Genomic DNA, 70,585 nt, shown 5'->3' on the forward strand with positions numbered 1-70,585 from the left:
TCCAAGAACAGTTTAGTGTCGACCAATGCCTTTTCTAGCATGATGGAGCACCTTGCCATAAGGCAAAAGTGATAACTAAGTGGCTCGGGGAACAAAACATCGACATTTTGGGTCCATGGCCAGGAAACTCCCCAGACCTTAATCCCATTGAGAACTTGTGGTCGATCCTCAAGAGGCGGGTAGACAAACAAAACCCCACAAATTCTGACAAACTCCAAGCATTGATTATGCAAGAATGGTCTGCCATCAGTCAGGATGTGGCCCAGAAGTTAATTGACAGCATGCCAGAGCGGATTGCAGTGGTCTTGAAAAAGAAGGGTCAACACTGCAAATATTGACTCTTTGCATAAACTTCATGTAATTGTCAATAAAAGCCTTTGACACTCATGGAATGCTTGTAATTATACTTCAGTATACCATAGTAACATCTGACAAAAATATCTCATAACACTGAAGGAACGAACTTTGTGAAGACCAATACTTGTGTCATTCTGAAAACTTTTGACCACGACTGTACAGTTCGTTAAGCGCCACTTTATTATTTTTATTGTCTTGAGGTGGAATGTATACAACAGTCACGATAACAGCTGAAAACTCCCTCGGGAGGTAGATGGGTCGGCATTTGACCATAAGGTATTCCAAGACTGTTGAACAGTGGGTCGACACTTCCACTGCGCTGGAATTAGCAAACCAGTTGGAGTTTTTATACAAAATTTATTTCACCTTTATTTAACCAGGTAAGCCAGTTGAGAACAAGTTCTCATTTACAACTGAGACCTGGCCAAGATAAAGCAAAGCAGTGCGATTAAAAACAACAACACACAGTTACATGTGGGGTAAAACAAAACATAAAGTCAAAAAATACAACAGAAAATATATATACAGTGTGTGCAAATGTAGCAAGTTATGGAGGTAAGACAATAAATAGGCTATAGTGCAAAATAATTACAATTAGTATTAACACTGGAATGATAGATGTGCAAGAGATTATGTGCAAATAGAGATACTGGGGTGCAAATGAGCAAAATAAATAACAATATAGGGATGAGGTAGTTGGGTGGGCTAATTTCAGATGGGCTGTGTACAGGTGCAGTGATCGGTAAGGTGCTCTGACAACTGATGCTTAAAGTTAGTGAGGGAGATAAGAGTCTCCAGCTTCAGAGATTTTTGCAATTCAATCCAGTCATTGGCAGCAGAGAACTGGAGGGAATGGCGGCCAAAGGAGGTGTTGGCTTTGGGGATGACCAGTGAGATATACCTGCTGGAGCGCATACTACGGTTGGGTGTTGCTATGGTGACCAATGAGCTAAGAAGGCAGGGATTTGCCTAGCAGTGATTTATAGATGGCCTGGAGCCAGTGGGTTTGGCGACTAACATGTAGTGAGGACCAGCCAACAAGAGCGTACAGGTCATAGTGGTGGGTAGTGTATGGGGCTTTGGAGACAAAATGGATGGCACTGTGATAGACTACATCCAATTTGCTGAGTAGAGTGTTGGAGGCTATTTTGTAAATGACATCGCCGAAGTCAAGGATCGGTAGGATAGTCAGTTTTACGAGGGCATGTTTGGCAGCATGAGTGAAGGAGGCTTTGTTGCGAAATAGGAAGCCGATTCTAGATTTAACTTTGGATTGGAGATTCTTAATGTGAGTCTGGAAGGAGAGTTTACAGTCTAACCAGACACCTAGGTATTTGTAGTTGTCCACATACTCTAGGTCAGACCCGTCGAGAGTAGTGATTCTAGTCGGGTGGGCGGGTGCCAGCAGCGTTCGATTGAAGAGCATGCATTTAGTTTTACTAGTGTTTAAGAGCAGTTGGAGGCTACTGAAGCAGTGTTGTGTGGATATATTATGGCCATATTGATGAAGAGGCAAACCCCTCCCCCCCTTTATTTCCCCTACTCCACTGTCCTGTCTGCCCGGTGAATGGAGAATCCATCGAGTTGGATAGCCGTGGGGGGTATCTTGTCTGAGAGCCATGTTTCTGAAAAGCAAAGAATATTGCAATTCCGAGAGTCCTATTGATAGCAAATCCGCGATCGGAGGTCATCCATCTTATTATCAAGTGACTGTACATTCGGCAGTAGAATGGAGGGAAGAGGTGGCCGGTTTTCCCTTCGCCTTATTCTCACCAAGATCCCCCTCTCTTGCCTCTGTAACGCCAGCATTTCCTCTTCGGTAGCCCAAAACTTGGGTTGGAATTACAGAGAGAGCCCAGGTCAGATGAGTCGAAGTTGAAGCCGGATTTGGGATAAGTAACTTCCGATCTGATGTTCCAGAGTTCTTGTCGGTTGTAAGAAATAATAGCGTATACATTACATGAAAGTAGACAAAAATTAAACTGCAAAATAATCCCATGGATGGATGGAAGATCAATACATTGATTGACAGTTGGGTTGAGTGCTTTGTCTTTGTCTTTGTCTTTGTCTATGTAACAGACATCCTCCCCGACAAGCAGACCTGTTTCTTATATTTTTTTTGTCGTTTTTTGTTGATTTAATTCGTGGATTCTGCTATTTCAGCCACACCCGTTGCTGATAGGTGTATAAAATCGAGCACACAGCCATGCAATCTCCATAGACAAACAGGGGAAGGGCCTTTCCTGTTTCAGCATGACAAGGCACCCGTGCACAAATCGAGGTCCATACAGAAATGGTTTGTTGAGATCGGTGTGGAACAACTTGACTGGCCTGCACAGAGCCCTGACCTCAAACCCATTGAACACCCTTGGCATGAATTGGAACATGACTGCGAGCCAGGCCTAATCGCCCAACATCAGTGGCGGACCTCACTAATGCTCTTGTGGCTGAATGGAAGCAAGTCCCCGCAGCAATGTTCCAACATCTAGTGGAAAGCCTTCAAAGAAGAGTGGAGGATGTTATAGCAGCAAAGGGGGGACCAAATCCATATTAATGACTTTGGAGTGAGATGTTCGACGAGCAGGTGTCCACATACTTTTAGTCATGTAGTGTATGAGAAATCACTATACATTTCCTTTTCAATTATGTTTTTTTTTTTTTTATGTTGCACCTCAACTCACGTTGGTTGAGCACCCTCCACTTCTTTCCAAGTTACTATAGCAAAAATAAACCCTGGGACTGATTGCAGTTAATTACCAGTAGTGTAGTGTATATCACTGTGTAGTGCTAAATAATCTTCATAAATAGTTTTCTGAATACATTTATTCACTGTTGTATCTGTCTTTACACTGATTCAGACAACAGCTGCCACTGCTAAAGCTACACCAGTGAAGCAACCAAAACCAAGATTAACAGCCAAGACGAAAGCCGCTCCTGCTACCCCAGCTAAACCAGTGGTTGCTGCTACTCCAAGCAAGGCACCAGCTAGTAAGGATTCCAGTGATTCCAAGCAAACTGCATGTGGCCCTTATGTGTGTTCTGCATTGATGGTGGTGTGCATTACAGTATGATTGTCTCTTTCCCTTGTATGTAGCTGCCCCAGCCACACCGAAAGGAAAGAAGGTGACCGCAAAAGACAAGAAAACAACAGCAATGAAGAAAGCACAGGTACAGATAACGCTCTTTAAGTTGACTTTTCTCATCTGTACATGCTAATGTTGAACCACATACTGTTAGCTAGATAACTCCCCCTAACTTAATTATTCTTAACATCCCTGGTTTCAGGCCTCATCTCCATCAGCCAAGAGGAAGAGATGTGAAGAGAAACCAGGGGACATGCCCATTAAGGGCAAGAAGAAGAAGCCTTCCCCTCCACAGGCTGAGACTGTCATGGTCGCCCTGCCTCAGACCCCCCTGTTCCTCCTCATACTGGGGGAGACGACTCTGGCTCAGACTCTGACACCGATCTGGATGTGGAGAAGTGGAAGAAACTGGCACTGGAACTGTCAGGTGAAAGAGGGGGAGAGGAGAGGAGGGAAAGAGGGGAAAGAGTGAGAGGGAGAGAGGGGAGGAGGGGAGGGAGAGAGGGGAAAGAGAGTGAGAGAGGGGAGGAGGGGAGGGGAGGGATAGGGGAGGAGGGGAGGGAGAGGGGAGGAGGGGAGGGAGAGGAGAGGAGGGAAAGAGGGGAAAGAGTGAGAGAGGAAAGGGAGAGAGGGTAGGAGGGGAGGGAGAGAGGGGAAAGAGAGTGAGAGAGGGGAGGAGGGGAGGGGAGGGAGAGGGGAGGAGGGGAGGGAGAGGAGAGGAGGGAAAGAGGGGAATGAGTGAGAGAGGAGAGTGAGAGAGGGGAGGGAGAGGAGAGGAGGGAAATAGGGGAATTAGTGAGAGAGGAGAGTGAGAGAGGGGAGGAAGGGTGGGAGAGGAAGGAAAGAGGGGAATGAGTGAGAGAGGAGAGTGAGAGAGGATAGGAGGGGAGGGAGAGAGGGGAAAGAGAGTGAAAGAGGGGAGGGAGAGAGGGAAGGAGGGGAGGGAAAGAGGGGGGTAGGAGGGGAGGGGAGGGAGAGAGAGGGGAAGGAGGGGAGGGAGAGCTGGGAGGAAGGAGGGGAGAGAGAGAGGGGATGGAGAGAGGGAGAGACAAGAAGAGAGCAGGAGGAAGATGAGAGGATGGAGAAGGTTGTGAGTCAGAGAGTGGGTGAAGGATTTAAAATCATAACAGCCAGAAGACAGACAGCATCAGCCTTTAATAACTTCATTATAGAAAACTATGCGTCAATATAAACAGAACAGCATTATGTATTTTACATAAAGTACAGGAGGTGTTGACAGTTCATCAGCATGATGTATTTTATATTAAGTACAGGCGGTGTTGACAGTTCATCTGCGTGATGTATTTTATATAAAGTACAGGAGGTATTGACAGTTCATCTGCATGATGTATTTTACATAAAGTACAGGAGGTTTGACAGTTCATCTGCGTGATGTTTTTTACATAAAGTACCGGAGGTGAATGACAGTTCATCTGCATGATGTATTTTACATAAAGTACAGGAGGTGTTGACAGTTCATCTGCATGATGTATTTAATATTAAGTACAGGCGGTGTTGACAGTTCATCTGCATGATGTATTTTATATAAAGTACAGGCGGTGTTGACAGTTCATCTGCATGATATATTTTACATAAAGTACAGGAGGTTTGACAGTTCATCTGCATTATGTATTTTATATAAAGTACAGGAGGTTTGACAGTTCATCTGCATGATGTATTTTACATAAAGTATAGGAGGTCTTCATAGTAGGTCTCTGTTAGCCATGTTGTTTATTTACTGTCTACCTACCTCTGTCCACAGACACTGATATCGCCAAAATGAATGCCATCACTGCGCTGAATGCTCCATCTGCTCCCACCTCACCTGCCTCTGCAGCAGAGAAAACAAGAGCACCGAGGAAGCCCAGGGCTAAAGCTGCATCGAAGACACCAAAACCCAAGGCTGACCCTGAAGTGAAAAAGGCTGGTCCTGCTAAAAAGTTCAAAGCTACAGCTGAAAAGAAAGACACGGCTGAGGGGAATGGGAAGACCAAGACACCAGCAAAAGCCAGTAAAGCCAAATCTAGTCAAGCGAAGAAGGCAGCACCCCCCACCCCATCCCCTGAAGGCCAAGCAGAGGAGATCAACAATAATACAGCTGACCTAAGAACTGTAGCAGACAAACAGCCAGCCTCCATGCCCTCTACCAAAACACCTAATGGAAAACAGACAGCCAAGAAAGGAAAGAGGAAAAATGGGAACATTAGTGAGGCTAAAGCAGATGAGAATCCACCAGAACCAAGAAGAAGAAAAATAAAAAGGAGATTGTAGAAGAGAAGACGGAACCAGAGAAGAAGAAAAAGGAGAATGGGGCAGATAAAGAGAAGGAAACAAAGAAGAAACAGGAGAAGATGAGCAGGGACGAGACTGAGAAGAAATCGACAAAAGAAAAGAAGAAGACTAAAGGAAATGGCGTTAAAACTGACCCACTACCTCCATCCACCACAGGAACGCCTAATCCTCCAACAGAGAAGAAGAAAAGTGAGTGACTCTTTCTCTAAAAACCTTGTTTCAGACAGTGAAATAACTTTATACTGAAGATTGTCTGTCTAATGTGTGTTAAAAACTCTACAGAGAAGAACAAGCTGAAACTCTCAGTGGAGACTGCAGTGCCTGAGACTCCGGTCACCCCCGCCCAAGACTCCATCACTGTACAGTCACCCACAGAGACCCCTCCTAAAAAGGTAAGGAAGCTATCATCCTCATCTTTACCAAGGTGTAGAAGTAGTAGACCGACAGACATGCTTTTTCTTGACCTTGCATTCCAGCATGTTTACACTGCTCACTGCATGCCTTAGTCCTCAGACCTATAGCTGCTGCAATGACAGAGCCTTAAATGTTTTTGTTTTTCTCAGAAAAAGAAATCTTCTAAGAGTAAGTCGGGCCTTTCGAGATGAAGGTCATCTACAGTGGGGCTGTCTCAAGTGTGGACCTGGACCAAGGATTCCACCTAAATGGTAGTAGCGCAATAATGGTAAAGACGGTCTGTCCACACAATGGTCTCTTTAGACCAAATCAACTGGGCCCAGTTTTTCTAAAGTTATCTATCTGGATTTCACCTATCGGATAGGTTTAAATGCATAGAAATAGAATGAATAGAATAGAACTCCCCATTCAAGTCAATGATGCGTCTGTCCTATGCATTCTATTTCTATGCATTTAATTATATCCGATAGGCGAAATCCAGATAGATAACTTAAGAAAAACCGGCCCCTGGGGATTTGTTAGATTTTTTTAAATAACATTGTATACTGTATTAAATGAACACTTCTCCTGTTGGTACATATAATTAAAGTTAAAACAGTGTTTTATTAGTTTATCCCCAAATAATGATTGTAAAGTTTGCTGTTTTGCATACTATGTGATGTGCTGCAGCTATCTGTATGTTACTGTACATTTTAATTATGACGTTTCCTTGCATGTTCGTGTGATAGCAAAAAACAGAATGTTTTATGGAAATGTCAAGTTTAGAATAGCATTAGCCCATTCATAGATGCTAACTACCTTTAGCACCTATTGATGATAGTATCTTCTGACCAGGGGAGTTTTGTTAAGAGCCCCGACGCTCATTCTGAACGTTAACATGCATCACTTGCGGTATGGTTTTTGAAACATAAGGAACGTATCTTTCATATCAGTGAGAAAAAAATAAAAAATAAAGGTTCAATTACTAAACACCTTTACAGGGTTAAGGTTCCCACACAGCCATGTCTCCATGTTACAGTGCTTGTTTATGGAAAACAGACGGAAGACAGAAGCGACTACCTGTGCTAATTAGCGATCTTTGTCTCCGAACACCTGTGTGTTAATGGAAGACAGACACCACAAACGTGTTGTCACCTGAAAAATACTGTTGGCTGCGTCTGTGTTAATACCGGTTAAAACAGTGTACAGTAAGAATGTATTTTCCATTTGTGAAATTATTTTGATGTGATATGAAAGTAGAGGGATTTATGTTTCTAGAACTGTACCGCAATTGAGAATCGATTTCCATTTAGATGGAGTATCTGGCTGCTTTGGCTGCCAGAGCCATTTTGCCTCTAAACAGAACACGTAAGGTCCTTGGACTATAAGGACTAACGTTAGGCTACTTTAGTCCATTATTGGGCTACGACAGCATCTGCTGCTGTATGTCTTACGTGGTGAATACATAAGGCCGATCCTAAATGGAGGTAAAGATCAAATTAACCTCAAAATAATAATGAAACCCAGAGCCATTGTTTTTACCCAAACACCCTAGTGATGAATGCATAACCTAAATGGTAAGAGAATCATGAGGTTGAAAAATATTTTAAAGATATTAGGACTAAGAAGACATTTCTACATGTTTCATGGTCAGAAAGTATGTTACTTTTCAACTATCTTTCTCATGGAATTAAGTCATATTTTTCTACAGTTTGTGTTTTTAAGTGCATTTTGTTGGAGTGGGTTTGAGGCACTGGTGCCAAGAATAGCTTTATCTCGAAGCACTCATGAAGCACTTTAGTGCTGGCCCACTTTATCACCATTTTTTAACTGCTTTCCTGAAAGATGAACCATGCCGCATGTCAGCCACGCCTGTCCGATAGATAACGTCTCACACCTTGCCTAAAAACATTACTTTGACTATTCTACCGACGAAGAAGATAACGTCAACAACTCTCTGTAAAACGTAATGCTAACAAATTCATGTCTTATCAACGTAGCTATCTAACTTATTAAAACAGATAGATTGGTAGATATATGAAATGTTTAGGTTGAACGCAGTCTGCCACAAGGCTGGTCATCAGGGCAGCGGCTTAGAGGAGTTCAAGTTCAAGAGGCGAGCACATGAAAAAGGTGAGTTCAGCCAGATTGAGACAAGGCAATGCACAACGAGTAGGTAAAATCAGAACCATGGAGGAATAATTCAACCTAATCATCTGCTATACAATAGGCTACTTTTGCTTTCAAGGGCAGAACATTATCGTAAGACTACTCACCAAACAGATGTGCCGTGGGGTAAAAGGTCATTTTGAAATGTCCAAAGAAGAGTCAGTACCTAATCCAAACAAATGTCTATATTATCGAAAAGAAGAAGTTTGAAGGTTTATAACCCTGAATATGAAAGATTGGCGCCAGAGGTGATGGCCGCCGTTTTACGTGCGCCTGACCAATTGTGCTATTTTGTGTTGTTTTTTTTGCGCTGTTTTTAACTTTTGTTTTGTACATACTGTTTCCTATGACCGAAAAGAGCTTCTGGACATCAGAACAGCGATTACTCACCTTGAACTGGAGTCGGAGGGATATACTGCTCTTCCTAGACCAGGCCCAAAAACCCATCATTCATGTGAAGAGGAGACGCAATTACAGTGGTCGAAAAGCCGGATGCCTGGCGAAACTGCGTCGGCAAGTGGATAATCCACCTTCCCCCTCCGTTCTACTGGCGAACATGCAATCACTGGAGAATAAACTGGATGAGCTCTGTTTGAGACTATCCTATCAACGGAACATTAAAAACTGTAGTATCCTGTCTCACAGAGTCGTGGCTGGACCAGGACATGGATAATATACCGTTTGCTGGGTTTTCCGTGCATCGGCAAGACAGAACAGCAGCCTCCAGTAACAACAGCTGGTGTGCGATTTCTAATATTAAGGAAGTCTCTAGGTTTTGCTCGCCTCAGTTAGAGTACCACATGATAAGCTGTAGAACACACTATTTACCAAGATATTTTTCATCTACAGTGCCTTCGGAAAGTATTCAGATCCCTTGACTTTTTCCACATTTTGTTACGTTACAGCCTTATTCTGAAATGGATTAAATAAACCAATTTCCTCAGCAATCTACACACAATACCTCATAATGACAAAGCGAAAATAAGTTTTGGGACATTTTTCAAAATGTAATAAAAACTGAAAACAGAAATACCTTATTTACATAAATATTCAGACCCTTTGCTATGAGACTCGAAATTGAGCTCAGGTGCATCCTGTTTCCATTGATCATCCTTGAGATGTTTCTACAACTTGATTGGAGTCCACCTGTGGTAAATTCAATTGATTGGACATGATTTGGAAAGGAACACACCTGTCTATATAAGGTCCCACAGTTGACAGTGCATATCAGAGCAAAAACCAAGCCATGAGGTCAAAGGAATTGTCCGGAGAGCTCCGAGACAGAATTGTGTCGAGGCACAGATCTGGGGAAGGGTACCAAAACATTTCTGCAGCATTGAAGGTCCCCAAGAACACAGTGGCCTCCATCACTCTTAAATGGAAGAAGTTTGGAACCACCAACACTCTTCTTAGAGCTGGCCGCCCGGCCAAACTGAGCAATCGGGGGAGAAGGGCCTTGGTCAGGGAGGTGACCAAGAACCCGATGGTCACTCTGACAGAGCTCTAGAGTTCCTCTGTGGAGATGGGAGAACCTTCCAGAAGGACAACCATCTCTGCAGCACTCTACCAATTAAGTCTTTATGGTAGAGTGGCCAGACGGAAGCCACTCCTCAGTAAAGGCACATGACAGCCCGCTATGATTTTTCCAAAAGGCACCTAAAGACTCTCAGACCATGAGAAACAAGATTCTCTGGTCTAATGAAACCAATATTGAACTCATTGGCCTGAATGACAAGCGTCACATCTGGAGGAAACCTGGCACCATCTCTACGGTGAAGCATGGTGGTGGCATCATGCTGTGGGGATATTTTTCAGCGGCAGGGACTGGGAGACTAGTCAGGATCGAGGGGAAGATGAATGGAGTAAAGTACATAGAAATCCTTGACAGGACAACGACCCTAAGCACACAGCCAAGACAACACAGGAGTGGCTTGGGACAAGTCTCTAAATGTCCTTGAGTGGCCCAGCCAGAACCTGGACTTGAACCCGATCGAACATCTCTGGAGAGACCTGAAAATAGCTGTGCAGCAACGCTCCCCATCCAACCTGATAGATCTTGAGAGGATCTGCAGAGAAGAATGGGAGAAACTCCCCAAATACAGGTGTGCCGAGCTTGTAGCGTTATACACACGACTGCGTGGCCATGCACGACTCCAACAACATCATTAAGTGTGCTGATGACTCGACGGTGGTAGGCCTAATCACAGACAACGATGGGAAAGCCAAGTGGTGCCAAGAGAACAACTTCTCACTCAACGTCAGCAAGACAAATGAGCTGATCGTGGACTACAGGAAAAGAAGGGCAGAGCACGCCCCCATTCACATCGACGGGGCTGTAGTGGAGCGGATCGAGAGCTTCAATCAAGTTCCTTGGTGTCCATATCACCAAGGACCTATCATGGTACAAACGCACCAAGACAGTCGTGAAGAGGATACGACAACACCTATTCCCCTTCAGGAAGCTGAAAAGATTTGGCATAGGCCCTCAGATCCTCAAAAAGTTATACAGCTGCACCATCGAGAGCATCCTGACTGGTTGCATCGCCACTTGGTATGGCAACTGCTCGGCATCCCGACCGCAAGGTGCTACAGAGGGCAGTGCGTACAGCCCAGTACATCACTGGGGCCGAGCTTCCTGCCATCCAGAATCTCTATACTACGCAGTGTCAGAGGAAAGCCCTAGAAATTGTCAAAGACTCCAGCCATCCAAGCGGTACCGGAGAGCCAAGTCTGGGACCAAAAGGCTCTTTAACAGGTTCTACTCCCAAGCCATAAGATTGCTGAACAGTTCATCAAATGGCTACCTGGACTATTTGCATTGACCTCCTAATTTTATTTGTATTTATTCATATTTTTTGCACTGACTCTCTTGCACAGGCTCGATATACACTCACTGGACTATAACCACATACACACACACACAAAATACGCATGCATATTGACGCCACGCACGCACACACACACACACACACACACACACACACACACACACACACACACACACACACACACACACACACACACACTCCTTCACATACGCTGCTGCTAGCTACTCTCTGTTTATTATCAATGCATAGTCACTTTACCCCTACCTACATGTGTAATTCTGGAACCCGATTTTTGAAATATTTTTGATCTTAGTCTGTTCAATCCAGGCAAAATGGAGGTCAGGATGTCAGTGTGATGCGGTAGGACGAAGTCAGGTGCATGACACAGAGCTAATCGAAAACGTACTTTACTCGTAGGTAACGTAAATAACATAACCTCCACGCAGGGAGGAAACAAACCCGCTCACCAGACGACAACCAAACATGAACAAACACGCACAACATACAGTGGGAGCCAGAGGGTTAAATAGGGAAGTAATCAATACCTAATGGGAACCAGGTGTGAACAATAAAGACAAGACAAGTAGAACTCAGAAACATAGATCGGTAGCAGCTAGTACTCCGGTGACGACGAACGCCGAAGCCTGCCCGAGCAAGGAGGAGTATGGGAGTGGGCTCAATGGACCTCTCCTCTGTGTCATACAGTCGGGACAGGGCGTCTGCCTTAGCGTTCTGGGAACCTGGTCTGTAAGTAAGAGTAAACACAAAACGAGTGAAGAACATGGCCCACCTTGCCTGGCGAGGGTTCAATCTCCTCGCCGCCCGGATGTACTCCAGATTGCGATGGTCAGTCAAAATGAGGAAAGGGTGTTTAGCCCCCTCAAGCCAATGCCTCCACACTTTCAGAGCCTTAACCACAGCTAACAGCTCCCGGTCCCCCACATCATAGTTGCGCCCCGCCGGACTGAGCTTCTTAGAAAATAAAGCACAGGGGCGGAGCTTTGGTGGCGTACCCGAGCGCTGAGACAGTACAGCTCCTATCCCAGCCTCGGACGCGTCCACCTCAACCTGGAATGCTAAGGAGGGATCCGGATGAGCCAGCACTGGAGCCGAGGTAAACAGGTCCTTCAGATGACCAAAAGCCCTGTCCGCCTCAGCTGACCACTGCAGTCGCACCGGTCCCCCCTTCAGCAAGGAGGTAATGGGAGCCGCTACCTGACCAAAGCCCCGGATAAACCTCCGGTAGTAGTTGGCAAAACCCAAGAATCGCTGCACCTCCTTCACCGTGGTTGGAGTCGGCCAATTACGCACGGCCGAAATGCGGTCTATCTCCATCTCCACCCCTGACGCGGATAGGCGGTGCCCTAGGAAGGAGATGGACTCTTGGAAGAACAGACATTTCTCCGCCTTCACATACAGGTCATGCTCCAACAGTCGACCAAGCACTTGACGCACCAGGGACACATGCTCGGCCCATGTAGCGGAGTATATGAGAATGTCATCAATATACACCACTACACCCTGTCCGTGCAGGTCCCTGAAAATCTCATCAACAAAGGATTGGAAGACTGATGGAGCATTCATCAACCCTTAAGGCATGACGAGGTACTCATAGTGCCCAGAGGTGGTACTGAATGCTGTCTTCCACTCATCTCCCTCCCGGATACGCACCAGGTTGTACGCGCTCCTGAGATCCAATTTTGTGAAGAAGCGCGCCCCGTGCAATGACTCCGTCATACTAGCAATGAGCGGTAGTGGATAACTGTACTTGATAGTGATCTGATTGAGACCCCGGTAGTCAATGCACGGGCGTAAACCTCCATCCTTCTTCACAAAAAAGAAACTTGAGGAGGCAGGTGAAGTGGATGGCCGAATGTATCCCTGCCCCAGAGATTCGGAAACATATGTTTCCATAGCCGCCGTCTCTTCCTGTGACGGGATACACGTGACTCCGGGGAAGTGCAGCGCCTACCTGGAGATTTATCGCACAATCCCCCTGTCGATGGGGTGGTAATTGAGTCGCCTTCTTTTTACAGAAGGCGAGAGACAAATCGGCATATTCGGGGGGAATGTGCATGGTAGAGACCTGGTTTGGACTTTCCACCGTAGTTGCCCCTATGGAAACACCTACACACCTCCCCGAGCACTGACTTGACCATTCCTTGAGAGCCCTCTGTTGCCATGAAATCGTGGGGTCATGAGAAGATAACCAGGGAAGCCCCAACACCACTGGAAATGCAGGAGAATCAATCAGATAGATGGAATAGACATTCCCCCGCCGCTCTCCCCTCCGGTGGATGATCGAATACCGCCCGAAAGCGGCGGGTGAAATCCTCATAGCGTACTGACGCTGCGTCTATTCCTCCCCATTCGGCGTTGGTCCACTCGAGCGCTCTTCCAGACAGACAGGAGATGAGGGCGGACACGCTCTCGTATCCCGAGGGAGCCGGGTGGATGGTAGCCAGGTAGAGCTCTACCTGGAGCAGAAAACCCTGGCACCTGGCAGCAGTACCATCATATGCCCTCGGGAGCGAGAGCCGAATCCCACTGGACCCAGGTGACGAAGGGGTGGACAGCGGTGTGGGTGGTTATGTAGTTGGAAGAGGTGTAGGACCACCACCTCTCTCCCATCGCTCCATAGTGTTCAACACGCGCTCCATTGCGGTGCCGAGAGTCTGGATCATGGTCGCCTGCTGTTGAACACATTCCTCCATTGATCCGGACGAAATGAATATACCTGCTGACTCCATATTTTGGTGCGGGTTTCTGTCAGGATGTCAGTGTGATGCGGTAGGACGAAGTCAGGCGCAGGACACAGAGCTAATCGAAACGTACTTTACTCGTAGGTAACGTAAATAACATAACTTCCACGCAGGGCGGAAACAAACCCGCTCACCAGACGACAACCAAACATGAACAAACACGCACAACATACAGTGGGAGCCAGAGGGTTAAATAGGGAAGTAATCAATGCCTAATGGGAACCAGGTGTGAACAATAAAGACAAGACGAGTAGAACTCAGAAACATAGATCGGTAGCAGCTAGTACTCCGGTGACGACGAACGCCGAAGCCTGCCCGAGCAAGGAGGAGGAGCAGCCTCGGCTGAATCCGTGACATTGGGAGATTGGGAACCTATCTGGGCTAGCTAAAGCCAACTTCATAAAATTGCTAAGTGGCTAGTAGAATTACATAGAAACAACAAATAAACAAATGTATTTTATAATAATAATAATATAATAATATGCCATTTAGCAGACGCTTTTATCCAAAGCGACTTACAGTCATGTGTGCATACATTTTTGTGTATGGGTGGTCCCGGGGATCGAACCCACTACCCTGGCGTTACAAGCGCCGTGCTCTACCAGCTGAGCTACAGAGGACCACCATTTTATATTTATTTATTTGCGTGTCCCTGTGACCCCTATGGGCATGACACCTCTGACCCTGATGATTTCACGCTACTGTTTGTAAAATATGCTATAAACACTGTGCTACTGTTGTCATTTGATAAGCTGCATTCACTGTAGAGTTGAGATGGGCCCAGAGGGACAGCCACTTGGTCAGCAAGAGACTCCTGCTGATTGATGAAGAGGATGGCACCATGGACACACGGTCGTTGCTATCCGGGCTCCTTGGAACATCCCTACCGCATTGAAATTGAAATTTTTAATGGTTAAGGTAGGGTTTATGGGCAGGGACTTCCCATGGATCCCAGATAGCATTAACCATGGAAACAGCGATCAGGTATTGTGCTCTCATATAACAACCACGTGTCGGAGACGAACATTCTAGTCAGTAACCCAGCAGAGAAGTACAGCAACTGTCAGCTGAAGGATTCTGAGTTCTCTCTATCTTGAGACAGTTGTTCTGCCTTCTCTTCCCTAGTTGGTGGACCTGTTCAAGATGCTGGAAAAAGAGGTTCACCTGAGAGCTCTGAGGAAAGCCCTCCTCAGCCCACCTCACCCTCATCATGTACAGTGGGGAAAAAAAGTATTTAGTCAGCCACCAATTGTGCAAGTTCTCCCACTTAAAAAGATGAGAGAGGCCTGTAATTTTCATCATAGGTACACGTCAACTATGACAGACAAATTAAAAAAAAAAATCTCCAGAAAATCACATTGTAGGATTTTTTATGAATTTATTTGCAAATTATGGTGGAAAATAAGCATTTGGTCACCTACAAACAAGCAAGATTTCTGGCTCTCACAGACCTGTAACTTCTTCTTTAAGAGGCTCCTCTGTCCTCCACTCGTTACCTGTATTAATGGCACCTGTTTGAACTTGTTATCAGTATAAAAGACACCTGTCCACAACCTCAAACAGTCACACTCCAAACTCCACTATGGCCAAGACCAAAGAGCTGTCAAAGGACACCAGAAACACAATTGTAGACCTGCACCAGGCTGGGAAGACTGAATCTGCAATAGGTAAGCAGCTTGGTTTGAAGAAATCAACTGTGGGAGCAATTATTAGGAAATGGAAGACATACAAGACCACTGATAATCTCCCTCGATCTGGGGCTCCACGCAAGATCTCACCCCGTGGGGTCAAAATGATCACAAGAACGGTGAGCAAAAATCCCAGAACCAAACGGGGGGACCTAGTGAATGACCTGCAGAGAGCTGGGACCAAAGTAACAAAGCCTACCATCAGTAACACACTACGCCGCCAGGGACTCAAATCCTGCAGTGCCAGACGTGTCCCCCTGCTTTAGCCAGTACATGTCCAGGCCCGTCTGAAGTTTGCTAGAGTGCATTTGGATGATCCAGAAGAGGATTGGGAGAATGTCATATGGTCAGATGAAACCAAAATATAACTTTTTGGTAAAAACTCAACTCGTCGTGTTTGGAGGACAAAGAATGCTGAGTTGCATCCAAAGAACACCATACCTACTGTGAAGCATGTGGGTGGAAACATCATGCTTTGGGGCTGTTTTTCTGCAAAGGGACCAGGACGACTGATCCGTGTAAAGGAAAGAATGAATGGGGCCATGTATCGTGAGATTTTGAGTGAAAACCTCCTTCCATCAGCAAGGGCATTGAAGATGAAACGTGGCTGGGTCTTTCAGCATGACAATGATCCCAAACACACCGCCCGGGCAACGAAGGAGTGGCTTCGTAAGAAGCATTTCAAGGTCCTGGAGTGGCCTAGCCAGTCTCCAGATCTCAACCCCATAGAAAATCTTTGGAGGGAGTTGAAAGTCCGTGTTGCCCAGCGACAGCCCCAAAACATCACTGCTCTAGAGGAGATCTGCATGGAGGAATGGGCCAAAATACCAGCAACACTGTGTGAAAACCTTGTGAAGACTTACAGAAAACGTTTGACCTGTGTCATTGCCAACAAAGGGTATATAACAAAGTATTGAGAAACTTTTGTTATTGACCAAATACTTATTTTCCACCATAATTTGCAAATAAATTCATTAAAAGTCCTACAATGTGATTTTCTGGATTTTTTTTCCTCATTTTGTCTGTCATTGTTGACGTGTACCTATGATGAAAATTACAGGCCTCTCTCATCTTTTTAAGTGGGAGAACTTGCACAATTGGTGGCTGACTAAATACTTTTTCCCCCCACTGTATGAGGGTCTTTCTCTATCTGTATGTATCTCTCTATATCTGTGTGTACGTGTGTGTGTGTGTGTGTGTGTGTGTGTGTGTGTGTGTGTGTGTGTGTGTATATATCAGTAGGTGATATTCCTTGTCTCTGTCTGTCCTATCTGTGTTCAGGCAGCAGAGCAGTATTGCGGTCCTGGTGACCAACTTCAGTGGGCCCAACCCTTAGTGGCATCTGGAGGCTACATGCTGTCTCCACGAGCTGTCCCACTCCCCCCACCGCGAGGTGGACTCCTGGAGGGCACGCTGTCTCCACAAGCTGTCCCACTCTCCCCACCATGAGATGGACTCCTGGAGGCTCCGACAGGCCACACGCTACCTCATCATCTACCTGTCTGGACAGAGCCCCAAATTCACAGTCAGTCCCACAGTTCCACCTGCCACTGCCATTGTCTCTCCCAGCTCGTCACAGCGAACCACGCAGCAGGGACAAGCATCCCGTAAGTTAACATTATGGCCTTATCTTGGAGATAATAATATACTATATTATAGAAACGTCATTAGACACCTTTCAGAGACGCCATTGAGAGATCCCTGCATAGTCAGTGTTATGCTCTCCTGTCTGTCTGTCTGTTTGTCTGTAAGGTGGTCTTGGCGTCTGGTTTGATCCGTCACCTCCTCTAAGTGTTGACCCCTGACCCCCAGTTTGGCTTGGGACCAGCCATCGAGTGTGCCTGGTGTCTGCACTACCTGGCCTGCAGGTGAGACACTTCACCTTAGACTCAGGGTGCGTCCCAAATGGCACCCTATTCCCCATATAGTGCACTTCTTTTGACCTGAGCCCTATGGCCCTTGTCAAAACTAGTGTAATATATATATATATATATATATATTTTTTTTCACCTTTATTTAACCAGGTAAGCCAGTTGAGAACAGGTTCTCATTTACAACTGCGACCTGGCCAAGATAAAGCAAAGTAGTGCAATAAAAACAACACAGAGTTACATATGGGGTAAAAAAACATAAAGTCAGAAATACAACAGAAAATATATATACAGTGTGTGCAAATGTAGCAAGTTATGGAGGTAAGGCAATAAATAGGCTATAGTGCAGAATAATTACAATAGTATTAACACTGGAATGCTAGATGTGCAAGAGATTATGTGCAAATAGAGATACTGGGGTGCAAAAGAGCAAAATAAATAACAATATAGGGATGAGGTAGTTGGGTGGGCTAATTTCAGATGGGCTGTGTACAGGTGCAGTGATCGGTAAGGTGCTCTGACAACTGATGCTTAAAGTTATTGAGGGAGATAAGAGTCTCCAGCTTCAGAGATTTTTGCAATTCGTTCCAGTCATTGGCAGCAGAGAACTGGAAGGAATGGCGGCCAAAGGAGGTGTTGGCTTTGGGAATGACCAGTGAGATATACCTGCTGGAGCGCAGACTACGGGTGGGTGCTGCTATGGTGACCAATGAGCTAAGATAAGGCGGGGATTTGCCTAGCAGTGATTTATAGATGGCCTGGAGCCAGTGGGTTTGACGACGAACATGTAGTGAGGACCAGCCAACAAGAGCGTACAGGTCACAGTGGTGGGTAGTGTATGGGGCTTTGGAGACAAAACGGATGGCACTGTGATAGACTACATCCAATTTGCTGAGTAGAGTGTTGGAGGCTATTTTGTAAATGACATCGCCGAAGTCAAGGATCGGTAGGATAGTCAGTTTTACGAGGGCATGTTTGGCAGCATGAGTGAAGGAGGCTTTGTTGCGAAATAGGAAGCCGATTCTAGATTTAACTTTGGATTGGAGATTCTTTATGTGAGTCTGGAAGTTGAGTTTACAGTCTAACCAGACACCTAGGTATTTGTAGTTGTCCACATACTCTAGGTCAGACCCGTCGAGAGTGGTGATTCTAGTCGGGTGGGCGGGTGCCAGCAGCGTTCGATTGAAAAGCATGCATTTAGTTTTACTAGTGTTTAAGAGCAGTTGAAGGCTACTGAAGGATTGTTGTATGGCATTGAAGCTCGTTTGGAGGTTTGTTAACACAGTGTCCAATGAAGGGCCAGATGTATACAAAATGGTGTCGTCTGCGTAGAGGTGGATCTGAGAGTCACCAGCAGCAAGAGCGACATCATTGATATACACGGAGAAAAGTGTCGGCCCAAGAATTGAACCCTGTGGCACCCCCATAGAGACTGCCATAGGTCCAGACAACAGGCCCTCCGATTTGACACACTGAACTCTATCTGAGAAGTAGTTGGTGAACCAGGCGAGGCAGTCATTTGAGAAACCAAGGCTATTTAGTCTGCCAATAAGAATGCGGTGGTTGACAGAGTCGAAAGCCTTGGCCAGGTCGATGAAGACGGCTGCACAGTACTGTCTATTATCAATCGCGGTTATAATATCGTTTAGGACCTTGAGCGTGGCTGAAGTGCACCCGTGACCAGCTCGGAAACCGGATTGCATAGCGGAGAAGGTACGGTGGTATTCGAAATGGTCGATGATCTGTTTGTTAACTTGGCTTTCGAATACTTTCGAAAGGCAGGGCAGGATGGATATAGGTCTGTAGCAGTTTGGATCTAGAGTGTCACCCCCTTTGAAGAGGGGGATGACCGCGGCAGCTTTCCAATCTCTGGGGATCTCAGACGTTATGAAAGAGAGGTTGAACAGACTAGTAATAGGGGTTGCGACAATTTCGGCGGCTAGTTTTAGAAAGAAAGGGTCCAGATTGTCTAGCCCAGCTGATTTGTAGGGGTCCAGATTTTGCAGCGCTTTCAAAACATCAGCTGTCTGAATTTGTGTGAAGGAGAAGCGGGGGAGGCATGGGCAAGTTGCAGCAGAGGGTGCAGAGTTGGTGGCCGGGTTAGTGGTAGCCAGATGGAAAGCATGGCCAGCTGTAGCAAAATGCTTGTTGAAATTCTCGATTATTGTAGATTTATCGGTGGTGATAGTGTTTCCTAGCCTCAGTGCAGTGGGCAGCTGGGAGGAAGTGCTCTTATTCTCCATGGACTTTACAGTGTCCCAAAACTTTTTGGAGTTAGTGCTACAGGATGCACATTTCTGTTTGAAAAAGTTAGACTTTGCTTTCCTGACTGCTTGTGTATATTGGTTCCTAACTTCCCTGAAAAGTTGCATATCGCGGGGGCTATTTGATGCTAATGCTGTACACCACAGGTTGTTTTTGTGCTGGTCAAGGGCAGTCAAGTCTGAGGAGAACCAGGGGCTATATCGGTTCTTAGTTCTGTATTTTTTGAATGGGGCATGTTTATTTAAGATTGTGAGGAAATTACTTTTAAGGAACAACCAGGCATCCTCTACTGACGGAATGAGATCTATATCCATCCAGGATACCTGGGCCAGGTCAATTAGGAAGGCCTCCTCGCTAAAGTGTTTAGGGAGCGTTTGACAGTGATGAGGGGTGGTCGTTTGACCGCGGACCCGTTACGGACGCAGGCAATAAGGCAGTGATCGCTGAGATCCTGGTTGAAGACAGCTGAGGTGTATTTAGAGCAGGGGCGGTGTGTTCAATAGGGCGATATGGGCGACGCACTGCCAAACGGGAAAAGGAAGGGATTTTTTTTCTAATCAATTATATCACGGCAACAGTAGTTATCAGTGTTCTAATCTGATCTGACTGCCACTAAATGTCAAATCAGGCTAAAGTCGTGCTTCAAATGGCCCCGCCCGTTTTTGGGGCGATTTCAGTCATGTTGAAAATCGCCCAGAAGTCTGTCATAGACTCCCATGTAAAATCTATTTTTTTCAAATTTCAAAGCTTTCAATACAATCTCTATGGGTGTCTGTGGGCTTGCACTTACGCGCTTTCGTCATACGTGACGTAACCATGAACGTAACTAAGAAAATAGCGGCTAGCAGCGTCTCTGTTGCGACCTGCAGTGTGGCGTTATCTTATGTTTTTAATTTGTACACTTAGTGGCGTTATTTTATGTTTTTAATTTGTACACTTAGTTTACAAACATTCTGCCAACCATGGATTTCCAGTGGTGGGTTTTGGACTGATCTTGTTGATCGTGTACATACCCGCTACGAACGGACTAAATAATGAAAACGCTGCTGGCAGCGGAATCCAATACAGCTGGGAGACTTGGCTGGATGACAGAGTCCCGGACAGAGAAGTGGAGCCGGCCGGCTTCACCCTGGTCAGAGCGGACCGCGATCTGACACAGTCACAGGGAAAATCGATCCTGGTAAGAGAGCGACTCTGTACCCCCGACATTGAACTGCTTTCTGTGTCACTGCGACCTTACTATCTGCCCCGTGAGTTCCCCCAATTGTTTGTTACCGTTGTGTACTGTTGATAATCACAAGTTTACTGGAGAACTGAGACCAAGTAGAGACTTTGGACAGGGTGGATATGGTATAATAAAGGCAGTTTATTCAGAGGTAAAGATATCTGGAATCGCGTGCACGGACTCGTTCGTCAAACTCTTAGGGAGCTATCTGAAGAGAGCCCCGAAAACATTGTGTGCAGACATTTTATACAATAAATGATGTAGGTTGAATCTAGTAGTTCTGATCTTCTGATTGGTCCTGATGAGTTGGGCGAGGTCCCCTCCACTGTTGCATTGGCTCTGAGTCGGGTTCTCTGTCTTCAAATGTTCAGCCTAAAGAGAGGGGATTTTTGTGTGTGTGTGTGTGTGTGTTTAACAGTGATGATGTGTGTGTGTGTGTGTGTTATCAGTGATGATGTGTGTGTGTGTGTGTGTGTGTGTGTGTGTGTCCTCAGAGCAAGAACTCGTGAGTTGGAAGAACTGAGAGACCTATGGCGTGGGTGTTGTCCTTGGCCACCTGCTGACAAGGCTGACAAGATAGGACTCTTTTGTCCATTGTTATAGGATAGGAACAGCATTGATTGAAAACAAACGGCCAACACAAAATGGGTCATGCACAAGATTTTAGTCAGACCAAGCTATAACATTATATATTTACTACGACAGTACATTCAACCAAAAGCTAATATAACAAAGGCATCAGAGATTATTTATAATCTGTCACAGAAACTGGAATCCATCTCCCCAGATCAGTCAATAAATGCTTCTGGTATTGACTTATATGCTGCCCCTGTCTTCATGTTGTTGCTGGACATATCTTTTTTAAAATGTGTGTAGGTCACCTAAATCATCAGAAAAATTGCCCCTCCTGAGAATTTTTTCAGGAGCCGCCACTGATTTAGAGGGTATGTTAGTCAGGATGATATCTATGAGGGTACCCATGTTTACGGATTTAGGGTTGTACCTGGTAGGTTCGTTGATAATTTGCGTGAGGTTGAGGGCATCTAGCTTGGATTGTAGGATGGCTGGGGTATTAAGCATATCCCAATTTAGGTCACCAAGCAGTACAAACTCTGAGGATAAATGGGGGGCAATCAATTCACATATGGTGTCCAGGGCACAGCTGGGGGCTGAGGGGGGTCTGTAGCAAGCGGCAACAGTGAGAGACTTATTTCTGGAAAGGTGGATTTTTAGAAGTAGAAGCTCAAACTGTTTGGGCACAGACCTGGATAGTATGATAGAGCTCTGCAGGCTATCTCTACAGTAGATTGCAACTCCACCCCCTTTGGCAGTTCTATCTAGACGGAAAATGTTATAGTTGGGGATGGAAATTTCAGAATTTTTGGTGGCCTTCCTGAGCCAGGATTCAGACACTGCTAGAACATCAGGGTTGGCAGAGTGTGCTAACGCAGTGAATAACTCAAACTTAGGAAGTAGACTTCTGATATTTATGTGCAAGAAACCAAGACTTTTGCGATTACAGAAGTCATCAAATGATAGCGCCTGGGGAGTAGGAGTGATACTGAGGGCTGCAGGGCCTGGGTTAGCCTCTACATCACCAGAGGAACAGAGGAGGACTAGAATAAGGATACGGCTAAAGGCTTTAAGAACTGGTCTTCTAGTGCGTTGGGTACATAGAATAAAGGGGGCAGATTTCCGGGTGTTATAGAAAAGATTCAGGGCATTATGTACAGACAAGGATATGGAAGGATATGAGTAAAGTGGAGGTAAACCTAAGCGTTGGGTAACAATGAAAGAGATAGCATCGCTGGAGGCATCAATTGAGTCGGTCTCCGCGTGTATAGGGGGAGGGGCAAAGGAGCTATCTAAGGCAGGTTTAGCTAGGCTGGGGGGTCTACAGTGATATAGTACAATTAGAAATAACCGAAACAACAATAAACTAACCATGTTTGGGCTGAGGCTAAACATAAACAGGATGTAGTACCGTAAAAAGGAACAGTCCAGCAGATATCAGCTGTATAGCTGAGTTATCATAAGGTCCGGTGGTGAAGCACTAGTGAGTAAGAGGCCACGGCTAGCGTGTGCTAGCGGGCCAGGGCTAGCAGATGGATGGAATCTTCGTGGTTAACGTCGTAACCACATCAGACGATTTCGTCGGCAGACCAGTCGTGTAGGATCGGCGGGGCTCCGTGTCAACACTAGGTGGTCCCGTCCGGTTGACAGAGAGGTAGATAGCCGGGAGATGGGCCTAGCTCAGGATGATTAGCCAGACCACAGCGTCCGTTTTGTTGTAGCCAGCTGGTAGCGATGAATCCGGAGTTAAAGGTCCAGTGATTCAGTGATTCCGGCGGAAAAACTGATATGTTCTGGCTCTGGGTCGATAACGCGCTGTGCAGACTGGCCGAATATCCGGTGATCAATGTCCAGTGATTAAAATTAATCCCGCGGAAAAAAATCCAATGTTCTGGGTGAAACACCGCTAGCTGTGGCTAATAGCAAGTAGCTAGTTAGCTGGCTAGCTAGTTTCAACTGGAGATTCTAGATTCTAGATAAAGGTAAGTCAATAATAGAATCCGTTCCACATTGAGTGAGGCGGGTTGCAGGAAAGTATATCTTGTAGAAGGATGAAAAGTCTGATAGGGAAATATCTACGAAAAATAGGGTATTTACAGGCTATTTACAGACATACGATAAAAACACAACTGTAGGGAATAGGGTGCCGTTTGGGGACGAACACTATAACACCTTAACCTGGGTGTAACATGTCATTCAGGAGGGCCAGCTACTATGTATTGTTGCCATGGATATATTACTGTTATACTGGATGTGGTGGAACTCTGTGATTCATAGTGTTTGTTGCTCTCTTGTCAATAGCAATGCACACAGTGCACTTCCCTCCTGGTGACACTTGGTGGTGCTGTTGCTAAAGGGAGTATAGAGGAGGGAATGGAGCTGATGAGTAGTCGCTGAATCCAAATGCTTTGGAAATTACTCTTTCAATCAAACAATACAAGAACATGTGTTGTAACTGTGTGGCTGATAGACATACACCAACTGCACCAGAACGCAAGGAATCCATTTGATGAAATGAATTGATATGTAGCTCAGTTGGTAGAGCATGACGCTTGCAACGTAAGGGTTGTGGTTTCGATGCCCACGGGGGGGCAGTATGAAAAATGTATGCACTCACTAATTGTAAGTCGCTCTGGATAAGAGCGTCTGCTAAATGACTAAAATGTTTAAAAAAAAAAAATTAGATACAGTGAGGGAAAAAAGTTTTTGATCACCTGCTGATTTTGTACGTTTGCCCACTGACAAAGAAATGATCAGTCTATAATTTTAATGGTAGGTTTATTTGAACAGTGAGAGACAGAATAACAACAACAAAATCCAGAAAAACGCATGTCAAAAATGTTATAAATAGATTTGCATTTTAATGAGGGAAATAAGTTTTGACCCCTCTGCAAAACATGACTTAGTACTTTGTGGCAAAACCCTTGTTGGCAATCACAGAGGTCAGACGTTTCTTGTAGTTGGCCACCAGGTTTGCACACATCTCAGGAGGGATTTTGTCCTACTCCTCTTTGCAGATCTTCTCCAAGTCATTAAGGTTTCGAGGCTGACGTTTGGGATTTTCTATGGGATTAAGGTCTGGAGACTGGCTAGGACCTTAATGTGCTTCTTCTTGAGCCACTCCTTTGTGGCCTTGGCCGTGTGTTTTGGGTCATTGTCATGCTGGAATACCCATCCACGACCCATTTTCAATGCCCTGGCTGAGGGAAGGAGGTTCTCACCCAAGATTTGACGGTACATGGCCCCGTCCATTGTCCCTTTGATGCGGTGAAGTTATCCTGTCCCCTTAGCAGAAAAACACCCCCAAAGCATAATGTTTCCACCTCCATGTTTGACGGTGGGGATGGTGTTCTTGGGGTCATAGGCAGCATTCCTCCTCCTCCAAACACGGCGAGTTGAGTTGATGCCAAAGAGCTCGATTTTGGTCTCATCTGACCACAACACTTTCACCCAGTTCTCCTCTGAATCATTCAGATGTTCATTGGCAAACTTCAGACAGGCCTGTATATGTGCTTTCTTGAGCAGGGGGACCTTCCGGGCACTGCAGGATTTCAGTCCTTCACGGCGTAGTGTGTTACCAATTGTTTTCTTGGTGACTATGGTCCTAGCTGCCTTGAGATCATTGACAAGATCCTCCCGTGTAGTTCTGGGCTGATTCTTCACCGTTCTCATGATCATTGCAACTCCACGAGGTGAGATCTTGCATGGAGCCCCAGGCCGAGGGAGATTGACAGTTATTTTGTGCTTCTTCCATTTGCGAATAATCGCACCAACTGTTGTCACCTTCTCACCAAGCTGCTTGGCGATGGTCTTGTAGCCCATTCCAGCCTTGTGTATGTCTACAGTCTTGTCCCTGACATCCTTGGAGAGCTCTTTGGTCTTGGCCATGGTGGAGAGTTTGGAATCTGATTGATTGATTGCTTCTGTGGACAGGTGTCTTTTATACAGGTAACAAGCTGAGATTAGGAGCACTCCCTTTAAGAGTATGCTCCTAATCTCAGCTCGTTACCTGTATAAAAGACACCTGGGAGCCAGAAATCTTTCTGATTGAGAGGGGGTCAAATACTTATTTCCCTCATTAAAATGCAAATCAATTTATAACATTGTTGACATGCGTTTTTCTGGATGATTTTGTTGTTATTCTGTCTCTCACTCTCCAAATAAACCTACCATTAAAATTATAGACTGATCATTTCTTTGTCAGTGGGCAATTGTACAAAATCAGCAGGGGATCAAATACTTTTTTCCCTCACTGTACTGTCATAATCTACATCTCTACCTCTTTCTCTCTCTATTTTCAAAGGTTCTGATGAGAAGGTACATTCCATGAAGAAAATGTGTGTGCTTGCTTCACCTGACTTTTTCATGGTGGAAGTCTCTCTCTCTCTTTATCTCGCTCACTCCATCCATCGGCTGCAGCAGCTGACTCCAGTGTGTTCTGTTCTGCCCTGTTCTATGTGAATCTGGTTCCTGCTCGGATCCAGCTCCTACCATTCTCCCCGCTATCAACATCATGGTCAGTGCTCTGACGCTTCAGTTCATACTAGTAACATTGTTATCAAGCCAAGTTGACTTACGACTTACTGTTAATACATATTTTCAGTATTATTTGGCTCATTCAACTTTGATGTGTCCAGCACTATGCTTCACCATCCACCCGGCAATACACTATGGGCGTCAGCACTTTGACTCAGTTTGGTTAGGGAAAGGATTTGATAATGAGATTGAATGATAATCGTTCTCCCCACCCCACCAGGTGCTAAGGGTTCTGGGTAACATTGCCCATCAGGGGAGAGAGTACTGTCTCCACCTGGCTCATTCTGGCCTACTGCCTGCTCTCTGCGCCACACTCAAGATGGCCGACCCTGAGGTGGTGACTCTCCACCTGGTTCAGGCTGGCCTACTGCCTGCTCTCTGCACCACACTCAAGATGGCCGACCCTGAGGTGGTGACTCTCCACCTGGTTCAGGCTGGCCTACTGCCTGCTCTCTGCACCACACTCAAGATGGCCGACCCTGAGGTGGTGACTCTCCACCTGGTTCAGGCTGGCCTACTGCCTGCTCTCTGCACCACACTCAAGATGGCCGACCCTGAGGTGGTGACTCTCCACCTGGTTCAGGCTGGCCTACTGCCTGCTCTCTGCACCACACTCAAGATGGCCGACCCTGAGGTGGTGACTTTCAGTCTGGAGGTGCTGGACCAGCTGGTGGCCAGTGACCCACAGATAGGGAAGGCTACTGTAGTATCTGAGGAATTATGACTTTGCTAACATTTTCAAATGGAACCTGAGAGGAGGTTTATTCAGCTTAGAAGAAGTAGTTTTGTGGGGACACACCATAGAACAGAGGAAGTCTGTTGTGTGGAGACAGGTGATTGGTCTGTAGGGGAACACCCATATCAGATTACATAGGATATACAGTGGGGAAAAAAAGTATTTAGTCAGCCACCAATTGTGCAAATTCTCCCACTTAAAAAGATGAGAGAGGCCTGTAATTTTCATCATAGGTACACGTCAACTATGACAGACAAATGTAGATTTTTTTTTCCAGAAAATCACATTGTAGGATTTTTAATGAATTTATTTGCAAATTATGGTGGAAAATAAGTATTTGGTCACCTACAAACAAGCAAGATTTCTGGCTCTCACAGACCTGTAACTTCCTCTTTAAGAGGCTCCTCTGTCCTCCACTCGTTACCTGTATTAATGGCACCTGTTTGAACTTGTTATCAGTATAAAAGACACCTGTCCACAACCTCAAACAGTCACACTCCAAACTCCACTATGGCCAAGACCAAAGAGCTGTCAAAGGACACCAGAAACAAAATTGTAGACCTGCACCAGGCTGGGAAGACTGAATCTGCAATAGGTAAGCAGCTTGGTTTGAAGAAATCAACTGTGGGAGCAATTATTAGGAAATGGAAGACATACAAGACCACTGATAATCTCCCTCGATCTGGGGCTCCACGCAAGATCTCACACCGTGGGGTCAAAATGATCACAAGAACGGTGAGCAAAAATCCCAGAACCACACGGGGGGACCTAGTGAATGACCTGCAGAGAGCTGGGACCAAAGTAACAAAGCCTACCATCAGTAACACACTACGCCGCCAGGGACTCAAATCCTGAGTGTCCCCCTGCTTAAGCCAGTACATGTCCAGGCCCGTCTGAAGTTTGCTACAGTGCATTTGGATGATCCAGAAGAGGATTGGGAGAATGTCATATGGTCAGATGAAACCAAACTAGAACTTTTTGGTAAAAACTCAACTCGTCGTGTTTGGAGGACAAAGAATGCTGAGTTGCATCCAAAGAACACCATACCTACTGTGAAGCATGGGGGTGGAAACATCATGCTTTGGGGCTGTTTTTCTGCAAAGGGACCAGGACGACTGATCCGTGTAAAGGAAAGAATGAATGGGGCCATGTATCGTGAGATTTTGAGTGAAAACCTCCTTCCATCAGCAAGGGCATTGAAGATGAAACGTGGCTGGGTCTTTCAGCATGACAATGATCCCAAACACACCGCCCGGGCAACGAAGGAGTGGCTTCGTAAGAAGCATTTCAAGGTCCTGGAGTGGCCTAGCCAGTCTCCAGATCTCAACCCCATAGAAAATCTTTGGAGGGAGTTGAAAGTCTGTGTTGCCCAGCTACAGCCCCAAAACATCACTGCTCTAGAGGAGATCTGCATGGAGGAATGGGCCAAAATACCAGCAACAGCGTGTGAAAACCTTGTGAAGACTTACAGAAAACGTTTGACCTGTGTCATTGCCAACAAAGGGTATATAACAAAGTATTGAGAAACTTTTGTTATTGACCAAATACTTATTTTCCACCATAATTTGCAAATAAATTCATAAAAAATCCTACAATGTGATTTTCTGGATTTTTTTTCCTCATTTTGTCTGTCATAGTTGACGTGTACCTATGATGAGAATTACAGGCCTCTCTCATCTTTTTAAGTGGGAGAACATGCACAATTGGTGGCTGACTAAATACTTTTTTTCCCCACTGTATACCACAGTTGGGACAAAGGACGACAGAATAATCAGATTTGAGATGGGGCGATTATTCTCCAGGTATCTGCAGGTATCTGTAAATCGACGCTGTAACCCTTTGTTATGAATAAACCTTTATGATGAAAATACAGCGTCAGCGGTTCTCCTTGGTCACACAGCATGATTAGCAACGTTTGCTCGACACAACACTACCAACTTAACCCCTCCACCACACTAAAGATGGCTGCCTGCCATGCAATTAAACATTAAAAACAAAGGCATAAAGATGTTGTAAAAAGCAACCATAGCACAAAGGCTGAGGATTACTTTGATTGTGGGTTCGATTCCCACGGGGGGCCAGTATGAAAAATGTATGCACTCACTAACTGTAAGTCGCTCTGGATAAGAGCGTCTGCTAAATGACTAAAATGTATATGTAAAATGAAGCAGTTTCTTCTTCTCAGCTGGCGGAGGAGTTTGTGAGGCAGAGTGGGCTCCCCCTGCTGGAAGCCACCCAGTATAACAGCCAGGAGACTTTACACCTCAGAGCAACACACCTGCTGGAACATCACCTGCCCCCACGGTGAGGACTCTTGCCCTAACACAGGCTGTGTTCGTGTGTGTGTCCAGACTTTTATAAGTGCTTTGTTCTGTTGTTAAAGCTGGAAACTTTTTCATCCCTGTGAGGAGCCTACAGAACGGGAGTGCCACAAAAAAAGACTTCCAAATGATTTAACTAGGTTTACTCAGAAGACCTACCATGTACATTTAAAATGTTTTTATGAAAATATGTGATGTTCAAATGTGTTTTTAATAATATTATGTGCTGGATATCTGTACAGTAAAACAATCAGATGTTATTTTTATACTGCTTTAATAAAATGTGAAATCCTACTAACAGAATGTGATTTGTCTTAAGAGCCTCTTGATTTCAATAGATAGCAGATGTGTTTTGACCGGTAGCCTAGCGGTTAACAGGCACCTAACCCTAATTGCTCCTTTAAGTCCTTCTGCGCACTTGTTATTCAGGCCAGTTGGAGAAACAGGAAAAAGTCTCTGCACACTGTATTGTAATAGAGGCTAAGCTTTCGGTCAGTCGACCTTCATCAGAGCATATTAAAATGTGTGTGTGCGAGAGAGTGACCCTGTAACCTCTTCCCCAGGCTAATTGTGCATAGCCAGGAAGTGTCCAGTGAACAAGGTTAGTGACTCAACAACAGTAAACGTACACACCATGTTCCCATCACTCATCAGGTTTTATAAAGGTTGATTACTTCTGATAACATTACTTTTGTCTGGGTTGTGTGTTTCAGAAAATCTAAGAGGCCAGCCCTTGACCATCCCAGTGGTCAGATAGCCAGAGAAGCTGGCTGGTACAACGTGTGTGTGAAGTAGTGAGACCGACTGATAGTGTCGGATTGTTAAAATGTGCCCTATACCTGTCCTATACCTGCATGGCACCTGATAAGGTAGGGGAACGTCCCTTAGTCGACACTCACCTGTAGAGCCTGTCAGCTGGTGCAGAGGTACAGCCTGGCTCCTTAGATCCCCTGCCAATCAACGCCCGTCCTGGAGACCTGCAATCTACTCCGTCTGTTTACATTGGCAAAGTTCAGACATAAAGGCCAACGATAACAGCGTCGTATCAGAGAGTCAAGTTGTATTGAATTTCAATTACAGAAAAGGATTGAACGTTGGAAAACGGTAAACCAAGTGAAAAATGGATGCCCATTTGCAGACTACGCCAAGAAGTATGTGTTATTATAATAGAACAACAGGTTGGCATTCCTGTGATCTCCAAGGTCAATGGAAGTGCCGGGTGCTCACAATGTGTTGGTTTTTACAAAGTCAATATCGGTCAGCGTACTAATAATGTTACAACTTAAATGTATTAGGCTCAAATGGGCCTTTTACAAGATATTACTTTTTACAAGAGATTACATAGCATGTCATTTGTTATGTTTTTACTTGTACTCTTCTTCTCTGCTATCTGCATGCTGCACTTTTCTTCTTTCTGACCACTCCCTCCTCTGACCCCTCCCTCCCTCCTCTGAACCCTCCTCTGACCCTTTCCAGCCTGCTCCCTCCCTCTCTCTTTCCTTACCCCTCTCACTTTCTTCCTCTTTCTGTCATTTCCAGGTTGCCACTTGGTCACTGCAGACACTATGGTGAGTTGAGAGAGACAGATTAGTTGAATGAACGTTGATGTGAGTTTATATCGGCAGGTGTTCAATGTTTCTATTTTAAGCAAGTGTTCCTTAGCTTTTCTGAAAAGCTTTTCTTGTAATTGTGTGAATGAGATAGTGTTTTTCCATGTTGTATGTTATTGCATGAAGATATTTGAATCCTTGTCAGATGATAAGTCTTCAAAGATGCAAATGCAATTGAGTGCAACATGTTTGTGTTGAAATACAATGCCGTACAGTGCTTTTGTTTTGTGACAATAATGTCCCAGAAAATCAGTGATAGAGCGAGGAATGAAAGAGGGAGAGAGACTGAGGGTGTCAGAGACCAAAGGAAGGGGTGTAAAGAAGAGATATTGCTGTGTAGCGGAATAAGGAGAGATTGGAGGGAAAGCAGCTGCAATGTTACTCTCGGAACCGTTACAGTTCTGCCTGTTGTCTGTGTACTGTCTGTGTACTGTCTGTGTACTGTCTGTGTACTGTCTGTGTGAGAAACAGTGTCTGAGGGTCTTTGCGTATCGTGTTAAATTTAGAGTGTCAAGTGTGATTTACAGAGGTTATAGTGCAAGTCATGCAGAGCGAGAGGTGGGGCTGTATTTCCTGCAGTATTTATAGTTTCATTTAATATTTTTTACAGTATGTGAAACTGAAAACCTTGGCATTCTTTCATATGACATGATATTACTGTGATGAAGCAGCAAACTACTGTAGCTGGTGGTGGTGGGAATTAAACAGTAGAGTAAACCCCTTCAGGTGTGTACCAGTAGTCAGTAGGAAAGAAGTTAGAAATAGAAAGGTAGGGCCTCCCGAGTGGTGCAGCGGTCTAAGGCACTGCATCACTACAGACCTGGGTTCGATCCCAGGCTGTGTCACAGCTTGCCGGGAGACCCATGAGGCGGCGCACAATTGGCCCAGCGCCGTCCGGGTTAGGGGAGGGTTTGGCCGGCCGGGATTTCCTTGTCCCATCGCGCTCTAGAGACTCCCTGTGGCAGGCCGGGCACCTGCAAGCTGACTTCAGTTGCCAGCTGGACGGTGTTTCCTCCGACACATTGATGCAGCTGGCTTCCGGGTTAAGCGAGCAGTGTGTCAAGAAGCAGTGTGGCTTGGCAGGGTCGTGTTTCGGAGGACGCATGGCTCTCGACCTTCGCCTCTCCTGAGTCCGTAGGGGAGTTGCAGCGATGGGACAAGACTGTAACTACCAATTGGGGAGAAAAAGGGGTAAAAGTACCAAAAAAAAAAAAAAACTATGGCAGCAGGTTGAGGAGTGAGCGAGGTAACTTTGGTCAACTGAGTTCAACTCGGGATAACCGGTAATACGAAAGTGGCTCACCTTTTATCTATGGCAACGAATCCTTCAGATCTAACCTGCTCCGGGGCAGGCTAACTCAAGGCTAACTCCACTTCCCCTGAATGAAATGATTTAGCTGCGAGTTGAGGACCAATTAAATCAGATTCCCACCCTCTTGCAAAGATCGCATCACTTTCCCCTTCATTTGAGGAAGACGACTGATTAAATATGACAGACTGCATTTTAAACTTAATGCACAGCAACACTTTTGTACAGGGTTGCCATGTCCGCGGGTTTGCTGCAAATTGGGCTACTTTGAAAACGATGTTGTGGGTGAAAATGTATTGGTTGCAGGTTTTTGCGCTACTCCTAAATTGCACCGCGGCCGCCCTGACATTTTTCTTTAAAATATATATTTCACAGTGACCTGCTGCTGCTGACTATCAGGCAGTGAGGCAGCCTGTTGCTTAGTGAGTGAGTGGTGGGGAGGGGAGGGCAAGAGGCATGTGTGTGTTGACATTGAGCACTGCAGCTGAGTGACTTGAGTGAGAGGAGACAGAGCAGCACGCGCGCTTGTCGTGTCAACTTTTTACCAGTTGTAGGTTAGATTGTCATTACGGAGACAACCTAATGTATTTCCAACCCTTTTTCCATATTAAGGTGCTAGAACTGATGTGAAAAAAATAACAGCGACAAAGCACAGGAAAACGACTTTAGGTGCTCTAGAGCGCATTAGATACATTAGCTAGGAGGTGGTTTAAACTGCATTATAAACTGGGTGGTTCGAGCTCTGAAAGCTGATTGGCTGAATGATGTGGTATATTAGACCATACAAACAATTATTTTTACTGCTCTTATTAAGTTGGTAACCAGTTTATAATAGCAATAAGGCACCTCGGGTGTTTGTGGTATATTGCCAATATACCACGGCTAAGGGCTGTATCCAGGCACTGCGGTGCATCCTGCATAAGAACAGCCCTTAACCCCCCTCGGGCCTTATTGCTTAATTCTAATGTCGACTTTGCTTATGGAAAACCATATCAAGCAAGGGTTGTAGGCATGCTCAGTTCTTGGGTCTTGAGCCCTGTGCTGTGCGAGTGGAAATTTTAAATGGACGTTATGGAACTCCCTTGCGTGCTTCTGAAAAGTGCACCATGAAACTGACATTAAATGTGGAGAATGATACATTTGTATCTGTTGGCCATCAAGTAGGCTATTAATTTATATGCTATTGTAGGCTACTTTAGCAATAAATACTTTTACAATAAAATAAAATACTTTACAATAAATATGTTGAAAAGATATCACTGGAGCCATTGCAAATCAATTTGTGCTACTTGTGTAGCCTACTTGGAGCTGGCAAACAGATTTAATAAATAGCCTATAACTTCAGTTTATTGTTGTTGTACCCTTGTGTTGTTATGCAATTATTAATGGCCATGTTTAGTTAATGAAATTGAAAGTTATCAATTGTGATCATGGTCACAGTTCTATCGCAATTGCCGATCAGCTGTAGTCAGAATGCATTAGATTGAAGGTAACAGTCAGTCAGATTAGGCTACAGGTTTTTTTTTAAACATCCATATTATTAATATATGATTCAGTGATTGAAATTACGACCCTCAGTGTCCTCAGTAGCCTATTCCAGCAGGCTATTGGGCAACAGCAGCACTTCTTACCTCGAAATCGCCTCGCTATTCATGTTGAATAAATTAATCTGTCAATTTGAACTATGCAAGTTGCTAAATCGTTCATTTTACATCTTGCCTAAATTACTGTAGGCTATCTGAAATTAGATGTAGGCCTATCAGGGGCTATATGCTACCTGCATCTAGTTCTAGCTAACCAAACCATGGCAAAATTAAATTACAATCATAAACCCAGATTTTAGTCAGTTGGCCTAGCCAATGCTTATTGAAATGACATGTCAATTCATTTATAACGGTTTGCAGGTTTGCAGTCTTAACATCTGGCACATAATAACGGCACAAATGCCTGAAAATAAATAGCCTAACATTCGTTTTTTGAAGTTCGTACAAGTGTTTCTTGCACAGAGATTTCGAGATCCTCTGTCCAGCTTTCATCCCTCAAACTCTCCTTTCGGATTTATCTATAGTTATGCATATGCGCATTTCCAATCATAGCATTTCCAATCATAGCAGTTAAAATATTTTAGGCTAGTTTTCAGGCATTGTGGGCGGGTTTTGAGTGGTCATTTCTGGACATTTTAGCTAGACGGCACTTCTAAAAGCTTATTTCACACCATAGCCTGCTGAATTTGCACGATTTTGTGTTTTTTGTTTTTGTTTCGATTTCGGCACAAATTAAAATGTCACTGACTTGGCCATGGATTGATGTTTCACCATTGTCTTCAATGCAGACTTCAGCGTTCGACTAGCCATGTGTGACATGCATGCGCAGTTACAAGCCTGCTAGAGTTGGCTGTAGGCGGATGAGCAACATCCACCGTCGTAGTACGGATAAAGCCTGAGCTGGAATGTGAAGCTAACTGAAGCTGGTTAGTTTTTCAAAACCCTGAGTAGATCTAGCTTGCTTCGTAGGATACCCCTCTGGACAAAGAGAGAGGTTTAAAGGAGAACAAGTGGACCGTGTGTATAGTTCTCTCGCATGACTGCGTACCAAACAATGTCGTTTCTGTGTAGGTGATTGTTTTGCATAAATAATTAATGCATGCGGTTTGTTTGTGTGTAATATCTGATCTGAGCGCCCACATAACCTGGTATGGAAGGTATACAGAGCCATGGAGAATTTCACAATGCAAGTTCAATGCTTTAGCCAGCTAACTAATAAATATTCTGAAATAACATTTTATGTTCTAAAAAAAGATCAACTTCAAACAGTATAGCTGTAAATGACTGATTTGATTATAATATAAACCCTATAAACATAAAAGAGAGATCGTAGCATTCAATGTTTGCTGGCGGCCATATCAATCCATACTTTGTTGGAATACATTCCAGTGTTTAAAAAGCCATAGGACCATAACTGTGTGTGTGTGTATGCTAATGAAAGAGTGTGTTTACTACGTGGGTGTGATGCGGTATTGTATGTACACACACACACACACACACAGCTGTCAGTCGCATGTGTTTAACATTATCATTGTGACTGAAGTTCACGTTCCTCTCTCAAGGAAGTGTCAGCTGTCAGTGGCATGTGTTTAACAGTATCAGTGTGACTCTGACGTTCATGTTCCCCTCTCAGACAGTCTTTGGAAAAGTCGTGTTCACAATTTACATCATGGAATGGTTTATTGACTATTAATTATTTATAGTTGGAAAGGGAAACTGGTTGGAAATCAATTGGGGGGGGGGGGAAGTGTTCATACCTTACATCAAGGAAAAGCAGTTCATGAAGGGTTTGTAAAGTGTTTTTAAGTAGTTTATAGTAATGATGGGGGGGTGGGGATCGATGCAGTTAACTATCGCAATATACATTTTGGACGATATTACACTGAACAAAAATATAAATGCAACATGTAAAGTGTTGGTGCCATGTTTCATGAGCTGAAATAAAAGATCCCTGAAATGTTCCATACGCACAAAAGCTTATTTCTCTAAAATGTTGTGCACAATTTTGTTTACAACCCTGTTAGTGAGCATTTCTCATTTGCCAAGATAATTCATCCATACCCAGGTGAAGACAGCTTGTTGGTTATTAGGTTATTAAATTATTGCATCTGAGCTCCTAGAATGTGCGGCTCTCCTTTTCTTTTTCAATATAATCCATCCACCTGACCGGTGTGGCAGATCAAGAAGCTAATTAAACAGCATGATCATTACACAGGTGCGTGCACCCTGTGCTGGGGACAATAAAAGGCCACTCTAAAATGTGACTGACCACCTTGATTCGGTCTTATGTAGCAAAATTTGAAATTGTGTTTTTTACATTGGATAAAAGCATAGACACCGAGCTACAAAATGGTATATCATACATTGCATTTAAGGGAACAATTGGAAAGTAATTCTGCTTTGAAAGTTGATAAACTTGTAATCTCACTTTTGAGAAAATGGCCTTTGAATGTTTTGGTACCTAGTGAAGAGCTCTTCTTTGTCTACACCCATTCAGCATCGTTCACACCCTCTTAAGCTTTAGCCCCACCCATCTTGTTTTGCTCTCAGAGCGTTCAGAGTGCAGACTTGACGCTCTGGCCGATGAGTAGGGTTGATCCGAGCGTTCTGACCTCACAGCGGCAGTAAAGCACCCAAGCTAACTGGCTAACATTGGCTAGCTTGCTATTTCCTTTCAGATACAAAATTGGGATTATGGTTCATTGTTTACCTCTGGATAACATGAAAACAGCCTAACCAGCTCTGCTGGCAACAATTTAATTACGCTTTTTTGCCGAAGTTTACTGACACCGGCCATATTCAACGGGTGTTGTGCATTTGTAAATTCATTCTAAGCAACCAGCTCTGAGATACGAATAATAACATCATATACGTAACGTTAGCTAGCGAGCCAGCCAGCTAACGTTAGCTAGTTAAACATTGAACCAAAGTGCCAAAACATGACGTTACTACCCTCGCATGAATCTGCTGGTAGTGGTAGCTACCCAACCAGGTTCAATGTTAGCTAGCTAACATTAGGCTCTAACTATCCAAGCAAACAGCTCTGAGATATATGAATAATAACATCATGCACATAACGTTAGCTTGCGAGCCAGCCAGTTAGCTAACTTTAGGCTCTAGTCTAACTAGCCAAGCAAACGGCTCTGAGATACGAATAATAACATCATACACGTAATGTTAGCTAGCGAGCCAGCCAGCCAGCTAACGTTAGTACACTTTAACTTGAAATGAAACCACTTTCTGTCAAAATTAGAAACGTGTAATATCTGAAAATGTAGCTAGCTAGACTATCTTACATGTATACATCATCATGCATGATGGACGTGTCTCCCTGTCACGGATGCCATGCATGGTTGCCCTTAGTTTGAAGATGTAATCCGGAGACAGGTGTTTTCTCCATCTCTTTAGCTATCACACGATACATTAAAAAAAGCTGCGTTAGACAGGATTACCTACACATACTGACCAGCTCAAATAGACAGAAGCCTTCTATATGGCAGACCAATCCGAACTCCTCTCTCGGCATGTCCAGCCCACTCATTATCTCAGCCAATCATGGCTAGTAGGAAGGTTGCTGTATTTTCCTGTGGCTTAACCAACTAGGCTCGTAATTTAACAATGTTATTAGTATTTACAGATGGCATACAAGTTTGTTATTAAGGTACATGAAAGTTCACATGTTCCAGAAGGCATTTCTGCCAAAAAAAACGCATTTTAATAAATAAATAAAAAAGTTTACATTCAAATGGGTCTCCTGTGAAGTAGTGACCTGTGACATATGTCTAGTTTCCTGAAACGAGTCACAAATGTGCAGTTTTGTCACACAACAAAAGTTTTAAGGGAGAGTGCAATTGGCATGCTGACTGCAGGAATGTCCACCAGAGCTGTTGCCAGATAAGTTAATGTTCATTTCTCTACCATAAGCCGCCTCCAACGTTGTTTTAGAGAATTTGGCAGTATGTCCAACCGGCGTCACAACTGCAGACCACGTGTAATCACGCCAGCCCAGGACCTCCACATCCGGCTTCTTCACCTGCGGGATCGTCTGAGACCAGGTTTGCACAACTGAAGAATTTCTTCACAAACTGTCAGAAACCGTCTCAGGGAAGCTCATCTGCGTGCTCATTGTCCTCACCGGGGTCTTGACCTGACTGCAGTTCGGCGTCATAATCGACTTCAGTGTGCAAATGCTTACCTTCAATGGCCACTTAAACGCTGGTTCATGGTTGAATCCCAGTTTCAACTGCACTGGGCAGATGGCAGACCAGGTTTGCACAACTGAAGAATTTCTTCACAAACTGTCAGAAACCGTCTCAGGGAAGCTCATCTGCGTGCTCATTGTCCTCACCGGGGTCATGTGGGCAAGCGGTTTGCTGATGTCAACGTTGTGAACAGAGTGCCCCATGGTGGCGGTGGGGTTATGGTATGGGCAGGCATACGCTACGGACAACGAACACAGTTGTATTTTATCAATGGCAATTTGAACGCACAGATATACCGTGATGAGATCCTGAGGCCCATTGTCGTGCCATTCATCCGCCGCCATCACCTCATGTTTCAGCGTGATAATGCATGGCCCCATGTCGCAAGCATCTGTACACAATTCCTGGAAGCTGAAAATGTTGGCCTGCATACTCACCAGACATGTCACCCATTGAGCATGTTTGGGATGCCCTGGATTGACGTGTACAACAGCGTGTTCCAGTTCCCACCAATATCCAGCAACTTTGCACAGCCATTGAAAAGGAGGGGGACAACATTCCACAGGCCACAATCAACAGCCTGATCAACTCTATGCGAAGGAGATGTGTCGAGCTGCATGAGGCAAATGGTGGTCACACCAGATGCTTCTGGTTTTCTGATCAATGCCCTTACCTTTTTTTAAGGTATCTTCATATCTGTATTCCCAGTCATGTGAAATCCATAGATTAAGGCCTAATTAATTTATTCAATTTTACTGATTTCCTTATATGAACTGTAACTCAGTAAAATCTTTGAAATTGCTGCATTTATATTTTTGTTCAGTGCATATCAATACTTTTTTAAATAGTGAGCCAACATGTTTTTAGCACTTTTATTTCCATGACTGATCAGAACTCATTTTCTCATGATCTCTCTTGTCTCTCTGCAGCAGACATATAGTGACCAATATGTTTGGAACATGAAATCGCAATAAAATCACAGTATCGAATTGCAATACATATAGAATAGTTAGAATCACAAGACATATTGTATCGACACCTAAGTACCGTAATAATATCGTATCGTGAGGTCCCTGGCAATTCCCATCCCTAGTTTATAGACTATTCATTATTTGTAGATATAGTATAAATGTATAGATTATAATACAATCCCTTTGATGACACGTTTTCTTTCTCTGTCTCCTTCTCTCAACTTTATATTATTTTCTCATTAATCCTATTATATTATTATCGCTCTCTCGCACACACACACACGCGCGCGTGCGCACACACACACACACACACACACACACACACACACACACACACACACACACACACACACACACACACACACTGTCCATCTCACACCTATCCCCCACAGCTCTCTCTCAGCTCTCTCCCCAGCACCGTTGTCCCCAGCCTCCCCTCCTCTCCAGGGGGCTGTGCTACTGGGGGACCGAGGGCACGGTCCTCAAGCCAGGAGGTGGCGCTGTTCCAGACCCTGCAGGAGGCTCTGAGGGAGATCGACCTACCTGAAACACAGGAACTGCCACAGGGTGAGACCCGAGCTACGATCACCAGGCTGAAACATCCAGGATGTGGCAGATAGAAGTGTACCAGGCTAGAAAGACACCTCCCTGTTTATTACAATCCCTATGATATTGGAATCATGGCTGCTCTATCACCTTACATTTCTACCTGCGACTCTCTGAACCCTTGAACCAGAGTTAAGCCTACAGGCCAGGTGAACCTATCACTGGATCTTAACCTGCACAGTTACCCAGACCAAGTGAGTTTAGTACTATATGTCACTGGGTTAGCAGGTGAACAGGTGTGTCAAGGTGTGTTTCCGTTGACTCTTGCACGGTCCAAAAAACAACATCTAGCCCCTTCCCCTAGCCCCTACCTATTTAGTGTCTGCAGACCCCTATATGGTTGTTTTTGGACCTAACTACTTTCTATTTCATGAAAGGCTGCAGCACTGATGCATGGGGAATTTGACCATGCCACTATTGGCTGTTCTACTGTGTTCTCTTCCAGGTATGAGTCACTCTGAGATGTGTGTCTGCGTTTTGGGATCCCCCCTCCCCTACCTCTCTCTGCTGTTGGAGGCAGGCCAACGGAGCCCAGGTATGGTAGCAGAACACACCCAGACAGAAAACACAACAGATATGTACACCAGGGTTCGTACTTTCATGAAAATCCTGGAAAATACCTAGATTTTTACAATTGTGGATTCCAGGCTGTCACGCTCGTTTAAGGACGGGTCAGACCAAGGCGCAGCGTGAAATGCATACATGTTTATTTCAACGATAAACACACGAACAAAACAACAAACCAACGTAACGTGAAGTCCTCAGGCTAAACACAAACCAAGCCTACACACGGAACAAGAACCCACAACAACTGATTGCCAATAGGCTACTTCAGTATGATCCCCAATCAGAGACAACGAGCGACAGCTGCCTCTGATTGGGAATCACACCCGGCCAAACATAGAAATACACAACCTAGAATGAGAACATAGAAAATACCACATAGAACTCCACACCCTGACTCAACATACTAGAGTCCCATAAGTCAGGGCTTGACACAGGCCTGGAAAAGTTTTGGGAAATGATCAAATGTGAAAAGTTTAGGGAAAGTCATGGAAATTAATTTAATAATTTCTGTTAATGTAATTTATTTAGGAACAGTTTAAAAAAATATTTTATCAATCACATAATAATCACCATATCAGCCAGGATCGGAATATGACACTAGCACAGGACTATTCAACTGGCGGCCCAGCGGCCAGATCCGTTCCATTTTATTAATTTAGACAGGCCCTTTGATCAATTCTGAAAGTTAATAAAATATCAACAACAACAAAAATAACGGTAAAAAACGCTAGAAATCACCATTCAGTGCCAAAATGACAGCACTGTCTACTGTATAGTGTAGTATAGCTTCTAGCATTTTTTTTGTTGCGGTTTCTAGCACCTGTGTGGCATGTTGATTCTTTTTTCTTCGCCTGTTCTACTGACACTCGCGAATAAGGCCATACAAAGTTGATTTACTTTTTTGAACAATTTGTATGATTAGATGAAACTATTATTTTTTACGAAACTAACGGTTCATTTCGCCATTGTATTAGTTGGGATTCTGTTCAATCGCGGTGAATCAAATCATGTGAATCGTGAAAAGTAATTTTAGGAAAAAATATTAGATATAGCCTTTCTTTTGGATTAAGTGGCTTCAACTTGTTTTATAGATACTTCCAGTTGATTTGGGCATCCAATGTATGGGACATTGAAACATCAATAGATGCTAGTCAGCCTGCAAAGTAGCCTGGGCAACTGCTAGTGGGCTTCATTGATCTCTTTTTAGTTTAGTTTAATAATTCAACCATTTAAAAAAAACAAGCACACATAAAACTTGTAAAAGCCATACATGCACATGAGTAAAATCATCAAGGATAACACACAATAAAGTCTGGGACATATTTCCATTGTGGTCCTCTTGAAACAAGATGGCTAAGCAAGATCGAAAACGGTTGAACACAGTATGTGACAAAGAGATAATAAAACAAAAAACAAAGAAGAAGAACATATACAGTGGGGGAAAAAAGTATTTAGTCAGCCACCAATTGTGCAAGTTCTCCCACTTAAAAAGATGAGAGAGGCCTGTAATTTTCATCATAGGTACACGTCAACTATGAGAGACAAAATTAGAAAAGAAAATCCAGAAAATCACATTGTAGGATTTTTAATGAATTTATTTGCAAATTATGGTGGAAAATAAGTATTTGGTCAATAACAAAAGTTTCTCAATACTTTGTTATTTACCCTTTGTTGGCAATGACACAAGTCAAACGTTTTCTGTAAGTCTTCAAAAGGTTTTCACACACTGTTGCTGGTATTTTGGCCCATTCCTCCATGCAGATCTCCTCTAGAGCAGTAATGTTTTGGGGCTGTCGCTGGGCAACACAGACTTTCAACTCCCTCCAAAGATTTTCTATGGGGTTGAGATCTGGAGACTGGCTAGGCCACTCCAGGACCTTGAAATAACTTCTTACGAAGCCACTCCTTCGTTGCCCGGGCGGTGTGTTTGGGATCATTGTCATGCTGAAAGACCCAGCCACGTTTCATCTTCAATGCCCTTGCTGATGGAAGGAGGTTTCACTCAAAATCTCACGATACATGGCCCCATTCATTCTTTCCTTTACACGGATCAGTCGTCCTGGTCCCTTTGCAGAAAAACAGCCCCAAAGCATGATGTTTCCACCCCCATGCTTCACAGTAGGTATGGTGTTCTTTGGATGCAACTCAGCATTCTTTGTCCTCCAAACACGACGAGTTGAGTTTTTACCAAAAAGTTATATTTTGGTTTCATCTGACCATATGACATTCTCCCAATCCTCTTCTGGATCAACCAAATGCACTCTAGCAAACTTCAGACGGGCCTGGACATGTACTGGCTTAAGCAGGGGGACATGTCTGGCACTGCAGGATTTGAGTCCCTGGCGGCGTCGTGTGTTACTGATGGTAGGCTTTGTTACTTTGGTCCCAGCTCTCTGCAGGTCATTCACTAGGTCCCCCTGTGTGGTTCTGGGATTTTTGCTCACCGTTCTTGTGATCATTTTGACCCCACAGGGTGAGATCTTGCGTGGAGCCCCAGATCGAGGGAGATTATCAGTGGTCTTGTATGTCTTCCATTTCCTAATAATTGCTCCCACAGTTGATTTCTTCAAACCAAGCTGTTTACCTATTGCAGATTCAGTCTTCCCAGCCTGTTGCAGGTCTACAATTTTGTCAGCTCTTTGGTCTTGGCCATAGTGGAGTTTGGAGTGTGACTGTTTGAGGTTGTGGACAGGTGTATTTTATACTGATAACAAGTTCAAACAGGTGCCATTAATACAGGTAACGAGTGGAGGACAGAGGAGCCTCTTAAAGAAGAAGTTACAGGTCTGTGAGAGCCAGAAATCTTGCTTGTTTGTAGGTGACCAAATACTTATTTTCCACCATAATTTGCAAATAAATTCATTAAAAATCCTACAATGTGATTTTCTGGATATTTTTTTCTCAATTTGTCTGTCATAGTTGACGTGTACCTATGATGAAAATTACAGGCCTCCCTCGTCTTTTTAAGTGGGAGAACTTGCACAATTGGTGGCTGACTAAATACTTTTTTTCCCCACTGTACAGTGGGGAGAACAAGTATTTGATACACTGCCGATTTTGCAGGTTTTCCTACTTACAAAGCATGTAGAGGTCTGTCATTTTTATCATAGTTACACTTCAACTGTGAGAGACGGAATCTAGACAAAAATCCAGAAAATCACATTGTATGATTTTTAAGTAATTAATTTGCATTTTATTGCATGACATAAGTATTTGATACATCAGAAAAGCAGAACTTAATATTTGGTACAGAAACCTTTGTTTGTAATTACAGAGATCATATTTTTCCTGTAGGTCTTGACCAGGTTTGCACACTCTGCAGCAGGGATTTTGGCCCACTCCTCCATACAGACCTTCTCTAGATCCTTCAGGTTTTGGGGCTGTCGCTGGGCAATACAGACTTTCAGCTCCCTCCAAAGATTTTCTATTGGGTTCAGGTCTGGAGACTGGCTAGGCCACTCCAGGACCTTGAGATGCTTCTTACGGAGCCACTCCTTAGTTGCCCTGGCTGTGTGTTTTGGGTCGTTGTCATGCTGGAAGACCCAGCCACGACCCATCTTCAATGCTCTTACTGAGGGAAGGAGGTTGTTGGCCAAGATCTCGCGATACATGGCCCCATCCATCCTCTCCTCAATACGGTGCAGTCGTCCTGTCCCCTTTGCAGAAAAGCATCCCCAAAGAATGATGTTTCCACCTCCATGCTTCACAGTTGGGATGGTGTTCTTGGGGTTGTACTCATCCTTCTTCGTCTTGTATGTCTTCCATTTCCTAATAATTGCTCCCACAGTTGATTTCTTCAAACCAAGCTGCTTACCTATTGCAGATTCAGTCTTCCCAGCCTGGTGCAGGTCTACAATTTTGTTTCTGGTGTCCTTTGACAGCTCTTTGGTCTTGGCCATAGTGGAGTTTGGAGTGTGACTGTTTGAGGTTGTGGACAGGTGTCTTTTATCCTGATAACAAGTTCAAACAGGTGCCATTAATACAGGTAACGAGTGGAGGACAGAGGAGCCTCTTAAATAAGAAGTTACAGGTCTGTGAGAGCCAGAAATCTTGCTTTTTTGTAGGTGACCAGATTCTTATTTTCCACCATAATTTGCAAATAAATTCTTTAAAAATCCTACAATGTGATTTTCTGGAATTTTTTTTCTCAATTTGTCTGTCATAGTTGACGTGTACCTATGATGAAAATTACAGGCCTCTCTCATCTTTTTAAGTGGGAGAACTTGCACAATTGGTGGCTGACTAAATACTTTTTTTCCCCACTGTATCTCATCATTGCAGTTACATCATAGGGGTCATTCATATGGGCACAGAAGACATCAAACAGTTTTTTACTTCATTTTTAAAGCTGCCCAGAGAGGATGTCGTTTTTATGGTCAGAGGCAACTCAATCCACTCTGAGGCTCCAGTATACAAGAAAGTACCATTCCCAGCATTACTCCTGAACCTGTGTAAGTACACATTAGCAACACCTGATCTGGGGCTGTCATTGTGTGCATCCCTAACACGGGGAAAGTAATCAGTTAGATATCTGCAGAACCATAGATACTCCTGTAAACCAAAGCCAGTCTAATCTGGGACACCCTAGCCTCAACAGGCAGCCAGTTGAGTTCCTGAAAGCAGCTCCTGCCTATTTGAGTATGTGGACTCACCTTCAATACTACCCTGATCAGCTTATTCTGGGCTATCTGGAGCTTCCCCTTCAGAAGCTTAGATAAGCCCCCAAACCAGGAAGTACTAACATAGTCAAAATGGTATTGAATGAGGGCAATGGCTAGCACTTTCAGGAGTCCTTATCCAGCAGCTTGGACTTTCTAGCCAAAAACTTAGTGCTGGCATTAACCTTCCCTAGCACTTTAGTGGCCATGCTCACACCTCCCAAGCTTCCATCAAGGACGCATCCCAGGTAGCTAACAGAGGTTTTTGTAGTCAGCACCTCACCCCCTAACTCCACTCTGATTTCAGAGGACCAACTCAAAAGAATTGCCTCAGTTTTACCTGTGCAGAGATAGCTTATTATCTCCAAGCCATTTGCGAATGTTAGTAAGCTCTGTGCTAAGTATGCTCTCCAAAATAGTTTTACTTTTGTGAGACACCAGATGTGTAGAGTCATCCGCATAAAGGAATAGACGGCAAGAACAAGCATCTTTCATATCGTTAATATACAGTAAAAAAAAAAGTAGAGGCCCAAGCACACTCCCCTGTGGAACGCCACAACTCATTGGTTTTGCCTGAGACAGTGAATCATTAATCTCTACTACTTGCTCCCTACCTGATAAATATGACTTTACCCAGCCTAGAGGGATACTGCTTAATCCCAGTGCATCCAGTTTGGAGATTAGGAGACAGTGGTTAACTGTATCAAAGGCCTTCTGTAGGTCAAGCAGTACCATTCCACAGAGATTTCCCTCATCAATCTCTTTCCTGATGAAATCAGTGAACTAAAGTAGACATGAATCAGTGGAGTATGTCTTTCTAAAACCTGACTGAAAATATATACATATATATATATTTTTTATTTTATTTTGTCATTTTAGCAGACACTCTTATCCAGAGCGATTTACAGTTAGTGAGAGCATACATTTTTCATACTGGCCTCCCGTGGGCCTCGAACCCACAACCCTGGCATTGCAAGCGCCATGCTCTACTAACTGAGCTACAGGAGGCAGAGTTGCAAAGAAAAAGCCATATCTCAGACTGCCCATCTTAATCTTTTTTTTATATATATATATATATATCTGAGATATGTCTGAGATATGTATTTTTCTTTGCAACTCTGCCTTGAAGGTCAGCATCCCGGAGTCGCCTCTTCGCTGTTGACGTTGAGACTGGTGTTTTGTGGGTACTATTTAATGAAGCTGCCAGTTGAGGACCTGTGAGGCGTCTGTTTCTCAAACTAGACACTCTAATGTATTTGTCCTCTTGCTCAGTTGTGCACCGGGGCCTCCCACTCCTCTTTCTATTCTGGTTAGAGACAGTTTGCGCTGTTCTGTGAAGGGAGTAGTACACAGCGTTGTACGAGATCTTCAGTTTCTTGGCAATTTCTCGCAGGGAATAGCCTTCATTTCTCAGAACAAGAATAGACTGACAAGTTTCAGGAGAAAGTTATTTGTTTCTGGCCATTTTGAGCCTGTAATCGAACCCACAATTGCGGAAGCTCCAGACACTCAACTAGTCTCAAGAAGGCCAGTTTTATTGCTTCTTTAATCAGCACAACAGTTTTCAGCTGTGCTAACATAATTGCAAAATGGTTTTCTAATGATCAATTAGCCTTTTAAAATGATAAACTTGGATTAGCAAACACAACGTGCCATTGGAACACAGGACTGATGGTTGCTGATAATGGGCCTCTGTACGCCTATGTAGATATTCCATTAACAAAATGGCAGTTTGCAGCTTCAATAGCCATTTACAACATTAACAATGTCTACACTGTATTTCTGATCAATTTGATGTTATTTTAATGGACAAAGAAATTGCTTTTCTTTCGAAAACAAGGACATTTCTAGGTGACCCCAAACTTTTGAACGGTAGTGTACGTAGAGACGTCGCCAATTGCTGGTCATGGAAATTTGATTCAAAGTCATGGAAAAGTCATGAAATTCCATCTGTCAAAATGACTAAACAAAGTAAAAAATGTGGTCACAGTTTTTGGGGGTATGAATCCTGTAATCATTCCACTTTATTGGTACTTTGTACCAACCAGTACCAGTACGTGCTTACCGGTATCAGTCTGACAGTAAATCAATGTAAAAGCCTGTTTGGCTAGAGCATCTGCCAAAACATAGAACTTTACCCTTCAAAGTATGTGCAAAAGTGTTTTCCAAGAGGTCTTCCAAGAGGTCTTCCAAGTGTCCCTTAGTGCCTAACAGAATGGCGTTAGATTGTACATAGTTTTCTTAACCATCTATGGACCTAAAAACTTTGCCTTGCCAGAGCACCATTAAAACACACTAGATATAAAAAAGTATGTGGACACCCATTCAAATTAGTAGATTCAGCTATTTCAGCCACACCCGTTGCTGAGAGATGTATAAAATCGAGCACATAGCCATGCAATCTCCGTAGACAAACATTGGCAGTAGAATGGCCTTACTGAAGAGCTCAGTGACTTTCAACGTGCCACCGTCATAGGATGCCACCTTTCCAACAAGTCAGTTCGTCAAATTTCTGCCCTGCTTGAGCTTCCCCGGTCAACTGTAAGTGCTGTTATTGTGAAGTGGAAACGTCTAGGAGCAACAACAGCTCAGCTGCGAAGTGGTAGGGACCGCCGAGTGCTGAAGCATGTAGCGCGTAAAAATCGTCTGTCCTCGGTTGCAAGACTCACTACCGAGTTCCAAACTGCACTGGAAAGCAATGTCAGCATAATAACTGTTCGTCGGGAGCTTCATGAAATGGGTTTCCATGGCCGAGCAGCCGCACAAAACCTTAAGATCAACATGCGCAATGACAAGCGTTGGTTGGAGTGGTGTAAAGCTCACCGCCATTAGACACTGGAGCAGTGGAAACGTGTTCTCTGGAGTGATGAATCACGCTTCACCATCTGGCAGTCCGACTGACAAATCTGGGTTTGGTGGATGCCAGGAGAACGCTACCTGCCCCAATGCAGAGTGCCAACTGTAAAGATGGGTGGAAGAGGAATAATGGTCTGGGGCTGTTTTTCATGGTTCAGGCTTCTTAGTTCCAGTGAAGGGAAATCTTAATGCTACAGCATACAATGACATTCTAGACGATTCTGTGCTTCCAACTTTGTGGCAACAGTTTTGGGAAGGCCCTTTCCTGTTTCAGCATGACAATGCCCCTGTGCACAAAGCGAGAATATACAGAAATGATTTGTCAAGATCAGTGTGGAAGAACTTGATTGGCCAACCCCATCGAACAACTTTGAGATGAATTGGAACGCTGACTGCGAGCCAGGCCTAATCGCCCAACATCAGTGCCCGACCTCACTAATGCTCTTGTCCCCGCAGCAATGTTCCAACATCTAATGTAAATCAAATGTAAATCTAGTGGAAAGCCTTCCCAGAAGAGTGGAGGCTGTTATAGCAGCAAAGGGGGGACCAACTCCATATTAATGCCCATGATTTTGGAATGAGACGTTCGACGAGCAGGTGTCCACATACTTTTGGTCATGTAGTGTATATATTGGAACGGCAATCCTTTTATGGGATTCATTAGTGTCATTATCAAATAACATAATCGCCCTCTAGAGAGAAAAGCTCTGAGTCTAATAGTAATAGCTCAAATTGTAGCCTGATGGCCATCAGGTTGAGGGGAAAGATAACTAGTGCAGGTTGACATTTAATGAGAATGTCACTCCCCTCCTTGACTCTATTTATACATAAATAGCAGACATGGGCAGAAAATAGTTGCATTTTGTAGTTACAGTATGTGTTTATTTGTAGTTTATTTGAAAATACTGAGGTTGTCAAATATAGTTTCAACTAAAAGGCAAATATTTTCTGTGATATTAAAATACAGGTCTCAGAAAAACAAATAATATTTGAAAGTAATTTGAATACCTCTCAGAAAAACAAATAATATTTGAAGGTATTTGAATATATGCAAGTTATTTGAAAAATATATATAAATACATTTGATGGCTGCCAAATATTTGACAAAGAACCAAAAACTACAACAGTTAGTTGAATTAGTCTAAATATATGATCATTAGCACATGGTTTTGAGGGCTCTCAGATATTAATCTTAATATAGCCTATAGCATGGTTCCCCAACTGGCGGCCCGGTGACATGGTATCACCTCAACATTAGAGTAGACCACTTCTGCAGCTTCAAAATGACTAACAAATATATTTTCATAATGAGTGACATAAGGTTATACAGTAACACTTAACATCAAGTTCTTATACATGTGTAGTAACTTTGTGATTATCACTTTCTGAGATCTGTATTCAAATCGTTTTAAGAAGTAGTCATTTTTTGGGATCTGTATTCAAATAGTTGTACACTAAAGAAAAAAGGGTTCCAAAAGGGTTCTTTGTCTGTCCCCATAGGAGAACCCTTTTTGTTTTCAGTAGAACACCCTCTGTGCAAAGGGTTCTACATGGAACTCAAAAGGGTTTTACCTGGAACCAAAAAGGGTTCATCAAAGGGTTATCCTATGGAGACAGCCGAAGAACCCTTTTAGGTTCTAGATAGCCAAAACAATTATACGATTGTAGGCACCTCCAAAGTAACTGTTTGTTCCCCCAAAAAAGATGTACTTTCTACAAAATATAGTTAAAACTATAGTTATCCCAGGTATGATAAATAGTTATTCTCCCGCCCGCTTTGTCCCTCTGTTATGACTAATAACAGATTAAAACACTTTACTCCAACGTTGAAGTGGGACCAAGTGGTAAAAAAATAGTTTGGTTTACATGTGACACGATCGTCTCTATGACTTTTGACCTTTTTCTATGGAAATATGTCAATCATATTTCCAATCTCCAGTTTTCTAGGTACATCGGCCCTATGCCAAATACTCTCTTACCCCCATCCAATTTCTCTCTACCTCACTTCCCCCATCACCTGCTCCTTCTGTCCCTCCCTCCTTCTCTCTCTCTACCCCACCCCTCCCTCTCTTCCTCCCTTTAGGAGATGCTCTCCTGTGTCTCTGTCCGTCTTGGCTCTCTCGCTCCTCCTCCTCCCTCCTGGTCCACAAGGCTGTCACCTTTGACCTGGGAGGGCGCACTTTCCTATCCAACTTCAACCCCCCTCGCAGGGTCACCTACTTCCTGTCATGTGACCCGTGGGCTGAGGAGGAAATGACCCGAGAGACAGACTGCCCAAGCGGAGGTTCTGGAGCACTGGGTCGGTTCTGGGGGAATGTTCTGACCACCAGGGTTCTGCTGCAGAAGGCCAAGATCCACTGCCCCCCGACCCTGGCCCTTCTTTTTCCCCCGGGGCAGATGGGGCTGGAGGAGGGCAGGACAGGAGGGGTGGAGGTGGTGCACCTAGAAATGGGGGCGGAGGAAGGGATGAACTCTGTTCGAAACAAGGTGGACTCTTTCCTGGAGTCTGAGAATATGAGGGGATCAGAGAGGGTATGTCCTGTTTTTTAGAGAATTCAGTCAGCCTTTATGTAAAAGTACACAAATTCTCAAGCTTTCCTTTCTCTCTGTGCCTAGGTGGTGCTCAGGTGCAGTGGGGGGAGGTTCGTGGGCGAGGCAACCTCACCCCCTGTCTACCTGTCCAGGAACAGCAGGGATGAGGTCTGGGCCAAGGTGAGTTATCTCCTGCCCCAGCTCCTCCCTGGAGAGGCAGTGCTGCTGGAGGCCTACTGCTCCCCACTGAAGCCTGGGCCACGGGTAGAGGACCGCACCTGGGAACAGTACAATGGTGAGGGCTTTAGTCGGGATTATGAATGTAGTTTGAGGTTTGAGGACCTTGTTTCATGCTTATTTGTATGTGGTGTTCATATGACATTGAACTTGTAAAGACTCTCTAACTACTTTCAATGTAATGTACTACGACCATTACTATAGATGGTCCTCCCACTCTCAGTTGTAATGAGGTAGTTGTTGTGTGCCTGTGTGTCTGTCAGACTGCAGGCCTCAGGTTACAGACCTGTCCTTCAGACTGTGTGCCATAGTAACTCGCTCACCTCTGGACCTGCCTCTCCTCTACAAGGTGAGAGTAAGAGAGAGAGAGAACAAAAGAGAACGAGGTAGGAGAGAGAATTGAAATGTTGACTATGTGCATCATGAAAACGTTGTTGTATGACTAGCAGCAGCTGTTTGACCCTTGACTTTGCTGCCCTTGTCTTTGCGTTGTGTTTATCATGTCTTTGCATTGACCCTCGATACTGTAAACGTACAGTGCATTCGGAAAGTATTCAGACCCCTTCCCTTTTTCCACATTTTGTTACGTTACAGCCTTATTTTAAAATGGATAAAATGAAAATCCTCATCAATCTACACACAATACCCCATAATGACAAACCGAAAAAACAGATTTTTAGAAATGTTTGCAAATTTATTACAAATAAAAAACAGAAATACCTTATTTACATAAGTATTCAGACCCTTTGCTATGAGACTCGAAATTGAGCTCAGGTGCATCCTGTTTCCATTGATCATCCTTGAGATGTTTCTACAACTTGATTGGAGTCCATCTGGGGTAAATTCAATTGATTGAACATAATTTGGAAAGGCACACACCTGTCTATATAAGGTCCCACAGTTGACAGTGCATGTCAGCGCAAAAACCAAACCATGAGGTCGAAAGAATTGCCCGTAGAGTTCTGAGACAGGATTGTGTCGAGGCACAGATCTGGGGAAGGGTACCAAAACATTTCTGCAGCATTGAAGATCCCCAAGAACACAGTGGCCTCCATCATTCTTAAATGGAAGAAGTTTGGAACCACAAAGACTCTTCCTAGAACTGGCCGCCCAGCCAAACTGAGCAATCGAGGGAAAAGGGCCTTTGTCAGGGAAGTGACCAAGAACCTAATGGTCACTCTGACAGAGCTCCAGAGTTCCTCTGTGGAGATGGGAGAACCTTCCAGAAGGACAACCATCTCTGCAGCACTCCACCAATCAGGCCTTTATTTTAGAGTGGCCAGACGGAAGCCAATCCTCAGTAAAAGGCACATGACAGCCCGCTTGGAGTTTGCCAAAATGCTCCAAAATGAATCTCAGACCATAAGAAACAAGATTCTGTGGTCTGATGAAACCAAGATTGAACTCTTTGGCCTGAATGCCAAGCGTCACGTCTGGAGGAAACCAGGCACCATGAAGCATTGGGGTGGCAGCATCATGGTGTGGGGATGTTTTTCAGTGGCAGGGACTGGGAGACTAGTCAGGATCGAGGGAAAGATGAATGGCGCAAAGTACAGAGAGATCCTTGATGAAAACCTGCTCCAGAGTGCTCAGGACCTCAGACTGGGGCGAAGGTTTACCTTCCAACAGGACAATGACCCTAACCACACAGCCAAGACAACGCAGGAGTGGCTTCGGGACAAGTCTCTGAATTTCCTTGAGTGGCCCAGCCAGAGCCCGGACTTGAACCCGATCGAACATCTCTGGAGAGACCTGAAAATAGCTGTGCAGCGATGCTCCCCAGCCAACCTGACAGAGCATGAGAGGATCTGCAGAGGAGAATGTAAGAAACTCCCCAAATACAGATTTGCCAAGCTTGTAGCGTCATACCCAAGAAGACACAAAGCTGTAATCGCTGCCAAAGGTGCTTCAACAAAGTACTGAGTAAAGGGTCTGAATAGTTATGTAAATGTACAGTGGGGGAAAAAAGTATTTAGTCAGCCACCAATTGTGCAAGTTCTCCCACTTAAAAAGATGAGAGAGGCCTGTAATTTTCATCATAGGTACATGTCAACTATGACAGACAAAATGAGAAAAGAAATTCCAGAAAATCACATTGTAGGATTTTTTATGAATTTATTTGCAAATTATGGTGGATAATAAGTATTTGGTCAATAACAAAAGATTCTCAATACTTTGTTAAATACCCCTTGTTGGCAATGACACAGGTCAAACGTTTTCTGTAAGTCTTCACAAGGTTTTCACACACTGTTGCTGGTATTTTGGCCCATTCCTCCATGCAGATCTCCTCTAGAGCAGTGATGTTTTGGGGCTGTTGCTGGGCAACACGGACTTTCAACTCCCTCCAAAGATTTTCTATGGGGTTGAGATCTGGAGACTGGCTAGGCCACTCCAGGACCTTGAAATGCTTCTTACGAAGCCACTCCTTCGTTGCCCGGGAGGTGTGTTTGGGATCATTGTCATGCTAAAAGACCCAGCCACGTTTCATCTTCAATGCCCTTGCTGATGGAAGGAGGTTTTCACTCAAAATCTCACGATACATGGCCCCATTCATTCTTTCCTTTACACGGATCAGTCGTCCTGGTCCCTTTGCAGAAAAACAGCCCCAAAGCATGAAGTTTCCACCCCCATGCTTCACAGTAGGTATGGTGTTCTTTGGATGCAACTCAGCATTCTTTGTCCTCCAAACACGATGAGTAGAGTTTTTACCAAAAAGTTATATTTTGGTTTCATCTGACCATATGACATTCTCCCAATCCTCTTCTGGATCATCCAAATGCACTCTAGCAAACTTCAGACGGGCCTGGACATGTACTGGCTTAAGCAGGGGGACACGTCTGGCAATGCAGGATTTGAGTCCCTGGCGGAGTAGTGTGTTACTGATGGTAGGCTTTGTTACTTTGGTCCCAGCTCTCTGCAGGTCATTCACTAGGTCCCCCCGTGTGGTTCTGGGATTTTTGCTCACCGTTCTTGTGATCATTTTGACCCCACGGGGTGAGATCTTGCGTGGAGCCCCAGATCGAGGGAGATTATCAGTGGTCTTGTATGTCTTCCATTTCCTAATAATTGCTCCCACAGTTGATTTCTTCAAACCAAGCTGCTTACCTATTGCAGATTCAGTCTTCCCAGCCTGGTGCAGGTCTACAATTTTGTTTCTGGTGTCCTTTGACAGCTCTTTGGTCTTGACCATAGTGGAGTTTGGAGTGTGACTGTTTGAGGTTGTGGACAGGTGTCTTTTATACTGATAACAAGTTCAAACAGGTGCCATTAATACAGGTAATGAGTGGAGGACAGAGGAGCCTCTTAAAGAAGAAGTTACAGGTCTGTGAGAGCCAGAAATCTTGCTTGTTTGTAGGTGACCAAATACTTATTTTCCACCATAATTTGCAAATAAATTCATTAAAAATCCTACAATGTGATTTTCTGGATTTTTTTTTCTCAATTTGTCTGTCTTAGTTGACGTGTACCTATGATGAAAATGACAGGCCTCTCTCATCTTTTTAAGTGGGAGAACTTGCACAATTGGTGGCTGACTAAATACTTTTTTTCCCCACTGTATATTTTCAGGTTTTAATTTTTTATACATTTGCTACAATTTATAAAACTTGTTTTGGTTTTGTCAATATGGGATATTGTGTGAGGGAAAAAACGATTTAATCAATTTTAGAATAAGGCTGTAACGTAACAAAATGTGGAAAAAGTCAAGGGGTCTGAATACTTTCCGAATGCACTGTATAGTTGAGTATACAAAACATTAAGGACACCTGCTCTTTCCATGACACAGACTGACCAGGTAAATCCAGGTGAAAGCTATGATCTCTTATTAATGTCACTTGTTAAATCCACTTCAATCTGTGTAGATGAAGGGGAGACAGGTTAAAGAAGGATTTTTAAGCCTTGAGAGATTTGAGACATGGATTGTGTATGTGTGCTATTCAGAGGGTGATTGGTCAAGACAAAAGATTTAAGTGCCTTTCAACGGGGCATGGTAGTAGGTGCCAGGCGCACCGGTTTGTCTCAAGAACTGCAACGCTGCTGGGTTTTTCACGCTCAACAGTTTTCCTTGTGTATCAAGAATGGTCCAGCACCCAACAGACATCTAGCCAACTTAACACAACTGTGGGATGCATTGGAGTCAACATGGGCCAGCATCCCTGTGGAACGCTTTAGACACCTGACGAATTGAGGCTGTTCTGAGGGCAAAAAGGGGGGGGGGGGGGGGGGGGGTGCAACTCAATATTAGGAAGGTATTGTTAATGTTTTGTACACTCAGTGTATATTGTATATAGCTCTGTAAAATGTTGATGTCTCCTCTTGAACGTTATGGCAAAATGTAGATTTCAATAGACATACCCAAAAGTAATACTTTTTTATGAGATAATCATAAACAATAATGAGTAATGATGCCTAGTTTTCTGGTAAAAAATAGTTATAAATAGTTGAGGTGTATTGTATATAGTACAAATATTATGAAAATATACGATTTATTTAAAAAAATGTCCTATACATCGAAAGTGGGGGAATAGGGCTTGAAATGACTGAAATGCTTTCTAAATATAGTAACAACCAAATTATTGATGACTTACTATAAGATTTCACCTTTCATATAACTGTAAAATAAATATGATCCTATTTAGTGACAGTACAAATTTGGCCCCATTTCATATAACTGATGACGGAGCATTTTCTGCCAAGCGTCCTCTGAGCGACGCACAGACACCATTCGAATGTCTGCAGACTCGTTACAACTTCAGCCAAGAGAAAGTGGTCGTGTTTCAATTCTACAGTGAGATTAAACTACAGCGGTTGGATTCGCTAGACTGTCCCCTTCAATATGTCATCTCCTTGGCTGGCCTCCGTCGCTCAGAGGCAGAGGAAATCGATAGTTTGTCTAGATAGGCCAGAAAATGTGACACGTCACTCCCAATGCAAATGTATGAAACCTGAAACTTCAAGTCAGGTCTGACACTTCAAGCCAACCTGACACTTCAAGTCAGGTCTGACACTTCAAGCCAACCTGACACTTCAAGTCAGAGTGGTAGCGGAAAGCAGACAGATGGGGCTTACTGGCACTATAAGGAATTGGACCCTGCGACGTTCACAGAGAGCTCTGTACACCAAAATATCAGTTGGAACCGGTCCAGAACCACTCAAAGTCCCCTAAATAGGGGACTTAACGTCTAAGAGGTTGTCTTTAACTCAGGAATGCGAGACAAATTCATGTAATAGGCTAAATACTTGAACTGAACTGTTATGACCTTATATCTAACTTCTCTTCTATCTTCATCTACTCCCCCTCTCTCTCTCTCTCTCTCTCTCTCTCTCTCTCTCTCTCTCTCTCTCTCTCTCTCTCTCTCTCTCTCTCTCTCTCTCTCTCTCTCTCTCTCTCTCTCTCTCTCTCTTCCCCTCCATCAGTTGGTGTGTAGAGTGGGTTTGTCCAACGACCCTCTCTCTCACAGCCACTCCCTCTCTCAGTCTTTGGAGACCACCCTATTAGAGTGCGGTTTCACTGACCCTACCATGGCAAAATCTTTCTGTCGCCTAGCACTGGATACCGCCCTGTCCTGCCTCTGTGTTGTCATGGAAACAGAGTCAAGCATGTCCGCAGAACAACGCGGTGGAGCGGGTGCCCAGACCGACATGATAGGTGTGTGTTTGTGTGTGTTGGCTCACTGCCCATGTTTTCCTCTAAGGCAGCATGAAGCTGTCTGAGTTGATATATGATTTGATAAAGATTACTGCAGATTACTGTTGAAGCCTCTGAAAGCATAGGTATACTTATGCCATCATAAGTCTCACCCTCTGTCAACACTATGTCTCACTGAGCTACTATCTGACCCTTCTTCTCCCTCTCCATATCTCTCTATTTGTCTATCTATCTCCCTCTCTACCACTCCATATCTCTATCTCTTTCTACCTCCTTTCTACTCCCTCTCTCCTAGGCGTGGACCTCCTTTTCACCATGGATGGCTCCATCATCAGGCCTGTTATTTTGGGCCTCCACCCCTCCCTATGTCTCCACTCCTCCTTCCAAGAGCGAGGGATGGGGATGGAGGGATGTGACAGTGGGATAGAGGGGTGGAGTAGGGGCACCCTCCTCCTCACCCCCCTCACCCGCTCCCAGTACTACCTGATGCAAGGGAAAACTGTGCTGGTGGTGGGAGCTGGAGGACACAGTAAGAAGTTCATCTGGAAAGCAGCCAAACAGTACAAACTCAAGGTGAATGTCTACATGGGGAATAACTATATGGATAAATGTGGAATAACTACACTCTTAGAATTTTTTTTTCCAAAAGGGTTCTTCAGCTGTCCCCATAAGAGAACCATTTTTGGTTCCAGGTAGAACACTTTTGGGTTCTATGTAGAACAAAAGTATTCTACCTGGAACCAAAAAGGTTCTTACCTGCAACCAAAAAGTGTTCTTCAAAGGGTTTTCCTATGGGGACAGTTGAAGAACCTTTTAAGGTTCTAGATAGCACCTTTTTTTCTAAGAGTGTAGACAGTGAAAGTGAATAGTAGATCGCCCAACATAGACTTTTCAGCTATTTTAGAAGTGCATTTTACTGCACTGCAAAGTCTGATTAAATTACACATTAATGGTTACTGGTTAGCTAGTTATGCTAATGTACGAATTGAACTCAATAACTTTCTCCCCTCCAATCAGATCCTGCTGGTGGACAGTGACCCTGCCCACTTTGCCTCCCAGTTGGTCGACCACTTCCTCTCCCTGCCAGACCTCCCCGACCATCGCCGTGATGACCAGCACTGCTCCCGCATCTGTGATTGGCTATTGTCCTCCAGCCTCCGCCCTGACGGCTGCGTGTGCTTCTGGGACGAATGCGTGGTGCTGACATCGCTGGTCTGTGATAGGCTGAGGCTCAGGGGCCCTCCCCCCGAGGCCATCCGCATCGCAAAGGAGAAGAGCCGCACCCACAGGCACCTCCTGGGCCTACTGAAATCTACTGGGACTAACCTGATCAGTGTTGAGCAGCCCTCCGGTCAGCCGGATAGCCTGGTTGAGTTTAGAGAAGATGAGAGGAGAGGTAGACAGCAGAACGGCATGGTCAACGGCATGGTCAACATGGAAGGAGATAGCATGAGAGCTATGGCCGATTTTGACAGGGGGGATCTCTTCAATGAGGCAATGGGCAAACCCGACACTACCGCCTCTACCTCTTCATCCACCTCACCCTCCTCTTCCTCCTCACATTCCTTTGGCACTTTCCGTCCCTCCGCTCCTCTCCTCTCTCCTTCCCCTTCCTCCTATGCTGTTCCCTGTATCCACGTGGAGAGCACCCTAGATCTGGAGAAGGCAGCCAGTGTGGGGGTGGTGAGGTTCCCAGCGGTGATGAAGCTGGAGTATGGCGCGGGGGCGGTGGGCGTGAGGAAGGTGGGCTCTCTGGAGGAAAGTCTGGCACACTTTGAGAGGATCGGAGGGGACCTCCGGGAGGAGACAGACTACCCCGGCATCGGCCTGGGCTGGGGCAACGCCATGATCCTCATGGAGTACGTGGGAGGCACCGAGCACGACGTGGACGTGGTCCTGTTCGAGGGAAGACTGGAGGGCGCCTTCGTATCCGACAACGGCCCCACGCGCACACCGGCCTTCACTGAGACGGCCGCCCAGATGCCATCAGGGCTTGCGCCGGACAAGCGTGCTCAGCTGATCCGCGCGGCGCACCACGCATGCCTGGGCTGTGGCCTGCGAGACGGCGTGTTCAACGTGGAGCTGAAGATGACAGAAGTGGGCCCGAGGCTCATCGAGATCAACGCCCGCATGGGCGGCTTCTACCTGTGTGACTGGATCCGCCAGCTATACGGCGTGGACCTCCTGATGGCTGCCTTCATGGTGTCCTGTGGGGTGCGTCCCTGCCTGCCCTCGGCCACAGCCCTCCCAGCCAGAGGCCACTTTGCTGGGGTGATGGTGGTGGTGTCACGGCACCTCCAGGCCCTGAGGACCACAGCCAGCCCTGAGCGCCTGAGAGGGCTCCACAAGGAGGGGGCGTTGTGGCTGAACGAGCTGGCGGAGGAGGATGAACTGATCTCTGGGGAGTACGAGGAGCCCTTCTGTAATGTTGGGGTGAGAGACGCCCACAATGCCGCCAACGCTCGCCAGCGCCTCCTCGCCCTCTGCCAAGGGCTGGGCCTGCACTGTCCTCCACGCTACGACCTGGGGTACTTCCTGTCCCATTTCAACTAGACAGGAACTCAGAAGCAGGGTTTGTTCAGGAGGGTGACACATTTACATTTTAATCACAGATCAAAATAATACAAAGAGCTGAAACGATTCCTTACTCTGCAGAATTATATCTATTATAATCCTGCCTGAATGTTTGTTCATAACATTGGACCCTTCTGAATAGAACCCATGTTTAGCACAGGTGTGCTGTGTGCAGGGGTTAGTTTAGTTAGCTTAAAAGGTACATCACAGGATGAAAAAACACTCCTCTACTATCAAAACATTATATGTTATCTCAAAATTGCAATTTCAGGGACTATTCATTCAGGTAGCAGAACCTTTCCATTTATAGCACTTATATTTTGGGGACCATCTCAGGAATAAAATACAAGTTTTGAAAAGGTATCTTCATCAGTGATTGGGTAGAATAGGAAATGGGTGTCTATCTATCTACCAGGGTTCAGGAAGTGATTTGAATTTAACATTCAAATATGGAAAAACTTTTGGAAAAGCATCTACTTTTCAGTTTATTGACAAGTCATAAAACAAATAGAGGCCCTTTGTCCAATTAATGAATTGGAATTTCAGTTTACTTCCTGAATTGACAGCCTTCAATTCAAATTGACCCCAACCCTGTTACTTGTGGAATCAGCAGTCTACCTTACTACATCATAATGTAGTAGGCTGCACACTGTGACCACATAGCAGTTGATTAAAAGCCTGCACACTGTGAACACATAGCAGTTGATTAATAACATGCACACTGAACACATAGCAGTTGATTAATAACATGCACACTGTGAACACATAGCAGTTGATTAATATAATATAATAATAATAATATAATATATAATATTAATAACATGCACACTGTGAACACAGCAGTTGATTAATAACATGCACACTGTGAACACATAGCAGTTGATTAATAACCTGCACACTGAACACATAGTAGTTGATTAATAGCCTGCACACTGTGAACACATAGCAGCTGATTAATAACCTGCACACTGTGAACACAGCAGTTGATTAATAACCTGCACACTGTGAACACATAGCAGTGCAGGGTTGGAACGGGTGGGAGAGGGGAGTTATATTACACATGCAGTAGGTCAGAGTGTCATTAGCTAAATACTTATATGAAGGAAGAGCAGAGGAAGACGGCAGATTTTGAGGAAGGGGGTTTGAGGAGAGCAGTGGAATAGCTGGAACAGGTGGACAGGGGTTGCGATCGCGGAACCATTTAACTCCATTTAACTCTTTGGCCCAGAGATGTCTGCGGGGTCGGTGCGTTTGAACTTTTGGGAAAATGTGAATTTAGGAATGCTGACTCCCATACATGTGAAAGTTCATGTCTTAATTTAAAAGGTTGAGGTAAAAGGTTGTTTCCCCAAAAATAACTCACTAACTAAAAGTGTTTGGAAATGGGGATTTAATTACACCACATATTCACACCAATGTTTCCCTTGAGGCAGCTTAGCCCATGAAACGAAGTGCGTTATTTTGTTTATGGGAAATCATTTGAGGCAGTTTCACCATTGCAAACCTGTTGACCCTGGAACAAGACCTCACCTTGGCAGTTAGTGTCTGTGGTGTGGCATTTGGGGTCTGGTGTCAGACTGACCCAGTAAGCTGGGTGAAACTGAGATGCCATACGTATCCTGGCCATCCCTCACAACCCCCCAGACAAGGGTTACAGTGGTCAAAAGGTTGGTGATTTCCCATGTCTTCTGTTTCTGATTGTTTGTTTATGTATTTCTGAGGTAACATTTGGGAAAATGTAGTAGCAGACACTTCTGACTTTTACTCGAAAAGGAGGTGGGAGAGGAAAAATCAAGAATAAAATAACCTATCAAGATTACATCATTAAAACCAAATAATATTTCAATGACAGTGACGGGTTTCAATGATCTGTGCACTATTAAACAAACACACACTACCCAGGCCAACGACCTCCTTAAAGATGGACTCTACTGCAGGTCAGCATGGGGCATATTAGGCTGTGAAAACAAATCCAGATCTGACCCATTCACACATCAATGACTGACTGCAGCCTCTATTCAACCACAGCAGTGTGTTGTGGCTTGCCATTTGTTCTAAATGGCCAGATGCTATGTGTTGTTATTGTAGTACTCACTGTTAAGCACTTAAAACACCCAGTAGTTCACCTTATCTTCAGCACTACTCACTAGCAGTGAATCGAATGGTCATCTATGGCAGCTTCAGGTTATGGCAAAAGATGAGCCTGTAGTTCCTCATTGACAGACCTCGAATCCTGATCAGGACTTCAGTAGCTAAGCTGCAGGGGAGAATGACTTTATATTATATTGACAAGATAGTCGAGTGACCGCTCGAACAATGGAAATACATGTCCTCAAAGATGGAAGGCAGGCGGGAGGAAGCGAGATCAGGTGGGACCATTCTAGGGTTGTCTAGATGGGATACAATTTATGTTAGAATTGACTTTTCGTTTCAGGTTAGGATAATTTATGCAGCAGGTTAGGATAATTAGGGTAAGCGAACCTACTAAGCCCAAGTACCTACTAAGCAAACTTCCATCTTTGGATTCAAATAAAAAACAAAAAAACTAACATTTCCTGCTGTTTAGTGAGTCGACTAAATCATCTGGTTGTTATGTCCATACATTTTTTTGTTCTAAGGCAATCAGATATTTTATTATTAAGTTATTGACAATGTGTAAGTTCCCACTAGTGGCCAATTTCAAAGCTGCAAAAAAAATGTTGGTGTTGAGCAGGGGTTGGAACCTAAATTAATTTCCAATCGTTTTGTTCTGAACAGAACCACAATTTATTTCATTTCCTTCCACTGTTCCGACCAGCAAAATAATGTTCTGAACCGGTTCGAACCAAAAAAAAGTACCGGTTTATATCATTCCTTTCTGTTCCTTTTTTAACCTGTGAAATCAACCATTTTTTACATTTAGCTCATAAAATTACTTCACCAATCAGTGCGGATAGAGCAGTCAAGCTAGTTGTTTACATGCGTGATGGACAGACAAGTGTAGTTTACGGCGCAAAATGCGACTGAAATTTTGCGGGTGGGGAGAGAGCGAGAGAGGTTTGAGGAGGAGTCTTGAAGCGTTGGGGCATCTTGTTATGACATGCATTATCTGAATTAGGTCCACATAATTATACCTAGGAGGAGCGGCTTCTATGGAGGAACTTTGAATGTCCTTTGAGCTAGCTAGCTAATACGCTTGTGTGTGCAGAGCAGCACCAGAATTATAAATATGTCTTACCTTTTTGGAGTTAAGAAATCCAACGTGAAACGTGATAAATAGGCCTATAGTATTCTTAACTAGCATTGAAAAAGTTATTTTCCGGTTTTCGGTTCTGTTCCCTGAACTGGTTTAAACCCCTGATACAATGTTTACATTTACACAATGTTTTACAAATATATGTATCATAAATCATTTCACTGCATGAGAGCAATGGAGAACAAAGCCTTATTATTAACACATGTTTAATTTCGGTTACCCAGAAGTAGAATTGTCTCGCAAAAGTTTGTCATTTCCTGTTACGAGAATCTGTCCACAAGAGATTAACACAGATTTAAAGTGATTTTTCTGTTGACAATAAACAATGGCTGATGTGGAAATGTATTTTCCTTAAAGTTTTGAATCAATAAAAAGAGAACCAATATTGTGCTCAAGATCAAGTGTTATGATTCAGCAACTGTTTTGATTAAAATATAATCAATTCACATTTCCTGTGTTATGTAAAATACAATAAACATTCAAATCAACACTCTTCTGTCTTTATTTTATTGACAAATTGTTTAAATTAAATTGATGTAATAATGAAAATTGAACTGAAAACAGAGCTCCTATGCATCATACAAACCTCATGTGGTCTCAAACCTGCTGTTCTCTCTCTTTCACACTTTGTGTAGATGGGGTGATTATTACAGAAAGTGAAGCTGAGTTATTTCACTAAGAGAAAGAGAGACTTCTTTTTTATTTTATTTCTATATCCGAGGTGTTTTCTCCTGGACTTCTCTCTCTCTCTCTCTCTCTCTCTCTCTCTCTCTCTCTCTCTCTCTCTCTCTCTCTCTCTCTCTCTCTCTCTCTCTCTCTCTCTCTCTCTCTCTCTCTCTCTCTCTCTCTCTCTCTCTCTCTCTCTCTCTCTCTCTCTCTCTCTCTCTCTCTCTCTCTCTCTCTCTCTCGCTTGTTTTGACTCCTAGATGCAGTCCAGTCCTGTTGCTAGTAGAGACTATCGGAACTGCTTCAGTTCAGTTACACCTCAAACTAATCACTTCAGTTCTGAACCTTAGTGACATTTGGTTGAGTTTTTCACTCTCTTTTTCTCAGTGCTCCCTTCTTCCCGTTTTCATAAGTGAGTCTCAAAACAAGCCTGCCAAAATGATTCCCTGTGGATGATGAACTGCACAGCAGCTGTATGTCATCAGTTGGTCAGACTTACTGTAGCGGTAATAATAGTAAGAGTATTATTTTTATTATATTTATTATTATTATTACCTGCTGTCTCCATAATTATTCCTGTAAATTCAGTGTAACAAGTATTTTAATTACTCATTGTTGCCCTGTACTTACAGAAGTATGTACAGGGTAACAATGCAGGGTACGTACAGGGTAACAATGCAGGGTACGTACAGGGTAACGACAAGTAATTACAGTACTTGTTACACTGAACTTACAGCTATAATTAGACTGTAATAAGGGCACTATAATGTGATCTTTTTATCCCTCCTCTCAGTCACAGCCAAATGAACTCAAGACCAGCACCTTTGAGAATGGACATTCCCATGACGACGGATGGAGGGAGGGATGGAGAGAGGGATGGAAGGAAAGAATGGGGGGATAGAGGCGATTAGGGCAGTTATTGGACAGAAGCCTTTTCATCGATTCATCAGAGGAGAGCCACAATGTCTCGGGGTAAGAAGAACCAACATAAGACCTATTAATTATGACATTAGAGTTACTCATGATGAGAAGTAAAAATGCCACAGTATTGATCTGTTCATGGTGTGCATGTAAACATGACGCTGGCATACATGTCCTAACATAGATCTATCTGTGGGTATTGGGCTACTCTGGTTTCAAGTTGTGGCAGGAGTCAAGTGTTAATACATGTCTCACCAAGAGAAAAAGAGACCACTTATTTACAGTATACTTGAGAGATACTGTTCATTCATGTTTGCGCTTGCTATCTGTGTGTAGATCACTTTCTAACTGAATACCCCCTCTCTCTCTCTCTCTCTCCCCATCCCTTTCTCTCTCTCCCCATCCCACTCTCCCAAGATTGTGATCTTGTTCTTTGGCTGTGGGGAGCTCATAATGGGAACTGAGCTGGCGAGGAACCCTAATGTCCATAATAGCATGGGTTCTTACAACTCATCCTACATCCTCATCCCCTTCTGGCAAGGGGCACTGGTACCCTACCTGCAAGGAAGGGGAGTAACAGATTACACTTTTTTTTTTAAAGCTGTAATCGATTACGTTACCAGCTAAAATATTGTAAGGATTACAGATACTTTAGAAAACTAGAATTACTTTTAATTCAGAAAGGATATTTGCGAAAAAATATATTTTACACCATTCTGTTTTCTCAATGACATTCAAATCAGCATTGAAAAAAGGCGTACATTTAAGTTTGTTCTGCGTGAGCGAGTCTGACCAAAAATCAGAGACCACTATGATGAAATATCAAATGCGTTGGATGGATCGCGGGAAAATAGCAGGAATAGGCTTTTGTAGGCTACAGTGCAAGCTATGACTTCCAATGGTGCTACTGCTGTTGGCATCCAAAGATGATCCAACTTGAATAAACGCTTGGAGGTAAGGGGAGGTAAGGACGACAGCAGTGGCGTAGCTTTTTTGGACAAAATAAAATGGCAACATATTGGCAATGGACGAAACCCACACACAAATGGATTGTGTACTCAAATGGACGCCAAATCGTGTAAAACATATTGCGAATGCCATATAGCAAATGGCAAGTGTGGTAACTCAAAAATCCTCAGGGTGGCGAGCTCGCTAAACCGTACGAAAGCATATTGCAAATGTACACCCAAGTCAAATCTCGAGGGTGAAAATACCATCTGTAAAATGTTGTCTCAATTATACATTATTAAAGAACCATATGGATATAGATTTGTTTTATTTTATGTGAGTTTGTCCATTAGGCCTATGGAATGTCCACATCAGGCATATTACACTGCAAAATGGACAAATTATCCATTTGTTACACATTATACTGCAAATGGACAAAGTGTCCACTTGTCACTTCTGATCATAGGAAGTCGGGTTCCGAACCCAAAAGTCACATAACCATGTCCAAATGGCACATGACATGTACAAAAGTCATGTGAAATGTCCAAATGGCATATGAAATATACAAATGATACAGTGGGGAAAAAAGTATTTCGTCAGCCACCAATTGTGCAAGTTCTCCCACTTAAAAAGATGAGAGAGGCCTGTAATTGTCATCATAGGTACACGTCAACTATGACAGACAAATTGAGAAAAATATTTCCAGAAAATCACATTGTAGGATTTTTTATGAATTTATTTGCAAATTATGGTGGAAAATAAGTATTTGGTCACCTACAAACAAGTAAGTTTTCTGGCTCTCACAGACCTGTAACTTCTTCTTTAAGAGGCTCCTCTGTCCTCCACTCGTTACCTGTATTAATGGCACCTGTTTGAACTTGTTATCAGTATAAAAGACACCTGTCCACAACCTCAAACAGTCACACTCCAAACTCCACTATGGCCAAGACCAAAGAGCTGTCAAAGGACACCAGAAACAAAATTGTAGACCTGCACCAGGATGGGAAGACTGAATCTGCAATAGGTAAGCAGCTTGGTTTGAAGAAATCAACTGTGGGAGCAATTATTAGGAAATGGAAGACATACAAGACCACTGATAATCTCCCTAGATCTGGGGCTCCACGCAAGATCTCACCCCGTGGGGTCAAAATGATCACAAGAATGGTGAGCAAAAATCCCAGAACCACACGAGGGGACCTACTGAATGACCTGCGGAGAGCTGGGACCAAAGTAACAAAGCCTACCATCAGTAACACACTACGACGCCAGGGACTCAAATCCTGCAGTGCCAGACGTGTCCCCCTGCTTCTGCTTAAGCCAGTACATGTCCAGGCCCGTCTGAAGTTTGCTAGAGTGCATTTGGATGATCCAGAAGAGGATTGGGAGAATGTCATATGGTCAGATGAAACCAAAATATAACTTTTTGGTAAAAACTCAACTCGTCGTGTTTGGAGGACAAAGAATGCTGAGTTGCATCCAAAGAACACCATACCTACTGTGAAGCATGGGGGTGGAAACATCATGCTTTGGGGCTGTTTTTCTGCAAAGGGACCAGGACGACTGATCCGTGTAAAGGAAAGAATGAATGGGGCCATGTATCGTGAGATTTTGAGTGAAAACCTCCTTCCATCAGCAAGGGCATTGAAGATGAAACGTGGCTGGGTCTTTCAGCATGACAATGATCCCAAACACACCTCCCGGGCAACGAAGGAGTGGCTTCGTAAGAAGCATTTCAAGGTCCTGGAGTGGCCTAGCCAGTCTCCAGATCTCAACCGAATAGAAAATCTTTGGAGGGAGTTGAAAGTCTGTGTTGCCCAGCGACAGCCCCAAAACATCACTGCTCTAGAGGAGATCTTCATGGAGGAATGGGCCAAAATACCAGCAACAGTGTGTGAAAACCTTGTGAAGACTTACAGAAAACGTTTGACCTGTGTCATTGCCAACAAAGGGTATATAACAAAGTATTGAGAAACTTTTGTTATTGACCAAATACTTATTTTCCACCATAATTTGCAAATAAATTCATTAAAAATCCTACAATGTGATTTTCTGGATTTCTTTTTCTCATTTTGTCTGTCATAGTTGACGTGTACCTATGATGAAAATTACAGGCCTCTCTCATCTTTTTAAGTGGGAGAACTTGCACAATTGGTGGCTGACTAAATACTTTTTTTCCCCACTGTATATATAGTGTCCAAATGTCATATGAAATGTCCAAATGTCATTTAAAATGTCCAAATGGCATATGTAAGTATTGAAAGTACCAAATCAGTATATTATGTCCATTTGCCAGATATGATCATAGGAAGTCAGTTGCAAAGCCAAAGTAAGTGAACCATGTCCAAATGGCCTGTATAATGACCAAATTGTATATACACTGCTCAAAAAAATAAAGGGAACACTAAAATAACACATCCTAGATCTGAATGAATGAAATAATCTTATTAAATACTTTTTTCTTTACATAGTTGAATGTGCTGACAACAAAATCACACAAAAAGTATAAATGGAAATCAAATGTATCAACCCATGGAGGTCTGGATTTGCAGTCACCCTCAAAATTAAAGTGGAAAACCACACTACAGGCTGATCCAACTTTGATGTAATGTCCTTAAAACAAGTCAAAATGAGGCTCGGTAGTGTGTGTGGCCTCCACGTGCCTGTATGACCTCCCTACAACGCCTGGGCATGCTCCTGATGAGGTGGCGGATGGTCTCCTGAGGGATCTCCTCCCAGACCTGGACTAAAGCATCCGCTAACTCCTGGACAGTCTGTGGTGCAACGTGGCGTTGGTGGATGGAGCGAGACATGATGTCCCAGATGTGCTCAATTGGATTCAGGTCTGAGGAACGGGCAGGCCAGTCCATAGCATCAATGCCTTCCTCTTGCAGGAACTGCTGACACACTCCAGCCACATGAGGTCTAGCATTATCTTGCATTAGGAGGAACCCAGGCCCAACCGCACCAGCATATGGTCTCACAAGGGGTCTGAGGATCTCATCTTGGTACCTAATGGCAGTCAGGCTACCTCTGGCGAGCACATGGAGGGCTGTGCGGCCCCCCAAAGAAATGCCACCCCACACCATGACTGACCCACCGCCAAACCGGTCATGCTGGAGGATGTTGCAGGCAGCAGAATGTTCTCCATGGCGTCTCCAGACTCTGTCACGTCTGTCACATGTACTCAGTGTGAACCTGCTTTCATCTGTGAAGAGCACAGGGCGCCAGTGGCGAATTTGCCAATCTTGGTGTTCTCTGGCAAATGCCAAACGTCCTGCACGGTGTTGGGCTGTAAGCACAACCCCAACCTGTAGACGTCGGGCCCTCATACCACCCTCATGGAGTCTGTTTCTGACCGTTTGAGTAGACACATGCACATTTGTGGCCTGCTGGAGGTCATTTTGCAGGGCTCTGGCAGTGCTCCTCCTGCTCCTCCTTGCACAAAGGCGGAGGTAGCAGTCCTGCTGCTGGGTTGTTGCCCTCCTACGGCCTCCTCCACGTCTCCTGATGTACTGGCCTGTCTCCTGGTAGCGTCTCCATGCTCTGGACACTACGCTGACAGACACAGCAAATCTTCTTGCCACAGCTCGCAATGATGTGCCATCCTGGATGAGCTGCACTACCTGAGCCACTTGTGTGGGTTGTAGACTCCGTCTCATGCTACCACTAGAGTGAAAGCACCGCCAGCATTCAAAAGTGACCAAAACATCAGCCAGGAAGCATAGGAACTGAGAAGTGGTCTGTGGTCACCACCTGAAAAACCAGTCCTTTATTGGGGGTGTCTTGCTAACTGCCTATAATTTCCACCTGTTGTCTATTCCATTTGCACAACAGCATGTGAAATTTATTGTCAATCAGTGTTGCTTCCTACGTGGACAGTTTGATTTCACAGAAGTGTGATTGACTTGGAGTTACATTGTGTTGTTTAAGTGTTCCCTTTATTTTTTGAGCAGTGTATATCAGTATGTTAGGTTCCTCTCCCTCACTAGTTGGTTTGGAGTTCAGCCTGTCCATTTGGTGATGGTAAATCACTGCATAAACAGTGTTAATTTGCAATATGATACATTGCCAGTGCTAATATGTAATATTGGACATGTTGGCACTGGCAATACATCAAATGGAAAATGGACACTGTCCAATTGCAGTATAACATGTTAAGACTGGCATGTACAAAAAGTCCATTATCAATGTACAGTATGAGTCAAACAGACATAGTGATTCCTCTCCCTCAATAGTTGGTGTTGAGTTCAGCCTGTCCATTTGGTGATAGTAAATCACTGCTTAAACAGTGTCCATTTGCAATATGATACATTACCAGTGCTAATATGTAATACTGGACATGTTGGCACTGGCAATACATCACATGGAAAATGGACACTGTCCAATTGCAGTATAGCATGTTAAGACTGACATGTACAAAAAGTCCATTAGCAATGTACAGTATGAGTCAAACAAACATAGTGGTTGTTCTCCCTCACTAGTTGGTTTTGAGTTCGATTCCCAGTATGAAAAATTAAAAAATAATGTATGCACTCACTAACTGTAAGTCGCTCTGGATAAGAGCGTCTGTTAAATGACTAAAATGTAAATGTAAATCACTGCTTAAACAGTGTCTATTTGCAATATGATACATTGCCAGTGTTAATATGTTATACTGGACAAGTTGGCACTAGCAATACATCACATGGCAAATGGACACTGTCCAATTGCAGTATAACATGTTAAGACTGGCATGTACAAAAAGTCCATTAGCAATGTACAGTATGAGTCAAACATACATAGTGGTTCCTCTCCCTCACTAGTTGGTTTTGAGTTCAGCCTGTCCATTTGGTGATGGTAAATCACTGGTTAAACATATGAGTAATGGACAGTGTCCACATAACATGTTAAGACTGGCAATGTATTATGTGTAATGGACACTGTCCAATAGCAATTTCTTACAATGGGCATTTAAGATCACGAATTGGACATGCTGTAATATGCTCTTACAAAGCTGAAATGCCCAAATGTAAAGCTCACTCAACTCATGATGGCCTAGATGTGTGGATCCTCTCCCTTGCTGGTTGGTGTTGATTTCAGCATGTCCAATTGGTGATTATAAACGCCCATTGAAATGTATTGCGCCATATGAAATATTGCCACTGGCAATACGTTCATTATAACATATTGGCATTGGCAATATTTCATATGGCAAATGTACAAGTCCATTTGCAATACATTTCAATGGGCATTTATAATCACCAATTGGACATGCTGTAATATGCTCTTACAAAGCTGAAATGCCCAATTGTCAAGACTATTGAACTGGGGCTGGCCAAGAAATGATAGTGGATCCTCTCCCTTGCTCATTGATGTTGATTTCAGCATGTCCATTTGGTAATGGTCAATCACTGCTTAAATATATGAGTAATGGACAGTGTCCATCATAATATGTTAAGACTGGCAATGAATTATGTGTAATAGCAATATCTTACAATGGGCATTTATGATCATGAATTGGACATGCTGTAAAATGCTCTTACAAAGCTGAAATGCCCAATTCTCAAGATTACTGAACTCGGGCTGGCCAACAAATGATAGTGGATCCTCTCCCTCACTAGTTGGTGTTGATTTCAGCATGTCCAATTGGTGATTATAAATGCCTATTGAAATGTATTGCAAATGGACTTGTCCATTTGCCATATGAAATACAGCCAATGCCATTATAACATATTGGCATTGGCAATATTTCATATGGCAAACGTACAAGTCCATTTGCAATACGTTTCAATGGGCATTTATTATCACCAATTGGACATGCTGTAATATGCTCTTACAAAGGTGAAATGCCCAATTGTCAAGATTACTGAACTGGGGCTGGCCAAGAAATGATAGTGGGTCCTCTCCCTTGCTCATTGGTGTTGATTTCATTATGTCCATTTGGTAATGGTCAATCACTGCTTAAATATATGAGTAATGGACAGTGTCCATCATAATATGTTAAGACTGGCAATGCATTATGTGTAATAGCAATATCTTACAATGGGCATTTATGATCATGAGTTGGACATGCTGTAATATGCTCTTACAAAGCTGAAATGCCCAAAGGTAAAGCTTACTCAACTCGTGATGGCCTAGAAGTGATAGTGGATCCTCTCCCTTGCTGGTTGGTGTTGATTTCAGCATGTCCAATTGGTGATTATAAATGCCCATTGAAATGTATTGCAAATGGACTGTCCATTTGCCATATGAAATACAGCCAATGCCAATATGTCCATTATAACATATTGGCATTGGCAATATTTCATATGGCAAACGTACAAGTCCATTTACAATACATTTCAATGGGCATTTATATTCACCAATTGGACATGCTGAAATCAACACCAACCAGCAAGGGAGAGGATCCACTATCAATGTCTTA

The 70,585-nt window shown here is 44.0% G+C and overlaps 1 pseudogene across 1 annotated transcript; it reads left to right on the forward strand.

Moving 5' to 3' along the window:
• The first annotated feature begins 38,952 nt into the window (after positions 1-38,952).
• On the forward strand, positions 38,953-58,391 carry LOC311104667 (carnosine synthase 1-like; annotated as a pseudogene). The gene is made up of 8 exons: positions 38,953-39,302; positions 39,787-39,876; positions 49,506-49,954; positions 50,039-50,249; positions 50,455-50,540; positions 55,607-55,838; positions 56,134-56,411; positions 56,856-58,391. The product of its transcript is annotated as a carnosine synthase 1-like (transcript).
• Positions 58,392-70,585: the final 12,194 nt, after the last annotated feature.

The sequence above is a fragment of the Coregonus lavaretus genome (genome assembly GCF_964263955.1).
Source record: "Coregonus lavaretus genome assembly, chromosome: 29".
NCBI classification, from domain to species: Eukaryota; Metazoa; Chordata; class Actinopteri; order Salmoniformes; family Salmonidae; genus Coregonus; species Coregonus lavaretus.